This window comes from Euprymna scolopes, chromosome 17 (genome assembly GCF_053919585.1).
Source record: "Euprymna scolopes isolate OS-2025 chromosome 17, ASM5391958v1, whole genome shotgun sequence".
In the NCBI taxonomy this organism is placed as follows: Eukaryota; Metazoa; Mollusca; class Cephalopoda; order Sepiida; family Sepiolidae; genus Euprymna; species Euprymna scolopes.
This window is the reverse complement of record NC_136498.1, coordinates 57,509,029-57,581,117: the sequence shown is the minus strand read 5'-3', so window position 1 is coordinate 57,581,117 and position 72,089 is coordinate 57,509,029.

Here is a 72,089-nt window from a genome sequence, read left to right as displayed (position 1 = left end):
AAGGCCCGTTTAAGGTATCCTTATCAAGCGCTCTTCAGCCAATATTCGTTCTACGTCAAAAAATAAAAGGGTCTGTCTAGCTTGCATGATTGTTTCCTTATCGAGCTCACTTATCTTTCTATATTTTGATGCGAAAATCAACGATTTTTCTAGGATTTCCTTAGTGATTGAAGGGACGAGCTTGATAAGGATACCTTAAACGGGCCTTATTATCGGGCTTGAAACCGACGGTACCAATGATCTGTCTCAACTAACAACTTTCTGTACACAAATATATATATATATATATATATATATATATATATATATATACATATTATTGCCTTTTCTGTTCTAAAAATAGTTCAGTCACTGCTGATCGTTATTGACTTCATTTATTAGCTTCAAATCACCCTCGAAACTAGTGTTTTAAAAACCTTCTATTTTTCCCTTCTCCCAACAATTTATATTTCTTCTCATAAAAATATTTCGGACTCACTTTTTCTCCTTGTAGTCATTTTTGAATTAATTTACGGAAGTTTGTGTTTTGGATTACCTCGAAACATCTTCTATTAACGGGATTTCTTCGGATTTTTTTACACCTGGATCCTCCACTTTTACCAACTTTTGGATTTTACTATCCTAGGATCTTTGCTCGTCACTCGGTCATACATTCACGTAAAATTATTATTTTTTTATTTTCTTACCCATTCCCCCTGATTTACTTCTTTTTTTAAAAACTTTTACACAAATATGTTCTACGGTTTACTTGCAGTTTCATTAAATACTTGCAAGTAAAATCTGATTCCATAGTTTGTTTACTCCTCTCCTTAGATGAGAAGAAAAGTATTTGTTTCGAAACTCCGTGGATTAAGTGCAAGTCACTTCATTTGTGTTTCCTTTTTAAAAAATTAATATGTTTCTAACTCTTGCTAAAGTGTTTTTCAACATATTTTATTAATTCTTTGTTCTTATATATATATATATATATGTGTGTGTGTGTGTGTGTGTGTGCGCGTGTGTGTGTGTGTGTGTGTCCTTTTATGGAGAGTTGTCTGACTCTGCTCTTGTATCTTGTATAGAGTCAGATAAATAGTGACTCGGATAGGGCATGTCGCAGCCGCAGTTTGTGCCGATATCAATTCTCCCACAAGTCATGTTGATGCCAATTACGATCATATGAATTATTTACAAAGAATTTTTTTTTCCAGGTGAACTTAGAGATGTTTAGCTTTGCTTATAGCAAAAATGTATTCATATCAAGTTTGGCGAGGGTATAAAGAGCCATCATCCGACTCAAAAGATCCCGAGTTATTCTTTTGTGTGAAAAGTACCGATGTGATGAAGACGTTGGAAACTTTCTTTAAAAGAAAAATCAATATGAAAAAAAAGGAAAGAAAATAAGGAAGATATTTAACAACAACAACAAAAAATACACTGTTTCTGTATGTGGTGAGTTGTGCATAATGTTTCATAAACGGAATGAGACTTTTTGACAACTGCAGATGTGGACAAAAGGCACTTTAGAAGCCATCTATTTAAACAAGAATTTGTCTTTGCTTTGCTTCGGTGTCTCCTTTTTCATTTCTTACGAAAAAAATGCAAATATAATAATAATAATAATAATAATAATAATAATAATAATAATAATAATAACAACAACAACAACAACAACAACCATAACAAATATCTACATCATATTGCACATATTTCTTAGGACAAGTCCAGAAGTAAGGCTATATCTTAGATTGAACAATAGAATTATCCTTCCAGTGCTGCGGAGTCATCGGAAAGGAAGAATGCGTCTAGGAAACGATATGGTTTTTCACTCCATAGCATTGCATTAAGCCAAGAGCCGATGCTTCTTGCACTCGCAACTGAATGATACACTTTTATCTTCTCTTTGGTTCGGAGTTGCGGAGAGGAGGTCTGGGAGCTGGGCATTCCTTCTACTTCATTTACAAGCATTGGACAAATGATGACAAGCAGAAGGAACTCTGTTAACAACTCTGTTTGCGAGGTGAAGTAGGTCCTGTCAATTGTACGAAAAGCCGTATTTCCACCCTCGCGCCGCTTCTTCCTTGAACCAATGCATCCTGATAATTTGAGGAATGCCTATTTAATGTTAGAAAATTCTTGGACTTGTTTTAGTAAGGGTTTTTCTTCCTTTTTATTTTTCTCTTCTGTCCATTGTTTTCTTCTATTTTCTATGTTCTTGCTGGGGTAAAAAAAAAGTTCTGAAGCTTTAGTCGGTTCTTACTGTAGAAGGGGAGATAGAAGCAAGCGGAATGATGGAACGGTAATAGATGACGCAATAAGAAAGAAGAAAAGGAATGTGGGAAAAGGGCGACTAAGGTTGAAGCGTTTAGGAAAGGAAATGAATAAATGTTCAGTGTAAAATGAATTAAAGGATTGACGAGATTCTTGGAGGAGAGATTCGTGGGATGGAAACAAGGAAAAGGAAAGCGAGAAAAAAAATGGGAATTGGCGTAGTGCGGGAAAAGAAATTGGAAATGAATGACGAACAAATCAAACAATAAATAAGGATGAACTACAAGAGAGGAAAGACGATTAATGAATTTAAGAGAAAGAAATAGAAAAACGACGGAAACAGAAATTAGACAGAAATGGAGAAGAAAATAGAAGAAACAATGGAAAATAAAAAAGATTAAAACAAAAAACAAAAAATGCATGCGTCCACGTGCGCACACACACGTATATATCTTTATATTGTTCTTAATCTGTCTGTCTGTTCCACTTTTTCTTGTAAACTACTCAGCCGATCTGACTGAAATCTTACGTGGACTTTCATTATGATAAGATCCAGCGAAATAAGTATTATGGTATCTTTGCACATATACAGTTAAGGAATAATTGGAGGGAAATGTCACTATAATGTTACATTTACTCTATAAGTTTTCTTGCAAATACTGCCACCACTATGGTTAAAAATTTGTATGAACTTTTGTTATGATAAATTGTAGCGTACTAAGTATTATGGTATCCATTCCATGTAGAGTTATTGATTAATGGCGATTAATAGGATTAGTATTTAATGCAAAACATGAACACAAATTCAGCCATATTCACCATCAATTTGGCATAAAGCACTTATTCTAAGTCAAATAGCTATAATCTTTATCTGTTTTAAACAGGTTAAAATGTCTTATATATCTATATCTATACATCTATATATATATATATACACACATGTATACACACATATATACACGCACACACCCACACACACACACACACATATATATATATATATATATATATGTATATATATATATATATATATATATATATATATATGGACAGAACGCTTTGAGATATAGTTTACTAATCAAGGAAAAAGCAAACTTCAAAAACATATATAAATATAGTTATTTATATCTTAATCCCAAGCAAATACAAAAGCTCAATTCATTCACTGAAGATAGTAGAGATTACGATAAATAATAGTAAAAACAATAATGCTAATTATAGAAATGCTAAATTTTCGCATGATTATCTGATCATTTTGCTAACAGTTTTTCCTCTGGTGTGGAGAATTAGTATTCTTTGAAACTCCGCGGATTAAGGATTTCCTGGCACACCAGTTTGGGAGTATTCTGCCGAATAATAAAAATTATTTCAAAATTTCTACTTTACGGCTCTGTTCTTACTATTATTCATTTAATATATATATATATATATATATATATATATATATATATATATATATATATATGCACACAGACTAATCATTTACTTAAAACGTTTATAGAGACCAATCGTAATGGATAAACAAATTCTTTCACATAAAGAAAGTTTTTATAATGAAAAAAATATATATGTAATTTTTGTATAAATATTGTAAATTTTGAAAAATATCCAAGCTCAATGAATGTTATTTTATTAGCTTCCAGAGAATATATATAGCGTAATATAATAATTCTCCAAGTTCTAAATATCATGTTTTCTCATTTTGTCATTTATTACTTTTCAAAAGGCATCCATTACAATATTGTTTGGCAATGCGAAATAATATCGTAATTGATACTTTTTTAAAGTAATAAATGACCAACTAAGAAAACTTAATACTTCGAATGTGGAGAATTATATATATATATATATATATATATATATATAACATATATATACATATATATATATATATGACAAATGGAGTAAATGTAGTATTATGATGATTGAAGACTCTAGCTAGGAAAATGATATACATATATAACGTACAGTGACAAGTATGACCATAGGACCCTATTCCCTAACACATTGGAATGGCCTAGTACTTAATTTATTTGTGTATTTTTCAGAAATAAATAAAATTTTCAACGCGTAGTATCTGTTCCGCTACTACATATCATCTGTTCTGTCCTCGATCAATGAATTAGAAATATTTATACACTTAGACAATCTTTATTTTAATCCCAACACAACGTGCCCCTATTTAGAGGATCTGGATTATTCTCAAATTAAAAAACGACCTTGTGTCTAATAATGTCTTTGCAGGGAGGCAAGTAATCAGGGTCCATTGAAAATATAATGGTAGTTTCAAGATTGATCAAATTTTAAAAATAAAATGCCTGATATTCAGATCAGCCTATCCTGGCATAAGGACAAGTGATATGCTGCACAAATGCATCCTGATCGATGTAAGTTCAGGTATGTGGCAGTGTGAATCTACACATCTCGGATAAAATCTAGAGGCGCCGTCGGCAGAAAAGAATATCACGTAAGTCAAAATATATACATTTATCTTTACGTGATATCTATTTTCAAATGATAATCTGTTTCTTTGGCATGAACAGTATCAAGTTAATCGCCTACTGTGTTCTACAATTTCAAACTTGGGGTTAATGTGAAAGTTGACACTTTTATCCTAGTGTGATTAATAGTAAAGTTTAATACCCTTGAGCCGCTATCATGTTCCATATAATAGTGATTTTGCATCCGAATTAAGAATTATTCATGATTGCCAATTCTAATCATACAACATTAAAATGAATGAAGATATTGAGATAGGTTCAGCACGGTCTGCAGAATTGGCAATCTAGGTTCAAGTGGCATCAACACGTTCTTTTTTGAATTGCATATTAACAAGTAAATAATGTAAAAAAAATAAAAAGGGAAATAAAAAGGAATAAAATGTACATATATATATATATATATATGTGTATATATATAGATATATATATATACATATATATAAATATATATATCTGTGTATATATATATAAATATATATATATATCTGTGTATATATATGCATGTATATATATCTGTGTATATATATATAGAGATATATATATACATATATATAAATATATATATATAGCTGTGTATATATATATCAATATATATATATATCTGTGTATATATATGCATATATATATATATATATATATATATATATATATATATATATATATAATGTATCATTATTCAGTCTTGACAGACAATGGATACTACTATATATATAGGGTGGCCCAGCAAAATGTATACACTCTTTAAATTATCTCAACTTGCTACATGAATACGCTATACCACGTTCCCAAGAGATATTTTGGAAAAAAAGAATGGCACTTCCAGCAGGATGGAGCACTTCCCCACTATCATGATGACGTAAGAGAATATCTTGATAGTCACCTGCGAAACAGATAGGGAGGACTAAAAAGAAGTATCGAAGACTGTCAACGTTCACAAGATTTGACCACCTCCCCATGGATTTTTCTCTTTTTGAGGGCGATTGGGGGGATAGGGGGGAACATTAAACACAGGGTCCACAGCACAAAACGAGCTACAATAAATAAGTTGAAAGCAACCATTGACAGAAGATGTGACAACATACCAACTGATTAGGAAGGTTTTCGATTCAATCAGTGGGCGTTTTTAGCTGTTCATGGACCACACTGGCAAACTATTTGAACATTTTCGATATTCAGCTGGTTTCTATATCTGTTCAGATTATTTTGATGCATGAAGCTTTTCTTCTCATAATAAATGTTGGTTTTATTGTCATATAAAGAGTATGCATTTTATTATATATATATATATATTTATATCTATTTATATATTTATATTTTAAAAATAATATATATATATATATATATATATATATACTTAGTTATATGTGAAAGTGTATAAATGCCGAGAGGAATGCCGAAAACCAGGAAAGATGAAGAGTATGGAATCTCCCTCGTATACTCCAGCAACTTGGTTTGTTTATGTTTGTATAGTGAGAGAAGGAGTGTGAAATGTGAAATGAATAAATAAGTAGACACTTTTCTATCCTTATTGCTATACGACCATACCTGTGTATTTGTTTGTTTATTTAGTTTTTTCCTTCTCTTTCCCGGTTTTCCGCATCGCCCACGGATTTATCAAATTTCAGATATTTCTTTACCAGCAATGCTTTAAGCAAACTACCATTTACACATATACTGTGTGTTGGGGGGGGGGTGTTAATATATAAATATATGGTGTGTAGCCTCAGTCGCTAAGTGGGCAAAAGAATAGGAAAAAATAATTGCAGCAACATTTATTTCTCCATCGTTATAGCTGTGACGTCATCCACGTGATTTTGAATGTTCTCAACGCCTCTTCGGAGATTTTGAACGTTATTTTGTCTCTCTTGAGATCTTTGTCTTTGTCTTTCTCTTGTTTTGTAGTCACCCCTCCCCCACCCCACCGGTGAGGTCACTTATCATGCGCTATGGTACATAAGGAGATACGCTATTTTTATGTATGGATTTTCAGTATTTACTTCAACAGTGCTCAATGCATGATTAAAGCTAGGTAGTTTGTTTTGAAAACATATTTACGCAAATTAAGCTATCATCATCATCATCATTATCATTATCGGTTTAGCATCCATTTTTACATATTGGACAGTTCAGACTTTTTGAAACTGATGTCCAAACTAACTCATAGGCATGTGAGAAAGGAACGTTCGGCACACTAGTTGTCCCTGGATGAGTTCTTGCTGTGAATCTTTTGCTTTTTGGTTGATAATCATATTTGCATAAACGATAACCTTGTTAATTGAAATGATTAATTTATCGATAAAGCTGAGAATATAGAAAATTCTTAGAGAACACTAAAGGATTCGAACCTGCTCCAACAATGTACACATGCATACTGTAGCAGACCTACATCTTTATGACCCATAAACTTGAACTATTATTTGGACCCCTTTGCAGAAAGCAACATTTGACAAGAAACAAAATGTAGTATCTATTCTAATGCTACAAATAGTTTATTCTGTCCTTGGTCAGTGAGGGAGAAATCCTTATGGACTGAAGTAACTTTTATTTTTGTTCCAATCCAGAGTACCCCTTTTAGGATCTGTATATTTCCCACAGTAAAAGCTGACCTTGTATCTTACTTCGTCTTCGTGGGGAGACAAGTAAATGAGAACAAAAAGACGATATTCAACAATGAACAAAGGATCTTATTACTCTTGAAACAACATTAGACTAAAATAATAATTGAAATTTAGCTAGCAGCAAAGTGTAGTATCTGTTCTGATATAAAAATCCATCCTTTCTTTTCTGTCTTTAGTCAGTGAAAGAGATATACTTCTGGTCTAAATACTTTTCATAAATTTTTGTCCCATTCCAGAGTGCCCCGTTTTGGAGATCTCTATTTATCTTACATTAAAACCCATATTGTCTAACTCTGCTCTCGTGAGGTGGCATGTAAAGTGCTCGTCTCAGCTACAAATTATGGTCTCTCCATTCTCAACTTTCACAAAAAATACCCGACTAGCTACGCCCATTATCAACAATTTTCCCCACTCTCTTCCTATGCCTAAATCTAAATGCAGATTCCATGAACAAAACTTCTCACCTGTGGAACATTGTTTCATTGGCCTGATTCTCGGCCGACTACAATATGGTAGCCTTCAAGCAACAAAAAAAATACTTGCTGAACCGTCCCCTTAAATAATCAAATTCCTCTCAACTTACAGCATTAACAATTACTGCACTACCACCTCACATTCATTAAATTTTATCCTCAAGTCGCATTCAAGCCTGGATAAGTGGTAGCTTCCATATAAAACAAGTGAACTGGAACAATAAGTGCTGTGGCAGGCCATTCCTACTCAATTTGCAAAGTGGTTTCAGACACAGTGATCTCCTACAACAACCACTGACGATTTCTGTTATCTATCTGTGCCTAAAACAAAAGGTAAATTCCATGTACAAAGTTTCTTTCCAAGAATTGTCTGTCAGTGGAACACAATACCATAGTCGAAAACAATACTGCAATAACTGACTATAACATGGCCGTTTTCAAGTCTAATATGAACAAGTTTCTGTTGAGCCGTCCTCTTGAATAAACAAATACTACTCAAGTACCACCTGACACTCATTAACCCTTATCCTCCAATGGCCATCAGGCCTTGATTAGCGGTTAACGCCATTGCCTTGCAAAAAATAAAAACTAATTAAATGAATCCATATTATTTGGCTTCATCGATCTACTGTTTTCATGTTATATATCATTTTCACAATGTTTCGGTCGATGAAGCCTCCGATATTCTTCAGTTGTATCTTATCAAACTCTGGAATGTACTAGGACCTGAGGAGCAGTGGTTAAAGTACTTTGGGATATCAATTGTAAAAGTGATATTCTCCAGAAGGTTGAAAGTTCAATTCTCAGAGTAAGTGACTAAACAATATAATTGTGAATTACTTAGGACCTCTAGCCACTCATGGTTAAAGAAACAAGAGCACGCTACCAGTGTAAAGTAAATAAAAGATGGTGTTCGAAATTCCGTCTTGATTCCCGAGTTTGACAGAAACATTCCCAAGTTTGACAAGATACATCTGAAGACTGTCGGAGTTTTCGCCGATCGAAACTTTGTGAAAATGCCGCTCAAGTTGAGAACAGTAGTCTGAAGAATCCAAATAATACGAATAATCAATCCTCATCTCAACAATTCAGAAATGTAATTAAATGAACATTTTAAACTGATATGAAATAGGTAGAAGAGCTGCTTCCAAAGTCAATATGAAGTACTTAAACAAATCCACTTTCTCGCCTAGACTTAAATTCATCTTCTTTGAAAACAAACATTATGTAAAAAAATAAAACAGTGCTTAGTTGTTTAGAAAAAAAGGTTTCCTTGTCACTCATTAAAAGAAATCTGGGATTATGAACCCTGAAGTGTAAGCTTCATTAGTTTTATATGTTTTATATGAAGTGTAATAGTAAATCTGCTGCTGATCGTTTATAAAATGCAGGTCTTCAGAATCAGAAGAAGCATTCCTAATAGCCGGGTGTGCTTTACCTATGAAGGCAAGTTGCCAGAAAGTGGTTGAATAAAAGCCAAAGGTCTACATTGATTAAAGCACTTCTTGGTTATGAGAAGATCTGTACATGATATATGTTCAACTCTTTCTTTCAATGGTTCGAAATTTTTCTCTGATTTTATTTTGTGATTGGCCGACAGGCTTTAGCATTTTCTTTTATTTTTCGAACGGGTTACCACATATTAAGACTCAGAGGCCATGCGAGGATAAATGCTAATGTATGTATGTTAGTCATTGGGGCATTAATCGTGTGTGTGGAAATTTGGGATAATCAGATTATTTACAAGGACGGTTCAATAAGAAGTTGTTTATATTGGACTTGAAGATGACAATATTTTAATCAGTTGGAAAGTAGACCAATGGAACAGGGTTCCATAGCCAGCCAATTTCTAGGAAAGAAACTCTGTTGATTGAACCCACATTAGGTTTAGGAACCGATAGAAAACGGAGGAATTTATTGATTGTGATTTGGGTTAGACGAGTGTTTTCTGTGTAAGACTGGCGAAGGTGGATCATAGACTAGAGTTCAGTCGAACACTTGCCCTGAAAATAATAATAGAGTACAGACAGGCTCATAGCATCTATTCTGTGATAAAGAGGTTGCAAAGAAGAGAAAAAGGCATTGGTTACTAGATTATGAAGTCAGTTTTGAATTCTGTTAAGGCAATTTAGGGTGCTTTGAGCAGTTCCTGCGCAAATGTAACAATAGTACTCCATCCTAGTACTTGGCTCGTATACAGATAGAGAATTGCATCACCAGTTAGATATCTACTGGAGCGCTAGAATGGTCTAACCATTTTTCCAGCGACCTTAGAAAACGATTTGATACATGTCCACCATTTCAGATCAGGAGTGAAGGTCAAACCAATAAGCTTGTCTAAATATATAGCGTCCTCAAGGTAAGAGCCATTCATTTCAGTAGGAGCCAGATGTGAATCAGAGTGTTGATTATGAAAAGAGAGAAGCTTGGTTTTAAGATGCATTAAAATTAACCAGGCACCTTTTTCCCCATTGCAACATGTGTCCAAGCTTGTTTAAAAAATAAATATAAATATACATTATCTATCTATATAAATAAAACAGTAGATGAATGTATGTATGTATGTATGTATGTATATATGTATGTATGTATGTATGTATGTGTGTAATTATTTAACGGCTAAACTCTTAAACTACTGATCACATAACACTGAAATTAGTAATAAATAGTAATACATAGTAACCATTCACCGAGGATAGTTTTTAATGAGTACAATCTTTGTTTGGAAGGATGAATAACGCGTACAGGAGTCGTTAAGTTGAAATGGAAAATGTTAATTTCAACATGCCGACATTTCTGTTAGTTTGTGCAAACTAATAGTAGCTAGAAGTGGTTTAATTTTATAACTTTCTTATCTGTCTGGTTAGTTTAAACGATAGCGTACGCATCTGGAGCATTAAATGTTTTAGTTTCAATTCTATTTGATGACACTCAAAGTATTTATTAAACTTTTGAAATCAGTATCATATATATATATATATATATATATATATATATATATATATATATATATATATATATATATAAAGTAAATTAATACATTAAAATATATACAGCAGATGTGCTAACGGTTATATCACATAGGATTAGTGAATCTCTTGAAAAAGGTTTCCTTTCCAGGGCAATTGCTCTTGATATATCAAAGGCCTTCGATAAGGTATGGCATAAGGACCTACTTCACAAGATTTCCAGCTACGGTATTACTGGAAATGTTTTCTCAATCATAAAATCATTTCTCTCTGATAGGTTCATAAGAGTAGTGGTTGATGGGCAAAAATCAGAGGCCCAGAGTATTAATGCTGGAGTCCCCCAGGGGTCCATCCTGGGCCCACCTCTCTTCCTGATCTACATCAATGATCTCCCAAAACACATACTTAAATCTTTCGTTGACATCTATGCTGATGCCACGACCATCTATGGCAACACATCAAAGGCCGAAAATGACAAAGTTCTCTCTAATTCTCTCTCCTCTGATCTTAAGCACATGGTACAATGGGGGAAGAGGTGGCTGGTCACTTTTAATGCATCCAAAACCAAGCTTCTATCTTTACATCATCAACGCTCTGATCCCCATCTGGCATCAATTGTGATGGATGGCTCTCGTCTTGGAGAGGCTCCATGTTTTGAGAAGCTTCTGGGTTTGACCTTTACTCCTGATCTGAAATGGAACACGTACATCAAATCTGTTGCCTGGGATGCTGGTAAAATGGTGGGATCCTTCTACCGCTCCAGAAGATATCTCACTAATGATGCAATTCTCTATCTATATAAAAGCTAAGTACGTCCAAGGATGGAGTATAGCTGCCACATCTGGGCAGGAGCTGCTAAAAACAGCCTATCCTCCCTTGACAGAGTACAAAATAGACTTTGTGGTTTAGTGGGGGGTGCCCTTTTCTCTTCCCTGCAACCTCTCTCCCACAGAAAAAAACGATGCGAGCCTGTCTTTGTTTTATCATTATTTCCATGGCAAGTGCTCGTCTGAGCTCCAATCCCTCGTCCCCCTCGCCAATCTTTCACGATAAACACCTGTCTGGCTGAAACTACTGTCAATAATTTTCCCCACTCTTTATCTGTGCCTAAATCCAAACGTAGATTCCATGAGCAAGGCTTCTTTCTTAGAACTGCACACCAGTTGAACTCTCTGCCGCTTGCTTGTTTCCCACCTGACTACAACTTGGACGTCTTCAAGTCCAACATAAACAAACTCCTGACAAACCTCCCCCTTAAGTAAGACACTCTATCAAACCCCCCAATACTAATGATTACTACAACACTATCTGATTGATTACTGTACACGCAATAACCCTTATCCCTGAGTTGCCTTCAGGCCTTGATAAATGGTGACGCCCATGTAGAAAAAAAATCTTCAGGATGGATTAATATATTGTATAGTATAGCATAAGTTGTCAAGAATCTGTGATTAGCAATAACAATATATGTTATGCAGTGTTAGGCAATACTTGTATGTAAATTGCTAAATGCGATAGAAAAAAAACTTTGTTAAAGAACAAAGATTTGTACCCATGCTTTCCACTAGGAAATAGCTTACAAAACGCTGATAGCTGCCAGTATCATGTCATGCATCTCTAGGTGTAGTGGTTAATATAGGTAGTCGAATTGTTTAGATCGACAGTTGTCTTGTCCACGGTTTTATCCTGAATGCAATTTTTACCTGCAATCATTCTTCATCCCTGAAGTCAAGACAATTAATTATCTGCAGAGAATTCACGGTGATGCCTAATACGACCAGTTAATATAGGTTCAGTCGTGGGTAGTAAACTAGAAGTTTGGGAGGATCTTTAACACAATGTGGGCTCAACAAGCTGGTCAAGCGCTGCTCTGAAAGGGAATATGACTATCAATATCCAGTATTGCTGTGTCAAAATAAGATTGTATTATGAAATATGACCACGGTGAAGCCACACTAAGGTGCACTCACTAACTAACGGTAGTATCACAGAGAATAAGCTCCATTCAATGGTCCCTCTCCACCAAACTTTCACAAAAAGTACTCATCAAGCTACCACCACTGCCAACAAGTTCTCCTACTCTCCATCACTGTCTAAATCTAAATGCAAATTCCATAAACAAAGCTTATTTTCTAGAACTGCCTGCCTGTGGAACTCTGTTCCGCTTATCTCTTTCCCAGTTGACTGCAACATGGTCGTCTTCAAGTCCAATGTAAACAAATTCTTGCTATACCGTCCCCTTAACTAGTCCAATTCTGTCCAAAATCTATTACTGAACTGTTGTTGCACCGACCACCTTACACTCATTATCCCTTATCCTTCAGTGAGGTGTGAGAAGAAATACAGAATAAAAAAAGAAAGGAAAAGGCAGGTGGACATAAAGAAGCGAACAAATAATTAAATGAAAAAGAGAAAAAAAAGGGTGAAGAAAAACAAAAATAGCAAAATAAAAAGTGAAAATGTAGAAATAAAAAGGAAAAAGAACGAACGAAAGAAAAAGAATAAAGGAAAAATAAAAGAAATAAAGATAAAAAATAGGAGGACAAACAAAAAAGAAAAAGAGAAATAAAGAATAAAAGGAAAAAGAAAGAAAAAAAGAGAAGGAAAAAGTAAAGTAGAAGGAAAAAGAAATAAATGATGGAAATCTAAACGAAATATTTAATAAAACAGGAAAGAAAAACAATTTTTTAAAAAAACATATGAAGAACACAGGCAAAACAAAAAATAAACATGAAAAGAAAAGAATTAAATAAAATAAAACCGGAAAAGAAAAAAAGACGATGAAAGAAGAAGAAAAGAAAGGGGAAAGAAATGAAGACTAAAAAAAGGGGGAACAAACAAAGATGAGAAAAAAAAAGAAAAAGAAAAATAAAGGAATTAAAAATTAGAAGAACAAAGAAATAAACGATAGGCAGAAAAAGAGATCTCACCTGCCTGTTTAAATGTATGTATGTATGTCTAAAACTTTTGACAGAGGCGGTGGATTTTCACCAGATTGGTAGCATTTGGAAGCTCGGTCCTTCTGACAACAAATACCGAAAAATTGTCCCAAAATATTTATTATTTCACTCTCAACTGGGCACTTTTCTACAGGGATGTGCTGTTTTTTTCGCTGATATTTTCGAAAGTCATCCCTTCTTTTCGATTATCTAGCCTTAATTTAAACTTACGTTACTTCCGGCTTACGATGGGCGCAACAGCAAACATGTCATGTTTTTTTTTTAGTTGGTTTTTTTTTCACTTTCTTTTTCTCTTTTTCGGTACGGGTTCGAGCCTGCCTGCCTACTGCAACTTTTTATTTGCTCAACACACACCGCCAAACACCCGGGCAATGCCGGGCACCCAGGCTAGTAAATAATGAAAAGAAAGAAACAAAAAAAACATGAAGAATACAAATGAAAAACGGAAAAAAAAGTAAAAAAATCAATAAGTAAATAAAATAAATGTATAAATAAAATCACAACGAAGGAAAAGAAATGAGAATTATAAAAAAAAGAAAGTAAAAAATGGAAAAATAAGTAAAAACATAAAAAAATAAAAAATAGTATACATAAATAAACAATAAAAAAAGAAAGAATGTAATAAAAAATAAAGAAATAAAGATAAAATAAAAAAACATTCACAAGAAAAGCAGAAATAAACTAAGAAAAGAATATGAAAAATTTCGAAGGGAACTCGCAATTGAATTATATAATAATAAAAATAAAACCATAAAAAAAAGAAAATGGCTACGAATCTTTGTAGAGGCGTTGACAGAAGAAGAACAGAAGCAGCAAAAAAGATACGCAAGCCTTCAAAAATAAGAATTGGGTATTAATAAATTGATAAATCACCGACAATGTAAAAAGATTTCAGTCAGGACAGTCAGGTTGACAGGATTTCCTATCAGACCAGATGGTGTAACCAAATGCGTTTTTCATCCGAAGGAATAGGAAAGGAAAAGATACAATTGGGTTGCAAGGTTCACATCAAATAATAAAACAAAACAAAAACAGCAAATAAAACTAAAGAATCTGATGAATAGAATTGAATCCATGCGTAAACTCTTTAGCTTTCTGCTGCTCTTCCATGTACGCACAGGAAAGATTTCTAACATCCATACAAATACGAGATGCACTCAAACGTGCACAATAATGGCAACAGTACTCCACCTTAGGATCTTCTACTCTAACAGTTTCTTTCTCCGAATCATTTTACTTGGAATGTCCTCTCTGCTCCTTGTTTTCCACCAGTACCAACATCCAGAAATTTACATACACGACAGGCGTTCCAAAAGTAATACCTCGTATATTTCATTCTGTCCGAATGTATTTGAACAGATTGCAAATTGCATTGTTATAATGACTGAACTTATGCAGCCATGAACGGAAAGTTTCATCTCTCTGTTGCAGATATTGACAATGTGAGACTCTAAGAAAGCAATCTCTGAGATGGACGTGCGTCAGAAGCAGAGATGCAGCATTAAAGTTCTGGCAAAATTGCATGGAGAATAGTGGTGACTATGTAGAAAAATAAATTCTTGGAGCACAAATGGTCGCTCGTTTTAATGGTACCACTCTCGTCTGCAAAGCTCTTAAACTTTTTGGAGTTAACAAAGTGCATTGAGAACGGTGGTGACTATGTAGAAAAATTCTGGAGTGCAAAAGGTAGCTCGTTTTTATGGTACCACTCACGTCTTTGTAGTTCTTTAACTGTTTTAGTTAACAAAAAAATAGGAGGTTTTACTTTTGGAACAACTCTCGTATGACAAAGTGTGCTCTGGGCGTTCATGCACAGCTTTTTTTATATACTCCTATAAATTTATTTTTTTGTGGATTGATATTCATATTAAAAACGTTTTTTCTATTAATTTAAGAAGAAAATACATTGTTCTGTACGGGTCATGGAATTGCATTCATCGGCAAAAGATCTAGCTAATTTGGATATTCTTTTAAACATTCATTTGAATTAATTCCCTATTAGTTTTTTTTTTTCGGTTTCCTTACGGGGTGATCATATTTAGTTAAGTACTACGTGTAATTATATTCATACAGATATTCTACATGATTTATACTTGCATAGTATTTGCATAAAAAGTTTATAGTAAACACAAACCTTTTTCTATATATATTTATGTATGCCTATATATATATATATATATATATATATATATATATATATATATATACACACACACATATATATATATAGTGTTTTAAAAAATTCTGCCTATCAAACTCTTCTGTCAATTTTTGTCTTCAGACATGAAATTTAATATATAGGGTATTCGGGGCCATGCACAACTTTATATTTCTGTTTAGCTGGGGAAAATCGATGCTAAAGTGTTTAAATTAAAAAAAATGGAATTTGCCAGGTGAAGATCGAACAACGGCATTATGAATATGCATGCGTAACCTAATAGCTATTGGTTCATGTTTGAGGGTTTAGTCTTGCAGCAAACATGTCTTCATAGCTCAAGCATTGACGTCAAAGGAAAAAGTTAATCATAGGCTAAACGTTTTGATTTCGATTCTCGGTGTAGTTAGAGTAAAACTGTGTATGAAAATCTATATATAAAAATGTATATATAAAAAATGCAAACTCTTCTGTAAGCAATAGCTACAGATTTAAAATATGGAAATATTGGCTATTTTTAGTGCGATGGCTGTTATGGTTTTATGGTGCCATTGTTCGGACCTGTTTGTTGATCAGAGTTTGGTAAACTTTTAGTATGTTGTTCCCCACATATAATAGTAATAAAATAAATCATAAAACGTTTTCCTGGAATTTGTTGATGGTCAAACCGTATTTTGATTGGACTATATAGTCTTTGGAGATTTTTATGTTCATAGGAAGGTCAACATTGAACACTCAGCAGACGTAGGTCGACTTAAATAGCGTCTGTACGCATTCACAATTACACATTTATAGATAAAACAACCTTATTTTTTAATATTTGTATGTATAAATGGATTTAGGTCAAACGTTAAAGACGAAAGCTGGAATGCTAAATGTTTTGATTTCGATTATAGCTGATAGCATCCGAGTTTTTTTTTTAAGTTTTGAAATCACTACTATATATTGGGTAAAATTTAATAATAGAAATTATGTTATCTAAAAGATAGTGCTCAATAACAAATAGAGTTATATTTTAGTATAAATCTGTATTAATACAAATATTTTTGTCTACATATGTGCATACATGTTTCAGCTACAACCTTATAGGCATAACATCATCAAGTCATAAACAGAGAAGATTCTAATGATACGTCAGAACAGAAACATGTATGCACACAATGTAGATAAAATTTTAATAATTCAAAGTTTATATTAAAAATACAAATGAAAATGTATGCTATAAAAATATATGTAATGATAGTCTATAATTATATAATGAATGTTAAAAATCACACTGAGAATTTTATTGGAATACTGAATTTATACTTTGCTCTAAAAATCATTTACCGAGAGAATTCTTTGAGGCCATTATTAGTAAAGTAAAAATAGTAATATGCATTGTATTATTTATATTTTTCTGTTGGTTTCATTAACCTATATTTAGAGCCATTAAGAAAGTAGGAGTGAAGGAAAACTTGTAATGGAAAAACAGATCGCTAAACTAAAAACTGGTCCAGAATATATATATATATATATATATATATATATATATATATATATATATATATATATATATATATATATGTTTCTGTGGAAATATAATTTATTTCCTTATAATCTATACCAATACTTATTTTAGAAGCCTAGTTTAATTGCAGAGCAATATAAGGAATGAATGACAAAAGTCTATATTCCAAAGTTCATGATGTTGACCATCTTATAATTTATTCCTTTAATTCAGTTGACATTTGCAATTCTTGACAGTTACAATTCAGTTCAGATACAGGTACAATTCAGATACTGTCAAGTATTGTAATTGTCAACTGAATTAAAGGAATAAATTATAAGATGGTTAACATCATGAACTTTGGAATATAGACTTTTGTCATTCATTCACTATATATATATATATATATATATATATATATATATATATATATATATATATATAGAACGTTCTAAATGTAATGCTTCCTATTTTTTATTCTGCCCAAATGGATCAGAGAGAATTACAAATTGCATTGTTATGATGAGTGGACGTATGCATTCATTACCTGAATGTTTTATCCCTCTGTTGCAGATATTGATAGTATGAGCCTCTAAGAGAGGAACTTCTGTCATGGACATGCATCAGAAGCAGAAATATGTCATTGAATTCCTTCATGCAGAAAAAAAAATGAAGCGATTTATGTTGATTGGAGCCTGTTAAACGTTCAGAAAGCTGTAGCATTGGAGTTTAGCGCGGTTAGGAGATGGGTTCATTGATTTCAGATTGACGAAGGGAGTGTGAGTGACAGTGTGGTCTCCAGACTTTTTGGGCCAAGCAATCAAAAGAGACTTACAAAAGGGCATTGAAAATACATTCTGGAGCACGAAAGGTTGCTCGTTTTTATGGCACTACTCCCGCCTTTATAGCACTTCAACGTATTAATTATTGAGTTTGAAAATAGGAGGCCTTAGTTTGACACGTCATACAAACGGTCGGGTTTCAATCCTGGCTTGAGGTAGTTGCCTGTCTAGCCGCACTGATGAGCTGTGAAACAGCGAAACAGTACTGTATGTGGATGACTATAATGCTCCTTATCTAATAGGAAGCATTACATTTAGAACGTTCTATATATATATATATATATATATATATATATATATATATATAGTGAATGAATGACAAAAGTCTATATTCCAAAGTTCATGATGTTAACCATCTTATAATTTATTCCTTTAATTCAGTTGACATATTGAGAAGTGATACACGAATTACCATTAGTGTATAAGGTATGCTCTTTGTGTAAACAAATCGAGCAGAGGTAGTTCGGACGATGACAAAACATCGTTAAACGCATGACTCACACAGCAGCCGCCAATAGCGTAGTGGTTAGGAGCCTTGACTCTTGTACAAACGGTCGGGTTTCAAACTTGGCTTAGGTAGTTGCCTGTCTAGCCGCACTGATGAGCTATGAAACAGCAAAACAGTACTGTATGTGGATGACTATATATATATATATATATATATATATATATATATATATATATATATATATACATACATGCGTATGTAGCTATGTATGTATGCATATATATACACATATATATGCATATATAAGTATATATAAGTATACATATACGTATATATGTATATGTGAATATGCACATATATATAGATTTATCTCTGTCTCTAACTCTATTATTATTATATAAAAGTCCCTGTGTGTGTGTGTGTGTGAGAGTTCCTCATATGTTATAAAACGGCTGAGCCTATCTTTTGAAAATTTAACACAGGCTAATTTATATGTCTGGCAGTGTTCTTAGATATGTTCTGTACAGAAATTCAACCTATAAGTATCGAAAATCGAAAAAATCGGATCTTAAAAATACCTTTTAACTGTTAAAGCTAAAAAGAATAATTTTTACACAGCAATATTTTACAATACGCTGGAGATAATAAAATCTTAGTAAATTATTTCTTCTAAAAAACAATTTATTATAATCTGGAGATATAACTTAGTGGTAGAGCATTCAACTACAGATCAAATGACCCCCTGTTCAAGCCCAGGAGTACCTCATCATTCTGTTTTATGTATTTCTTAGTAATGAGTTTAATTTAGATAAAAGAACAGGAGCAATTTAAAATCGCCGCAAATCATTTCTTTGTTTGCATATTTTAAAACTAAACATTAATCAAAATTGACTTTTCAAGGGCATTCATCGTCAAGCCCAAATATCAACTGGCGTGATATTGTAAACAAACACAGACAGAATTTGATGAACGACATTACATTTAAAATTTTAATATTTTTTTTGAGAAGTGCACCGGACATATTATTCAGCATAATTTATGATTATCAATAGAGGATTGATTCTATAATAATTTATGCAATCTGCATAAATCAAATATCATGTTTGAGTATATTATACGATCGGGCAACGCAAGCCTTCCAACTAATATACATAATAATAATATAATAGTGATAATTTTAAAGGATTTTTTTTGGGTGGAAAAATGATGTACCTTTACCAAAACATTTTATGGCTGTAAAAAAGTCCTAAAAATAGGCTCTGGATGATGGATGATCCCCTTAAGCACAACTGACACATAGCCCACTACAAAATTCATTACCTTTTCAACGAGCCTTCATTTGCTTAATTCTAATCAATAGTCCCTGAGATTTGGAACTTTTAAAATTGCTAAAAAAGGTGGTATATCTATCAATGTATATATATATATATATATATATATATATATATATATATATATATATATATATATATATATATATATATATACGAGCAAACAGTTAATAAAACATGTTAAAAAACACTTTGAAAAAGAGTTAAAAACATATTTAATCTGAAAAGGAAACACTTGATAAGTGGATAGTCCTTAATCCACGGAGTTTCGAAGAAATACTTTCCTTCTCATCAGAGGGTAGGAATGCAGGATCGGATTTTGCATGCAAAAGTATTTGATGAAACAACAAGTAAGTCAAAGATCTTACTTGATAACAAAAAAGTGGAGCAGAAGGAATATGGTATAGAAAAAGGTGATTACACGTGAATGGATTGTCTGGTGGAAGATAAATAATCCAGTGACGGTAAAATCCAAATATATAGCTCCAAGAAAGTTAATTGAATTTCCATTTTCGCAAGTATATATATATATATATATATATATATATATATATATATATATATATATATAAACATATATATATAGCTTAATCGCCATATATATTTTATAAATTACTATATATATATATATATACACTTGTGCCCGATATTATTCATACCCCCCCTTGAAAATTGAGTTTATTAGGTGTAACTTTGTAAGAATTTATTGTTTACGTCCATATTGATATATATTCTTAATAAACCTCTTCTGATCATGTTCGTCATTTTAAAATCTCGGGATACTTGTAATAAAAGAAATATACAACTATTTATAAAATCTGCAATGTTCAAAAATAATCATACCCCCTTATTTTTTCAGTATTAATCCAGTTTCTGACTGTTTTTTTCCTGTTTGATTCTTATTCTGAATGCTTTTATACAACCTTTGATTAATTTCATTTCGTTTTTTGCATTTTTCAGAAATTAAAATTATATCAACTGAAAACCAATAAAAGAATAAAAATTATTAGAATGGGGAAGAAAAAAAGAGCTTAGTAATGATCTTAGGACTAAAACTGAATTCACATAAGGATGGTTTAGGTTACAAGTCAATTTCCAAGAAATTTGAGGTCCCTACAGCAACAGTACAGAGCATCATCAAAAAATTCCAGAGCCACCACACAACAAACAACTTGATTGGTAGAGGAAGGAAAAGGAAACTGTCTGCTAGAGCCACCAGGAATATTGTAAGAAGTGTTAATGCAAATCCAACCACCACTACTAAGGACATTTTAGAAAATCTGGAGTCTTCTGGCATAAAAATATCAAGGCAAACATTGCAAAGGACTCTGCATGAAAATGGTCTGAAAGGAAGAAGACCAAGAAGGACTCCATTGCACACCGGAAAACACCTTGCAGCACGTCTAAAGTTTGCTAGGACCCATGTGAATTCTCCAGAGTCCGTTTTCTCAAGTATTTTGTGGACTGACGAAACAAAAATTGAAGTGTTTGGCCATATGGATGCTTCTTACGTTTGGAGGAAGAAAGGAGAAGCTTACAACCCAAAAAACACCATACCCACGGTGAAACATGGTGGTGGTAGCCTAATGTTTTGGGGCTTCTTTTCGGCTAGTGGTCCAGGTAGTTTGGTCAAGATAGATGGAACCATGAAGAAGGAGCAATATTTGGAGATACTCCAGAAAAAAACATTAGACAGGTTGCGGAGAAGCTCCATTTAGGACCAAACTGGGTCCTTCAACAGGATAATGATCCAAAACATACTGCCAAAATAGTCAAGAAATGGTTTGAGGATAATCAAATTAATGTTTTCGAATGGCCTAGCCAGAGTCCCGACCTGAACCCTATCGAAAACCTCTGGCACATATTGAAAACTGAGGTTAAAAAGCGGAAACCTAGAAATTTGAGGGATTTGGAGAACTACTGCATTGAAGAATGGTCAAAAATCAGTGTTGATGCTTGTAAAAACCTTGTTGATAAATATCCAAAACGGTTACAGGCAGTTATTAAGAATAAAGGGCATGCTGTTGACTATTAGTAAGAGAGGTATGAATAATTTTGAACTAGTGCCATTATTGTTTTTCTTTGTATAATGTTTCAAACTTGCATAATTTATATATTTGTTGAGTTTAAATTAAATGCTTATGCTTGATTTATTGTTTGAAATCCCTTTAATATTGTCTGCCTTCTGGTTTGAGCAATATTCTTATAGAAATCTCAAAGATCCAAAGGGTATGAATAATATCGGGCACAAGTGTATATATATATATATATATATATATATATATATATATATATATATATATATATATATATATATATATATATATATATAATTGCGGCCACCGATTCCGTAGTCAAGTGGTAGAACTGCCGACTGTCATCACGACGGTTCTAGGTTCGATCCTCGGCTTGGGATAGGTGTTAGTCTAGCGGCACTGATGAGTTGTGAAACAACGAAACAGGTCTGTATGTCGATGACTGAAATATATTTTATAAAGCCCCCCTCTTGGGTAGAGCACTATCGTAAATTATCTTACTCGCTACTTAATTTAGCTGAAAAAAATGCGAAGCTCGCGGTTTGTTTACAAACAAATGTTTGAGCCCTCTACGAGTGGCGGACGGATGTTTGTTTAAATAGACATTCGGACAGTTTAATTGCGGCCACCGATTCCGTAGTCAAGTGGTAGAATTGCCGACTGTCATCACGACGGTTCTAGGTTTGATCCTCGGCTTGGGATAGGTGTTAGTCTAGCGGCACTGATGAGTTGTGAAACAACGAAACAGGTCTGTATGTCGATAACTAAAATATATTTTATAAAGCCCCCCTCTTGGGTAGAGCACTATCGTAAATTATCTTACTCGCTACTTAATTTAGCTGAAAAAATGCGAAGCTCGTGGTCTGTTTACAAACAAACGTTTGAGCCCTCTACGAGTGGCGGACGGATGTTTATTTAAATAGACATTCAGACAGTTTAATTGCGGCCACCGATTCCGTAGTCAAGTGGTAGAACTGCCGACTGTCATCACGACGGTTCTAGGTTCGATCCTCGGCTTGGGATAGGTGTTAGTCTAGCGGCACTGATGAGTTGTGAAACAACGAAACAGGTCTTTATGTCGATGACTAAAATATATTTTATATATATATATATATATATATATACATATATACTCGTAGCTAAACTGAATATTGAAATGCTTATGTATTTTGTTCTTTAGGATGAAACTATATGAAAATTTGCAGGCTTGTTGAAGATTATAACACTATTCTATTGTTAAAATTTTATGACAGTAAAAAAGAACCAATAAAACTAATTAAAAATCAAACCAATAAAATATGCCTAAATTTACATACATTTGACTACATATAGTGTCCTGCAAGGCAGCTTCAGTTTTGCTGCTTTGGTTGTTTCCCTGTGGCCCGACCACTTATATATAGTTAGTCAACATTTCAAAACCAAAAGCTGTATTTAATTCTCACTCGTAATATTTATTCATATTTCTTATTCATATTTTTGTTTTCAATATTAAGAGATGGCAGCATAAGATTCCACAAGTGTGGGTTGAGTTCAATGGCCGTTTTGGGGGATGAATTCCTATTGAGCACTGCAATAAGGGATGTTCTTCTTTCTAATATTTTTGTGAACATAAAATATTTCCATTTCTTTTTTTCAGCATTTTTTATTTACCAAATCCATTTTTATTCCAGGGAAAAATAAAGCAATACTTCCAACTACTATCTGATGAATATATTTTTGTCTCTTATGAGTTGTTTGGTGGGCTTCAATAAACCACGTGCAAAACCTACTTCTTAATAAATATGAATAAATATTATGAGTGAGAATGAAATACATCTTCACATTTTGGAATACGGAACAAGAACATACATGCTCTTAAACTGAGACTTAATTTCTATTGAGCTTAATTAATTGCTTCGGACAATTTGAAAAAATTTCAAAAGCTATATATATATATATATATATATATATATATATATATATATATATATATATATATATATATATATATATATTATATAAGTATAAGTACACCCCTCACATTTTTGTATATATTTAAAAAGATATGATACAAGGTCAGAAGGTGGTGGAAAGTCAAGTGAATGACACTGAAGGAGGAGCACTCTGGGCTAATGAAAATTTCTGGGCAATAACCCGATAGAAGCGCCTCAGGCAGTAAACAATAAACTCTCTCTGAAAAACAGGAGACAATAGCCTGAGGTGAATTTGCTAGAACTGTATAGAAGGAAAGACATGCATACCCAACCAACAGGGAAAAGTAATTTCAATAATGGCCTAAAGTCTGTTGGTTTTATTGTGCTGAAGTAAAATTGGCAGCTGGGTTTACTAGAGTTGTTTTAACACTGAGGAGCATGAGCTCAAGGTATTTATATTAAGAGGAAGAGTTCATTATAGTTTGTCGGTTAGATACAGTGTTTCACAAAAGTGAGTACCCTCCTCACATTGGTGAAGATATTTAAGGATATCTCTTCATGGGACAACACGGAAAAAATGACACTTTGACACAACGAAAAGTAGTCTGTGTGCAGTTTATATAATAAATTTCATTATTTTTCCCTCAAAATATAACAATTATAAGATAAACACCTGCCAAAAAAGTGAGTACACCCCTTAGGGAAAGGTAATATTAACATACACTATGTCAACTGACAATATTTTGTGTGACCCCCATCATTATCTAGAACTGCTTCTACTCTCTTTACCAGAGCTTCATAGAGCTGACAGATATTTGAAACATTGCGCACTTCAACCTCCGCTTCAGAATCCCTCAAAGATGTTCTATTGGGTTCAAGTCTGGAGACATGCTTGGCCAGTCCATCACCATTAACTTTAACCTCTTCCGTAAAGCAATGGTCGTTTTTAGGTGTGTTTGAGGCCATTGTCATGCTGGAACACTGTCCTGCGACTCAGTTTCTTGAGGGAGAGGATCATGCTTTGCTGCAGTATTTCACATTACATGTTGATGTTCATGTTTCCCTCAACGAAATGTAACTTTCCAACACCTGCAGCAGTCATGCAGCTCCAAACCATGGCATTCCTACCACCATGCTTATCTTTGTACTCCTCACCTGGTTGCTACCACACATGCTTGAAGCCATTGAAACCAAACAAATTAATCTTCATCTCATCAGACCAACAAACAGTTTGGGAATTTTCTTGTGTATCATCTTCAGAAGAGGCTTCCTTCTGGGCTGAGAGCCAGGCACACCAATTTTTTGTAGAATGCAGCTTATAGTCTGAGGACTAACACACTGACCCTCCCTCACCTCTACAATCTCTGCAGCAATGCTAACATCACCCCTATGTTGATGTTTCAAAGGAAGCATTTAGTTGTGATGCTCAGTACTTGTGCTCAACGTCCTTGGACAATCTACCCGAGGCATATTCTGAGTAGACACTGCTCTTTTAACATACTGGATGATCTTAACCACTGTGCTGCAGCTCAGTTTCAGAGTGTTGGCAATTTTCTTGTAGCTGTGGCCATCTTCATGTAGCACAACAATACGTTTTTTTAAGATCTTTACAGAGTTCTTCCCCGTGTGCTGCCATGTTGGAACTTTCAGTGACCAGTATAAGTGAGTGTGAGAGCTGCACTACAAATTTGAACGCACCATGGGCCTAGTAACACTTATGAGTCACATGAAATATTGGAGGTAAAATGACAAGCAGTACTCAATTTGGACATTAGGAGTGTAGTTTCTTAGGGATGTACTCACTTTTAATAGTTATATTTCAAGTTGTTTTGAAAGGAAACTAAACTAATTTTGTTATATAAGCAGCAAACACTTCCAAACATCCGGGCAATGCAAGGCACCCAGGCTAGTCTATTATAATATAAATCTCACCTGTCTGCTTAAATGTATGCATGTATGTATGTATGTATTTATTTATGTATGTTTGTATATCCGCCTAAAAATCTATTATAATATAAATCTCACCTGTCTGCTGTAATGTATGCATGTATGTATGTATGTATGTATGTATGTATGTATGTTTGTATATCTGTCTAAAAATTTATCAGTAGCATCAGACCGGGTGGAATGTGTCGTTCGAATAATATGTGATAATTAGAACAAAACGATCAGTTATTTCCTATAGAAATGGACGTTTGCAATGAGGGATAATAGCAAAAAACTATTCCTTCATGACAATTTAGCTAAACACGCATGCTCAAAAAATGTTCTTTCTTGAAATAGTTTAAATAGTAAAGAAACGGTGTTACTTTGCTGATGGGATTGTAGAGTAGTGGTTATAGTGACGGCGTCATTGTCTTAATGTTGCACATTTGCACCATCATATCGAACATTTTATTTTCGATTTTTAAAGTTTTAATATTCTAACAGGGTTATTTATGCCATTTTTTCACTGTGTCCAAGTGTTTCATTTTGTCAGTGTTGTTGCATGAAGAGATATACATAAATATATGCAAAAATGTGTGGGTTCTACTCACATTTGTGACCACTTTACACACACATACACACACACACATACACACACACACACACACATATATATATATATATATATATATATATATATATATATATTGAATGAATGACAAAAGACTATATTTCAAAGTTTACGATATTGGCCATCTTAACATTTAATCCTTTAATTCAGTTGACATTTACAATTCTTGACAGTATCTGTTTCGTAGCATAAAATCAATCACTTAACTATAATATCAATCAGTGAATCTATTTTGTCCTTCACTCATCAGAAAAAGGTGGAAGTGTGCAAAGTTTCAAATATATTTAAAAAGGAAGTGTCCTCTCTAGTATCAGATCTGACCGAATGGTTAATTGTAGGCATAGACCAATTACTACCATCTAAAAAATTCCAACAAAAACCTAACAGCCACCCATGGTTCTCCCCAGAACCTGCTGCTGCTATCGCGCACAGACATCACTTTTCCATAGCTACCAACGTAATAGATGCACTGAGACTAAAGCTCCTTTCAGGACTGCCAGCAACCACTGTAAAAGAGTAATAAAAAATGCAAGAGAGCTATATGTCCAGTCTGTTAAATCCAAGGTAGCTGATCAGCAGCTTGGTTCTCACCAATTTTGGCAAATAACAAATAAGATCCTGAACAGAAGTGTGCGTTCTATACCAACCATTATCAATGGACCAGAGGTCATCTCGTCAGCGTCAGGCAAAGAACTTCGTAGCTAATTCTACCCTATGTGACGAAGGCCATCAACTCCCCATATTTCCTCCTATAACACAGAACAAGCTAGGTAACATACAAATATCCGTGCATGAGGTTGCCAAGCTAATCAAGAACCTAGATTCCAGTAAAGCAACTGGCCCTGATGGCATCCCAATTATAGTGTTAAAAAAGCTTCACCCAGAACTTGCTCCCATACTTACGAAACTATTGAAGCGCTGCCTTAAGGAGAAGTGCTTTCTGACTCCCTGGGAGACCTCATCAGTTTGCCCTCTATTTAAGAATTCAGGTGATAAGTCATCTCCCTCTCAGTACAGACCAATAAGTCTCCTGTGTGTTATGAGTAAGTTGCTGGAATCCATATTAAATAGAGAAATAGTCAACCACCTCAGCAGGAATAAACTTCTTAGTGACACACAATATGGTTTCCGCTCTGCAAGATCTACCGCAGATGTGCTGACGGTTATATCCACAGGATTAGTGAATCTCTTGACAAAGGCTTCCTTTCTAGGGCAATTGCTCTTGACATATCAAAGGCCTTCGATAAAGTATGGCATAAGGGTCTACTTCACAAGATTTCCAGCTACGGTATAACTGGAAACGTTTTCTCAATTATTAAATCATTTCTCTCCGATAGGCTCATAAGAGTAGTGGTAGATGGACAAAAATCGGAGGCCTGCAATATAAATGCTGGAGTCCCTCAGGGGTCAATCCTGGGCCCAACTCTCTTCCTGATCTACATCAATGACCTCCCTAAACACATACTTAAATTATTCGTTGACATCTATGCTGATGACACAGCCATCTACGGCAACACATCAAAGGCTTTAAATGACAAAGTTCTCTCTGATTCTCTCTCCTCTGATCTCAAGCGTGTGGTTCAGTGGGGGAAGATGTGGCTGGTTACCTTTAATGCATCCAAAACCAAACTCCTATCCTTACATCATCAACGCTCTGATCCTCAGCTGGCATCAATTGTGATGGATGACTCTCGTCTGGGTGAGGTCCCGTGTTTTGACAAGCTTCTGGGTTTGACCTTTACTCCTGATCTGAAATGGAACACGTACATCAAGTCTGTTGCCAAGGTCGCTGGAAAGATGGTGGGCTCCTTCTACCGCTCCAGAAGATATCTCAGTACTGATGCAATTCTCTATCTATATAAAAGCCAAGTACATCCAAGGATGGAATACTGTTGCCATATCTGGGCAGGAGCTGCTAAAAACAGCCTATCCTGCCTTGACAGAGTACAAAATAGACTTTGTGGTTTAGTGGGGGATGCCCTTTTCTCTACCCTGCAACCTCTCTCCCACAGAAGAGATGTTGCGAGCCTATCCTTGTTTTATCGTTATTTCCATAGCAGATGCTCGTCTGAACTCAAATCTCTAGTCCCCTCTCGCCAATCTTTCACAAAAAACACCTGTCTAGCTGAATCCAATGTGAAAAATTTCCCCCACTCTATATCTGTGACTAAATCAAAACGCGGATTCCATGAACAAAGCTTCTTTCTTAGAACTGCACGCCTGTGGAACTCTGTTCCGTCTGCCTTCTTCCCACCGGACTATTACTGGGATGTCTTCAAGTCCAATGTTAACAAATTCCTAATGAACCGCCCCCTTAAGTAAACACTTCATCAAATCTCCACACTAACGTAATGTACTTGCAATAACCCTTATCCCTGAGTGGCTTTCGGGCCTTGATAAGTGGTGATCACTGTGTAAAAAAATAAAAATAAATAAAAATATCCGCAAACTCTGTGCAGCTCTGGTAAAGAGAGTAAATGCAGTTCTAGATAATGATGGTGGCCATAAAAAATATTGACAGTTGACATAGTGTATGTTAATATTAACCTTCCCTAAGGGATGCAATCACTTTTGTTGTTAGGTGTTTCTCTTTTTATTTTTATATTTTGAGTTACTTTGGGGGAAAAATAAATTAACTTTATTATATAAGCTGCACACAGACTACTTTTCATTGTTTCATTTTGTCAGTGTTTGAAGAGATATCCTTAAATATCAGCACAAATTTGTAGGATGTAATCATTTTTGGATTCAAACTGGCGTAATGTAAACATATTATTAGGTATTTACAACTTCTCTTTCAATTTTTGAATTTTTAGTCACGTTAAAACGCACTTTATTTCCTTTCGATGGATTGACTGTTGCTATTTCTTCTGCTGAGTTGAGGGCAAAATTGATTCACTGATTGATATAATAATTAAGTGAACGATTTTGTGCTATGAAGCAGATACTGTCACGAATTGTAAATGTAAACTGAATTAAAGGAATAAATTGTAAGATGGTCAATATCATAAACTTTGGATTATATACTTTTTTCATTCATTCAATATATTGCTTTGTAATTACATTGGGCTTAAATAAGGATTGGTATAAGTATAAAGTATATTTCCACAGATATATATATATATATATATATATATATATATATATATATATATATATATATATCTTCTCATTACACAAGCTAATTTATTATGAAGTCAGAAATTCAATATTTTCAATATTTTTAACTACGTAATTGAGTTTTTTCTCATCTATATGAAGATTAGAAGCCATTTTTGCATTGTCTACGTGCATAACCTTTCAAAGACATATCATTAAGGTCAACAGCAATATTTATCTGCAGTTGAACTTTTCTAAATCCACTTTAACTTTACTTTTCTCTTCAGCATATAAATACAATGAACAGATTTGAAAGTCTTCAAATATATTACTTTCAGAAATATGATACGAGTCCTTTTTTTGGTGCCAGAAATAATTGCAATGATGTTTAAGAAATTTTGGACGGAAGAAAAAAATCAATGAAAATTGAATAACAATCGGTTCTATATTTTTACCATCTTTCTATCTTTATCAGAAGATGCAATTAAAACAAAACCCTATGCAAAGATCGAATAAAAAACTTATTGAGGAATCCACTAGTAGTATTTGATTTAGTATTCAAGAATTTTAGGAAAAAACATCTTTTAGTTGTGTCGTACATTCATACCCATCAAAGACGTCAATTTATTCATCTTTGTTTACTAGGAGGGCACATGCTCAGGCGTTGCCCGAAAAAAATGAAAAATCCAAATAGCTCCAACTCACTCCTTTGGATCCATACACACACACACACACACACACACACACACACACACACACACACACACACACACACACACACACACACACACACACATACACCTATATATTAGGCTAGTGCCAAAATAATGTCGTTTTTTGACATTCAACTTCAAGTCAAAAAACGACATTATTTTTACACTAACCTAACATATACACAACACACATGAACATACACATAAACACATACACGTTCACACACATATATGCATGTATACAAAAATACACATCATTAACTCCCACCCACACTTACCATCTGCATGTCAACAATCATAAAAAATTGAAGGACCCCCAAAACTACTATTCCAAATTCTAAAAACCAGATAAATATGTTTATTTGATTACTAAATAGTAATTGCAGTGTTTTCTAATATAAAATTTTATAAACAATATTTTTGTATGAGAATCGCTCCAGACAAAGTGCGAATCTATTTAATGTAAGTGGCTAGCAATGACAAAAGAAAATTATTGAAAAAATAGGAGATGCCTAATAGCAATAGTCTTTAAAAGTAATCTGTGAGAACTGCTATTCATTTTTTTTTTCATTTTTACTGGAAAGGCAAGTTTTTGTCATTTTCATTGCGGTTGAGAAAGAGAGAGAAAGAGAGAGAGAGAGCGAGAGAGAGACAGAGAAACGGGGGGGGGGCAGGAATAGATAGGGAGATAGGTGGCAGACGGACAGGTAGGCAAAGACAGTATTCCTCTTTACCACAAGCTCAAGCAATAGCAATACAGGAGAGTGCAGTTGAGAATTGTGCAACACTTACATCACTATAGAAAAGTGTTGGAATAGTTTTTAATAATCGAGAATAAGAAAAATCAGAACTTTGGAGGTATCAGAATCGGTATCAGAATCATTATCAGAATCGGTATCAGAATCATTATCAGAATCGGTATCAGAATCATTATCAGAATCGGTATCAGAATCATTATCAGAATCGGTATCAGAATCATTATCAGAATCGGAAAAATTGTGCCCATTTTCCTATGCCAAAAACGGCTCTTTTAATTGTTTTCTTTTTTTTTTTTTGTTGTTGGTTTTGTTTAGGTTTAAAATTACATTCCTCATTACTGGTAATAACGGTAAAACGATGAGTATTCATTGGTTTTAAACTACCAGCAAAACTAAAATCTATTGATCACTGCCCCCACAAGTGTATTCTACATTTTCGAAAATATATGCAAATATTACATGCGTTATAAAGGTAAACCAAAAATAAAAAAAAAACACTACAATAAACATGGAATATCCATTCTGTCTCGAGACTGAAAGGAGGCCTTATATAAACAAGTGCTTTTACCCCAGAGGAAACAAAATCTACCTATCTACTTGCCTCCCCAGGTGGGCAGAGTTAAACACCATGTCAGTTTTTCATGTGGAAAATATCCTACTCCCCTCGAAAAAGGGCATACTGGATTAGAACAAAAAATAAAATTACTTTAGGCTAGAGAGGAAAATATATGTATCTATATCGACTGAACTCTAATCTATTGTCCCCTTTGCCAAACTTTTGCAAAAAACACTCTACTAGCTACAACCACTACGTGTAATTTCCCCCACTCTTTATCCGTACCTAATCTAAATGCAGATTCCATAAACAAAGCTTCCTTCCTAGAACTGTCCGCCTGTGGAACACTGTTCTGTTCGTCTGCTTCCCGGTCGAATACAACATGTTAGCCTTCAAATCCAATGTAAACAAGTTCTTGTTGAGCCGTCTCCATAAATAATCAAATTTTAGCCAATTTACACCATTAACGATTACTATACTACCACCTTACATTCATTCACCTTTATCCTGGAGTGGACTTCAAGCCTTGATAAGTGGTGACTTCCAAGTAAAATAAATAAAGAAAGAAAGAATTATGAAATATTCCCCTCCCTCGCGGTTGCACGAGGCACAAATAGTTAGTGTATCCATAACAATTTTGAGTACAAAACAAAATTTGAAGAAACCAAAGTAGTGGATTGCAATAACTTATTCTGGAAATTAGTCAAAAACCCACAGCTGTTTTGAATTTTTTTTTTCTTTTTTTTTTTTTTGTGAAGACAGCAAAAAATATGATACGGTAATATGAACTCGCATATGGAGATCAAGTCATGTTTGTATTTCGTGTGAGATAGAACGCCTATTTTTGGAGCTACCATAACATTCCATAGGTAATTATCCTTGACAAGAAATGTTTGAAGAATTCTCGGATTTTAACCCTATCTGACAGACAGAATATTTTAAAAAAAAAGAAACAAAACAAAAATGTTTCTTCACTTTTCTCTTTTCTTTTTTAATATGAAAACAAGAACGACTCTGCTCAAGATGCTAGATTTATACATGCTCTCAATGCGAGAAGATGTATCACTAGAGTCAAAAATCGGGATTGAAGAGCTAATACCCGTCCTGAAGAGGAGCACTCTGGCTTGTAAAAATGCCTGAGCAGCTCGGTCGGCATTTCCCGAAAGGGGGGCCTCAGACGATTACTAATAAACTAACCCCTTGTCAAAGAGAGAAGACAAAGCCTGGGAGAGTGGACTTGCTAGAACTGCACACGGTTAGCAACATACTGCAGTCAACAGGAAAAATGTAATTCCAGAAATGGCTTAGGTGAAGATGCTTACTTAAGCTGCATCAAATTAATTGCTATATTCCCTTTTTACTGCTTATCAAGGCCCGGAACTGCTCGAGGATAAACATTAAAGAGATTGTTAGATGGCCGATGAACAACATCAGCAAAATTTAGAAACAATGGAGTGGGCAACATTTTCTTATGCAAGGGTACTGCCCGACAAGTATTTTATGATTAGACTTAGAAACGGCCATGTTGTAGTCATCTGAGAAGCATGCCTGTGGTATTGTGTCCGACAGATGGAAAGTTCTCGGAAAGAAACTTTGTTCATGGAAGTTTCTTTTGTTTTAGGTACACAATTGAAATCAAAGACTGAAAATCAGTTGATAGAGAATATCTAGCAACGTCTCCTCAATGAGAAAAAGGGTTGTAGCAAAGAGAAGAATAGAGATCATCTTCCACTAGGTTACAAATCGATTTTGTGATCTGTCAAGGTCAGAAAGAGTACTCTGAGTGAAACCTCTCAAGATGTGGCAGCAGTATTCTATCTCAGCACTTTTTTTTGTAATTAAAATGCTATTAAAACACTAGCATGACAGCCTAAAAGAAATGCTACAAGGTTCCTTCAATAAGGTTTCAGACTTTTTTGTGCAGGCATTTGAAATTGTCGAAGACTCTTGAAAATTCAGTATTTTATTGCTATACCGTTTATGAGATGACTGACAAATTTTTATTATTTCAGGTTCAAATGAACAGCTACAACAGGAATTGAAATATATCCTACTAAAGCCTGGTTTTCACTTCTAGTGAATTTAAAAAATGCAATTTGGACGTGATCAAACAAAACAATGGGTGTGAGTACATATTAGAAAAAGGAGATGCAATGAAATTATGTTTTAAACTTAAAAATACCACAGAAATGTATGGAATGCGTCAGACTACATTTGGAGCATCTTGCATGAATCGAGCATCAGTATTTGAGTGGCATAAGAGATTCAACGAAGACAGGAAGTCTGTGAGTGATGATGAGAGGTGTGGGAGGAGTAAGAAAGCCAGAACACCATAGTTTATTGGCCAAATAAAGAATTGCATGGATAAGAACTGTCATGTAGAGACATTAAGTGCTGAATTTTATGGCAGTGTGGGAACTGTACACAAAATTATTCGCAAGGAGCTGAAGGTGTGGAAGATTTGTGCAAAGTTTGTCCCAAGAGTGCTCAGAGAAGACCAGAAAATAAGACGTTATCATGGCATAAAGACAATTCCTCACCCTACATATAGTCCAGACTTTGCTCCCTGTGACTTTTACTTATTCCCAACGTTGAAGGCAAAGCTTTAAAGGCTGACGTTATGAGACAATTGAGGAGTAAAGAGGCTGAGTTTCAAAAAACATAAAAAACAAGGTTGTGAATTTTTTTATATTTATATATTTTTTCTGAATTCAGAGAAAACATCGCATAATCTATAGTATCTATTGTCTATGTACACAAATCTCAATCAAACTGGACCAAAACCTATGATATTTCCGTCACTCAACCCATCTACACTGTCCCAAGCAAAAATACACATAATTTACTCAAATTTAAACAATAGATGAATTTTATTTGCAAAATCATACACACACACACACACACACACACACACACACACACACACACAAATTAAACAAATAAACAAAAAAAAAAACAGAAAGTGAGAACATCCAACCGTGTTGTTTATTATTAATAACTAGCAAGGATACCCGGCGTTGTCAGGGCTTCTGAGTTTGTAAGTACTTTATTTTTCGCAATAACACATCTACTCGGTCCCAAGATAAAATGCCCTTTATCTACCAAAATTTTTTAAAAAATCAATTAATTTTATTTGTACACACACACACACACATACACACACACATACACACACACATATATATATATATATATATATATATATATACACACATACACACACATAAAGTAAGTACATTCAATCGTGTTGTTTGTTTATTTTTAACTAGCAGTGATACCCGGTGTTGTCAGGGTTTCTGCGGTAGTAAATAATTTATTTTTTATCAATAACACGTAATATTCAAAATAAATCTACAGTAAAAACCGAAACAACTGAAGTAAAACTTCAGCACGTCACCAAATATGCAAGTTAAGACTTATTGAAGAACTGTTATGGGACCGTTACCTACCCCTTGATGGACTCTCCCAAGTACTATATTAATCGAGAGCCCAGTACTCTAGAAGATATAGAAACTCTACCGACATCCGCCTGACAAGTAACCCCAGCTAACGTCTCACGTTTTCCTTATAACTTTGTTCCTTTTACGATATATCTTTAAAAGAATTACCGTGTTCCGAGTTGTCTTTTATCATGCCCATCTGGGTTCACATCAAAAACAAATAAATTTTACAAAAAAAAGCATGCAAGATAAGTTTTACTCCCCAAAATAAACGAATGTGAACTCTCCTGAATCTGTAAATAAATCCGTAGATTGTTATTTTTCCTACGATTTTATTATTCCTACTATTTTATTATTCCTACTACTAACTTTTTACTAATAATTTGATATCTTGAATCATTTAAATATTTTAAAACATTATAATTTATTTTTTTATTCTTCCTATTATATTTTTCTTCCTATTATTTTATTCTTCCTACTATTTTATTCTTTCTACTATTTTATTCTTCCGATTATTTTAGTCTTCCGATTATTTTGTTCTTCCTATTATTTTTTTCTTTCTATTATTTTATTCTTCCTACTATTTTATTCTTCCTATTATTTTAGTCTTCCTATTATTTTAGTCTTCCTATTATTTTAGTCTTTTTATTATTTTATTCTTCCTAATATTTTATTCTTCCTATTATTTTAGTCTTCCTATTATTTTATTCTTCCTACTATGTTATTCTTCCTATTATTTTAGTCTTCATATTATTTTATTCTTTTTATTATTTTATTCTTCCTAATATTTTATTCTTCCTATTATTTTATTCTTCCTATTATTTTATTCTTCCTATTATTTTAATTACAAAAATATTAAATGCAGTGTAATATTTTTGTGTTTGTCAAAGGTAAAGAAATTATTTCTTTTATTTTTATCATCAGTTTTTTTATCATAAAAATTATAATTGCATGCGTTATTATTTGTTTCTTTTTTGTTTGTTATCAGCTATTATTAAGATTAAGACTAAACCTCTCTTTCTTTGCTCATGAAAATTCATTTGCATACGTGATTAATGAAGTTAGCTGAACACACGTACATTCACTTTTAATGTATAGATTTTTATCTTTTTTAACTATAATTATTTATTTTTGTCTGCAGGATGAATTTAACAGAAACAGTTCAAACGTATCTGACATTTACTTATTTACAATACAATAAACTAAACTGTAGCTTCTTTTTTTTCGTATTTTTAACTTTTTACTAATAATTTGATATCTTGAATCATTTAAATATTTTTAACATTATAATTTATTTTTTAATTTTTTTTTTCAAATAAGGTTTGTTAATAATTTAAATAATATAGTAACGTTGTACATCTTTTTTTATAGACTCCGTCACAAGAAAACAGAAGAAAGGAAGGAAACTTGACTTACAAAAAACTTTATATTTGGTATTTCCAAGAAAGTATTTTTTCTACATATCAAAACAGTTAATTTCTCCTTCTATGGCTTCGTGTGATTTTTCATCTCTGCCATGACGTAACCTACGTGTCCCGACCACGTGCTTTTCTGAACACCTGGGCCCTGTCTCGAACATATGCTTTTTTCATTACGTCTCGAACCTCACTCCTTTACGGAACACCACCCTCCAACCTGTTTTGCCGAACACATTTTGAACACCGGCCATATTTAGAACACCCGCTTTTCTCCTCACGTCTCGAACACCTGTGTCCTTTTATCTCTGTAGTGACATCACTTAGCGCAGTCGGCTTGATTAGTTGCATATATTTATACAGCTGCTGCCAGCGTTGGCGGCTCTGTTACAATATAAATAATTATAAATGAGTCAAGATATTTATGTTTAACATAAAAAGGTAGAAGACATATTCTTTAGGAATTTTTTAGATGAGGATTGATAATTTGTATTATTGTAGCTGTTAATTTTATTTGTTTGTTATTTTTACATCATTTCGGCCGATGAAAGCTCGGACCTTCTGTAGGTGCATCTTTTTCATCTCGCTAATCTTTGTTGAAATTCGCATACCTATATAAAAATTTTCTAATTGAATCCCGTTTTTAATTCATTCGAGTAAATTGTTCTTTTTCTGTCAGTCGTGACCAGGTAGAACTGTTATCTAAGTCTTTTATTGGGTTCTTAGAATAACCTGTGGCGAGGATTGAACCTTCAATCTTCAGACGATTGTCACTTAAAGATGGTTATACCCTGTGCCTTTATCTGTTGTACCATAGGTCCATGTCTAACTTCTCTCGTTTCACATAAAGACACCTGGTAAGATTCATGTGAAGAAGTCTGAGTGTTACATGAGACGAAACGTCGTTTAAATAACAACCAAGATGAGAACAGTTGCCTAAATAACACAAATAATACGAATTACCAATCCTTAGCTTAAAAAAAGAATTAGTCTTAGTACCACCTGTACTAAAGAATGAACCTTCAACCGCCATAAGACTCACATAAAAAGGATTTTTACTTAATATCTTTATCATGTAAATATCATGCCAATTTGGACAATTCTAGTACGATGGTAAGCGTACACTGTGGTTCACTTTGAAATTCGATCCAAATTCCAGAATTCGACAAGTTACATCTTAAGAAGGTTGGAGGTTACATCAGCCGAAACGTGGAAACAACAACCAAGATGAGAACAGTAGTCTGAATAACACAAATAATATACATTATCAATCCTCGGTAAAAAAAAATACTTTACGCTTAGTATCGCCTGTAATGAAAATTGAACCTTCAACCGCCCCAAGACTGATGTAAAATAGATTTTTACGTATTACGTTTATTAGCTGAATTGCGTGCCCATATGAACGATTCTAGCACTGTGACGTTACACACGTTTGCACACACGTTTACACACACCATTAACATGTAGACACCCATGACCCACATATTGCAGTCTCAGTTACAAAGGAGACAAATGGTAGGAAATAGGAAAGAACTTCAAATCCTGTTTCAAGTTTTAAGAAAAGACCCTTATTCCTTATTCTCTCGCCATGCTTGACTTCTCGTTATGGCTTTGACGTCACCGACGTCTTTTACGTGATCGACTTCTCTGCCGCATGTCTTCTCAAATGTCGTTTCGAACATGCTCTCGAACATGCTTCGAACGTGGTCTCCAATATGCTCTTCTGTTACGTTCTTTTTTATAGTCTTTATCTTTTTTTCCTACGGTGACCTCATTTCGCACCCAGCTCGGCCTTTCTGTACATGTGTCTGGGCTCTGTTACAATATAATATGAAAACGATCGACTCCCTGTGGTTCACTTTGAAATTTAGAACAGATTCCCAAGTTCGACAAGATACACCTGAAGAAGGTTACATTGGCCGAAATATTGCGAAAATAACAAGCAAGACGAAAGTAGCAGTCTGAATAATGCAAATAATACAATATTAGTCTTAGTTGATAAAATTATTGACATTTTTTTTTTACTTAAATATTTGTAAGTAAAAACATTTTAAAATGTTAAAATTTGAAACATTAAATTTATCTGGATTTTGTAATTTTTGGATAATCACTCCACCAAACATAAATTCACGATCAGTAACTGATTCAATTGTAAAAGTATACTTATCTTAATAAACTCTTGTGATTCAACGTTCTAGCCCAGTATTAAATGAATATTACATATATCTTGTAATGTATAATGTACCCTGTCCTCCGATTTTACATGCTCTGATATAATCCAATGTAATCTGATGTTATGTATCTATATATCTAAACAGATTTAGTCTTTATCAGCATCTGTATTTTTAAACGTAATATTATTTCAGCCAATCAGATCAAAATACATTCAAAATGCCAGGAATAAATGTGCACCTGATTTTCATCTTGAAATAAAAGGTGATACCAAATATGATAAATTATCCAATATATTTTATTACATATATATATATATATATATATATATATATATATATATATATGTGTGTGTGTGTGTGTGTGTGTGTGTGTTTGTATAAATAAATATATATATATGTGTATATGTATTTATATAAATATATATGTATATATATATGAATATATATATATGTGTATATGTATTTATATAAATATATATATATGTATATATATATATATGTGTGTGTGTGTTTGTATGTATATATCATTTTTAAGGGTAGTTTCTTCTTTTTTATCCGTGTTAGAAGCGTTAATTGAAATTGGAATTTAAAAATACGTATTTTATTTTAATATATATATATATATATATATATATATATATATATATATATATATATATATATATATAAGCGACTGGCGCTTACACAGTAGTATCGGACATTAATATCTTGCTTTAACAACATCTGAAAACGTGCTAGGCATTACCACTTCCATCCAGTAAGGCACGTGAAAGAAAATATTTTGTTATGTAAATTCAGAAATATATTTCAGTCGAAATTGAAATTAATATCATATATGCAAGTAGGGAGCGCCTAGAGCTTACTCCATCGTAAAATATGCTTAACTATATATTAATTCATGCAGATTTCTTATTTATCATTACAAGGTTAATACTGTTTTGACTATTATATTGTACCTAATATATAACACTGATTTTAAAAGTTAAAAAAATGACTTGAGCGCCATCAGCTTAAATCGAAACCGAAACGTTTACCGCTCCACCCGCGTTTCCTACCAATGCAGCTGTCGGGAAATAGACCTGACAGATTTTATATTAAACAACTTGAAGGAATCGATTGAATTTGGGCGTGCACAGAAAGAAGTGTAAATATGTCGGCAAGTTGAAATGAACAGTTTACATTTACACTTGCCGAGATATGTCTGTATGCATCATTTATCTATTCAAATAAAAATCTCATTCGTTATGAATAATACTTGCTGTATGATTACTATTTTCTGTTAATTTCAGTGCTATGTAACGAGAAAGTTAAAGGTTTATCGGTTAAATATTTACACACACAAACGTATACACACATTCATCTACTGTTTTATTTATATAGATTTAATATATATATATATATATATATATCAATATAGATATATAGATATATAAATATTAATATATATATATATAAATATCAATATATATATATATATATATATATATACTAGCTGTACCCGGCCACGCGTTGTTGTGGTTCAGTTTGTTAAAATGGAACACATTCCTCAAGAAAAATTGCATTTTGTTCGTTTATTTACTTTTATTATTTTTTGCAATTTTTTAATCAATAAAAGTTGTTATTTTTTCTCCCCCAAAAAGATTAATTTTTTACCATAAATTGATAGGTAAAAGTTGTATTTTCAGGAAAACTTGCACTTTTTTTTCAAGAAATTTGTCAGTAAACGTTTCTCTTTGAAAACGGAATTTTTATTATAAAAAGAACAGATAAATGTTTTACATGAACACTGTAAATAGTTATGTAAAAGTAGAGAAAAATTTGATTCTTTTTTTCAAGAGAATGAACAAATTATTTTTTTAACAGATGTTCAGAAAATAAACAGAAAAATACTTTCATTATTAATTATGCAAAAAAATAAATAAAATGTTGATTTAGTGTTTCAACATAATGCTTATAAATTACGATAAAACTTGCTGAAATTAAAATGTCCGTTCCATTTTTACAACAACCTTAAAGCAGAGCATTCTATGCAAATTTTACCGAACTTACTGTATTAATGCTATTTTTTAAGCAAAAATAAAATATTTAGGTTTGGCTATTAATTCCTAAACTCATTTCACTCTAAATAATTTAGGTGACTGAAATAAGAATCTAATTGAATCTTTAATTTCCTGAATAGTATGCGAGAATTCATTTTTCTTCGAGTAATATCGAATTCATTAATACGGACTTTAGGGGCTTTTTCGTAATGTTACTGTAAAAATTATGTTGTATTGTTACAAATTACGATGCTTTAAAAAAAAGCAAAAATAAATTCTTGCGTTTTTTATTTACTACTGAAAACCATAACTTTAGTAAAGGTATTTTTTGTTTAAACAAAATAAAACATTTGCACTAAGAGTTAAGTAAAAATAATTAGTTCATTATATTCTGCAATCACTATATGATAGATACTGCAATTTTCATTAAAATTACTTAATTTCCTGATTTTTGGTGAATTTTTAAGTAAAAGGAGGGGTCAAAATGTGTATACACTTTGTGCGTCGGCATTCATTTTATCTGTACCTACCATTTTTCGATGAATATTTGATATGAAAGCGACTATGTGTGGTTAATTTAAATTAACTTTCAATCACGTGGTTACATTATCAATAATCATGTGATTAACCCCATTGAAAATTTACCGATATTGTAAACACATTCTGTTTACATTAAGCCTGTAGTTTTTTTTAGTGATGCAGTTTTGGCAATTGAGATTTTTAAAAAAAACGCGAGATCAGGAGAAAGAAATGTCCAGAAAATTGCTAGATTTTTAACTTTTATCGTCCGAAATTTTCAAAAAATCGCTAATCCCCTCCCAAAAAAAAACTCCCTATTTTAACTTCCTACCATTAAAAAATTATAAATATAGTATATTCAATATATAAAATGTTCCATGTTTTCTCACTATATGTTTCTGGAATTATATTGAAGCGGTTAGCTTCCCAGAAGTCTTACATATTTTATCAGTTAGTTTTACCTGTTCTTTCAGAGAGGGTATTTTTTTTGCAGGAAACAAATCATAAACTCAAACTTTTTATAATAAAAGTTAAATTGAAATATACTGCAAATTAAACATCACAATAATGGTACAACATATTTTGAAATTAGAAAAATAAAAAAACAAAAACACTTTGTTTTAGCATGTTAAAAGTATTTAGGTTGGTAGATAATTAAATTCTACTGTATTGGTATAAGTTGTTTTTTTTTGCTGTTGTTTCTTGCTTTTTACAATTTTCGACTAAATACTTCTAAATTTCGTATTTTAAACTAAACTTCGAAGGTTGGAATGCCCACCCGCCACCTAAAATGTACTTAGAAAAGTCGATTTTATAGCGAGATTTAAGAATGGTTAGCCGAAAAAAAGGTGAAAAACAAAACAATTAATCAATAAATAATTGTTACCAAAGGCAATAAATGCTACTTTTTTTACCTACATGAATGAGTGTATTTTATGTTTTAAAGTATTTTCAAGCGTTTGCGGGTGTGTGGGTGCGAAATATCTCCAGATTTTCTAGAATTTCTCGCTAGATTGCAAACAAAATCTCCAGATCTAGCAGGAAAACCGCTAAATTAGAAACACTGGCCACGTGACAGGAAGCGGTAATAAATAATTGTCCCTAAATAAAAAAATGGCCTATCTGTACAAAGAAACCCACCTATTTATCATAGAAAATTAAGTATAATGTTATAATTAAAAAGAAATATATAAAAACACACATGGATATAGTTAACATATTATACCAAAACGTGGAAGCCATCCATCCAGTGGTTTTTTAGACAATTTTATATATATATATATATATATATATATATATATATATATATATATATATAAATGTAGGTATGTATATGTGTATGTGTGTGACAACAACAAATAACTATCTATCTATCTATCTATTTACTATTATATAAAAGGAACTTTGTACGTGGGGGGAGGGATCGTTCCCTAGGGAGTCTTAAATATTTCGCCCGATTTTTTTAAATTTCAAACAAATGAAATTACACACACACACACGCACACACACACACACACATATATATATATATGTATATATATATATATATGTACGCGTGTGTGTGTGTGTGTGTGTGTGTGTTGGTATATACATGACATAGATGTAGATAGATAGAAGAGTTATCCACAGGCACGTGTTTCGGCGATAATGTTGTTCATCAGCATGACTAACTATGACAGAATTCAAAACCAAGAAAACAAAGAATGTAACCAATTGCTTTGCCAATAAGCCATTAAGAACCTTTTTGAAATAAGTGATTATTTATCGCTTACAAATGACTTTGTTATTTGTTGCTATTGTTAGAAATTAGATTCTGTTTTTTTTTGGGGGGGGGTGCCATTGGTTTTCTCGATTTTATATAGAAACAGGAACTTTCAGGAGGGATAATGTGTAGATTGCCAACATTTATAAATGAAAAAATGTGATTGGATTTGATTGGATTCGAAATTGGCACTTTAAGCTCGATAGTCGCAGTCGTCATCCACTTCAATACTGCCACCTCCCAATGTTCGCTTAATAGTAAGAAACTAAATTATATATTAATTATGCATTCCTGAAAGTAAGTATTATGTAAGTACCTATTTACTATGCCTCCCCACGGGACAGAGTTAGACACCAGGGTCGTTTTTTAACGTGGAGAAAAGGTACAAAAATAAAAATTGTCTCAGTCGTGAAGGATTTCTCCTCCACCGAAAGAGAACAAGAAATAGAAGTGCAGCATCTGAAGAACAGATACTACACTTTGATCTTGTCCCGAAGGCCAATACCACTTGCCTCTCCCTTTTGGGTAGGTTCCAAAAGAGAATTTTCAATCTAATAGATCCCACTTTGTCAACTAAGCTCAAACCCCTGTCCCATCGCTGCAATATCGCATCTCTCTGCCTTTTTTACAAATATTTTAATGGAATGTGCTCTGATGAACTCGTTGCATTTGTTCTCTCTCAATGTACATATCCTGACAAACCTGCTTAAAAACAAAATATCACCCCTTCACTGTTGAGGTTCCTAAATGCCAGAAAGCTTTCTCCTTTAATAGCTTTTTTTTCCCTCGAACAGCTAGACTTTGGAATTCCCTTCCTGCTACCTGATTTCTTGACTGTACTGTAATATGCAGAAGTTTAAATGTAATGTAAACAAACGTCTTGTTGATCTTCCCTAGGTATGGACCCAAACAGTAACCTCTTGTATGCCTTATTACCGGGTGAACATGAGCACAAAAAAAATGGCTAGATTCGAACTTAGAAGAATTTGGTGTTCAGTTTACATCGGTATCAACTTCAACGCCCTCACCTCCCGTTAAATAACATAAAACTAAGAATTAAGCTTAAAAAGAAAATTTGGGTCAATTAAGTTTCAAAGAAACCAGAAAATATGCAATTGACTTGTGCACGCCAACGAATCATTTCTTTGTTTTCCTTTATAATGTAAATTTTTAAAATGGGGAATGATTTATTTGATGAAAAAGGAGGAGAGAATACTCTTTTTTGAGAGTTTCTTTGTTTTTTGGGGGGTTTTTTTTTTGCTTTTTTTGCAAAAATATTTTAATATTCAAACGAATCTTTGTCCTTATTTGTCAAGACTAAAAATTTTATTTTAGAGTTGTGTACACTTCAAGCGTCCAAAATTGTCCGTTCATTATGCACTAGCAGAGAGACCCGACGTTGCCCATTATTGAATGATAATCAACGAATGTTTCACACTCACCTACTTTTATTGTCATCAAAATCGGCGAAATTACTCATTTTTCAATAAAATCGATTGATTGCCTACTCTCGTTTACCACCCGTCACAGTGCACCGGGAGGAAGCTTCACTTGTCTCCCCGCAGAGAGTAAGTCCACAATACATTGTAGTCAACATTACACTGTAGAGAACCTATTGTTGATTTTATAAAATTATTTTTTATATATGACTGAAATTAAAACGCAAGAGTCATTTATCATGTTTCCATTGTGGTATAAACAGAAATATTCATTTCGAATACGCCATATAAAAGTACATACTGTTGATTTTATATGCCTGGTATTACTGCTTGTGCAGTGATAATAGCTTGAATTTAAGTTTAAAATGAAAAAGTCAAATATCATGGTGCACTCGAGCTTTAAAGAAGAACATTCATTTTGAACATGACCCTTTCATGTCAAAGAACCTACTGTTGATTTTATATGTCAGGCCTTTCTGCTTGTGTGATAATAAAACTTCTCAAATGCACTTGTGATGTTAGTCTGTGTAAGGTGTTAACTTTGGTCACAATCGCATGTTCCTTCTTTCATTGGATTATTTCGATTATTGAGTTTAGATACTTATACAAGGCATATTGATACTAAATATATCTAAGAACACTGCCAGATACATAAAGTTGTGTGAAACTCCATAAAAATCGGCCCAGCTGTTGTGAAGTCTATAAACAATGAAGGCACACGCATGCACGCACACAGACACACACACACCCAAAGTTCTTTCCATATAATTATTGAGATTTGTTTCTAGTGTGCACTGCTCAACTGGAATAAACTAATGTAAAGCCGAAGTAATCTTTTACAATTTGCTTATTTTACATTTGTATGAATCAACATCGTATGAATTTGTTTTTTAACAATTGCTTCTGTTGTTGGCATTGGTTTTCCTGATTAATTATTGTTGCAGGGACTCACTCATGTACAGATATGAACTACTCCAAACAGTATAAATAGACCGCGACGTACCATCTCTTAGTGTGGCCTATGTACTGTGTTAGTATACCGTCTTTTTTTTTTACTGTTGCTTTCTGTATAGTCTGTTTTATTTCAATACAAATTATCTTTTTAACCCATATCCGTGTCCGTGTTTTTCCTTAGTGACCCATTCGGGCCACAACAATTATGGAATCAAGTATTCACAGGAGGGGCCACGTGAAGGTTGCTAGCATCCATCAGTGAAAGTGGTTTTATGTAACCAGCTGAAGTCGCACGTGACATATTAAGGTCGTTAGTTATCCACTTCACGATGGCCACCTCCACAGTAAGTGAAGATCAGTTGATCATAGAAAATTGAAAGATGCATTGAACACCTTTCAGATTATTATTTGTGAATAATTCTTAGCCGCAGCACACAACACGCCCCAACACATTTCAAAATGATAGACGTTGTTTGGTCTATTACATAAAATCACAATAAAATCTATTTAAATCTGGGATTGTAATGTGACAAAATGTAGAAAAGTTTAAAGAGGTGAATATTAATGCAAATCACTATGTGTGCATAAGTACACTCCCCCCCCCACACACAAACACAACTCACACACACACACATATATATATATATATATATATATATATATATATATATATATATATATATATATATATATATATGTGCATATATGTGTAACAGAAGATCAGAAAAATAGCTGTACCGTTGGTTTCGAATCCAAAAAAATGGGACCAATATCTGTCGCCTATGTCAGACTCTCTTTAGCCTCTATTTATATCTGACTCCCTGGAGGAGAGTCCGACATGGGCGACCAGATATTAGCCCCCCCCCACACCCCACCCTTTGTTTGGATTTGAAACCTACGGTACCGATGTTTTTTTCTGATCTTCTGTACCTCATATATACATAAATATTACTCTCTATTTTCTTAGTCTTTTTTTTAATAATCAAGCACTCTGCTGGAGTTCGCTCTCAATAACCATACATACACACACATACACACAGACATATATATAGTTGTTTATATTAATGTTAATAATATTTATCTGCATGAATATATATATATGTGTGTGTGTGTGTGTGTGTGTGTGTGTGTGTGTGTGTGTGTGTGTGTGTCAATATTTACTCATAGGAATAAATATTAATGTCAATATAAATAGCTGTCTTTATTTTTATACTAGAAATACATTCTTAACTTGGATAATAATACACACACACACACACACACACACGCACACACACATACACACACATATATAGAAAGGGAGATAGAAAGAAAGAAAGAATAAGAGTGAAATATCTATATATATATATATATATATATATATATATATATATATATATATATATATATATATACGAGCAAACAGTTAATAAAACATGTTAAAAAACACTTGGAAAAAGAGTTAAAAATATATTAAATCTGAAAAGGAAACACTTGATAAGTTACCAAGTGTTTCCTTTTCAGATTAAATGTTTTTTAACTCTTTTTCAAAGTATTTTTTAACATGTTTTATTAACTGTTTGCTCGTATTATAAGCTCTATCTCCTATTTGGTTTTATCGAGCTTATACATCTGGCTGAGATAACTTTATAAATATCAATTCTTTAATATTTATATTATACTTTAATTTTACCATCTTGGATCATTTTGGTAAAGTTAATTGTAATTTTTATTTTATTTTTATTTTATTTTATATATATATATATATATATATATATATATATATATATATATATATATATATATATATATGTAGATGTGTGAGACGGGGATGGGGCTAGAAAACTACAATATTGTCACATACTTATATGAAATCAAATGAATAAAACATTAAACATATTTTAAAAGTGAAATATTTACATTCGACTGATCTTAGAATCAATCAATCATGTGTTTTCATTAGTTCATGTATACTCATAGTTTGCCAATGATTTGTCTTACTTATTTGAAAGTAAAACCTCATCATACGGTTTTCTTATACATTTTTTATCATTTCATTTTTTTGTTTTTTTTGTTTTTTGCAATAAGAGAAATAATACACAGGTACATCAACACATTAAAGAAAAGCTTGCACTATTTGGTTTTATATACGTATATGCATATATATATATATATATATATATATATATATATATATATATGTGTGTGTTTGTGTGTGTGTATGTGTGTGTGTGTGTGTACATATATATACAGTGTATCATAAAAATGAGTACACCCCTCACATTTCTTCAAATATTCAAGTATATCTCTTCACTGAGACAACACTGAAAAAATGATTTTTTTACACAATGAAAAGCAGTCTGTTTGCAGCATACATAATAGAGGTAATTTATTTTCCTCTCAAAATAACGCAAAATGTAGCAATTAAAACCTAAATCCATGGCAACAAAAGTGAGTACACCCCTTAAATTGACAATATTAAAGTTTATTTACAAGGGAACCACCACTCATTAAGGCCCGAAGGCCACACGAGTATAAAGGTTAATGGGTGTAAACTGGTCGCTGAGATAACAGCATAGTGATAGGTAGTGGTAAAAATTGGGTCGAATTTGGCTATTTAAGGGTTGGCTCGATAAAATCTTACTTACATTGGCCTTGAAGACGACCATATTCTAGTCAACTGGGAAGCAGGCCCACGATACAGTGTTCCACAGGCGGTCAGTTTTAGGAAAAAAGCTTTGTTCATGGAATTTGTGTTTAGATCTAAGTACAGATAAAGTGTGTGTGAATTTGTTGACTGTGGTTGTATTTAGACAAGTCCTTGTTATAAAAGTTTTGCAGGAGGGACGAACCGTAGATTGAAGCTTAGTCGAGCACTAGCCATGAAAATAACGATAGAGTAGAGATAGTTTTGCAACGTCTTTTCTGTGAAAAAGTGGCAGGGAGGAGAAAAGGAGATTACTTACTAGATTTCGAGTCAGTTTTTAACCCTGTCAAGGCAGAAAAGGGTACATCATATAGCTTCTCCCCAGATGTGGCAACAGTAACCCATTTTAGGGCGTATTTGCTGTTATATAGGCATGTGATTTCATCAGGAGTGAGATATCTTTTTGAGCGGTAGAATGATGCACAATTTTTCCATCGACCTTGGTAACACATTTGATGCAAGTCTTCCATTTCAGGTCAGCATTGAAGGTCAGTCCCTGAAACTTGAGATGAGGATTGATTGATATTCGTATTTCAATCATTTAGACTACTGTTCCTCTATTGAGTGCTATTCTCATGACGTTTTGGCCAATGTAACCTTGAACCTTCTTCACGTGTATTTTGTCAAATTTGGGAATCTTTCTGCCAAACTCGGGAATTTGCACAGAATTTCTGATGGAATCCTTTCTTTAATCCACCTGCCTATCACGTTCTCGCTCCGTTAGTAATAATAGGATAGAATAGAACAGGATAGATCTTAGTATCGCCTGCACTGAGAATCGAACCTTCAACCTCGAGAAAATTGTCATTTATAATTGAATTTTACTTTATACTCCATCCGTTATGCCATGGATCCTTTAAAGTTTGACAAATACATTTGAGTAAAGTTAAAGTTTAGAGTGCCCTATTCAACCTTGATAGAGTTCAAAACTGGCTTCGAAACATAATAGGTGATGCCCTTTTCTCTTCTCTGCAGCCTCATTCCTACAGGAGATACGTTGCAAGCTTGTCTCGACTCTATCATTATTTTCATAGCAAATGCTTGACGAAACTCGAATCTACGGTTTCCCTTTGCCAAACTTTCAAAATAAACACTAGACTAACTACAACCGCTATATGCGATTTTCCTAAAATCTAAAATCTAAATGCAGATTCTATGAACAAAGCTTCTTTCCCAGAACTGTCTGCCCATGGAACCTTGTTCTGCTAGCCTGCTTCTTGGTTGAATACAACATGGTAACTTTCAAATCCAATAAAATATTTTCTAAATAAAACTGTCTTTAAATTAAACATGCACATATAACAAAACGTGATTGTACATAAAAAATTGTATTTTTAGTCTCATTTAATATATAAAAGGTTATATGAGGTTTTGGAATTTTTGAGATGAGGATTGTTTATTCGTATTATTTGAATTCATCAGACTAATGTTCTCTTGAGTGTGATTTTCACAACGCTTTGGTCGATATAACCTCCGACCTTCTTCAGGTTTATCTTGTTGAACTCAGGAATATTTCTGTCGAACTCGGGAATTTGGATGGCATTTCGAGCAGAACTTTTTATTTACTTCACAAGGTAGCGTGCTGTTGTTCTGTCAGCCATGACTGGATAGAGGTCCTAAGTAATTTGCAATTGTATTTTTTAGGTCGCCCACACTGAAGATTGAACCTTAAACTTTCAGTAGAATATCACTTTTTACAATTGATTTTTCCAAGTACTCTAACCAAATTCTGTCCAGATTCTGAGTTTGACAGAAACATTCCTGAGTTCGACAAGAAGGTCGGAGTTTACATCGACCAAAACATTGTGAAAATCACACTCAAGATGAGAACATTAGTCTGATGAATCCAAATAATACGAAAAGGCTATATGTCCGTCTGTCTGTCTTCATATTTTCAAACTCTATCTCCTCCGAAATTAAAAGTTGCAGATCGGCCCCAGGGGCTTCAAATGATTGGATTTTTTGCAGACCATTATTTTATGGGTCTTTCGCCAGTTAAAATAGTTTTTAAGGGATCAAAAATGGGTGAAAATTGAAAACATCATAATACATTTTGTACATTCATCTTAGTTTATTTTTAATTTTTAGCCAGTTCGTATGTGTGTCAGATTGGTACAGTGGTAATGTCACCACTTTGAATGATGCAGTTTTGCTTTCGGTTTCGATTCTAGCTGATGGCACTCAAATATTTTATGTTACTTTTGAAATGACGACTCTATAATAATACGTATGAACTCAAGACAAATTAAAATATCACATTTAAGCGTATTTTACACCTGCCATTCCGCTAGTAAAACATTTTATAAATCCAACTCTATTTTTAAATAAAAAAATTCTGACTACAAAGTTACAAGTGTGCATAATTCAACCGGAAGTGAAAATAATATGCTGTTAAGCGTTTTGGTTGTTGCTCATTTTGGGGTACTTCTAATTTATTTAATTCAATGTTAGTATTATCATAATGTCCCAGGTCTTTCGGCTGGTAATCAATTCCTTCTTATTAACCCTTATCCATGAGTGGTTCTTTGTAAATTATGACGCAATGGTATATAAGTAAATAAATATGGCATAATCACGATGGCACATCAAAGATCACTGAAGTTAAGCAACACTGAGCCTAGTCATTACCAAATGGGTGATCATTTGGGACTGTCGGGCACTGTACGTAGGAGGGCATCGACACCTATGCATTTGACTAAGTGTAATGGAGTGCGTATGTACGTATGCAAAGGTTGAACCAGGTGCAGAGTATGTTACAGTAGAAGGAAAAAAGAATATAAAAAGAGCACGTGCATAGACAGACGATGTCATTCAAGACGATAACGATCATGTTAGAAAAGACGATAACGTTAGAGAATACGATCATCTAAGAGAAGACGATCATGTTAGAAATGTGGATGACATCACGACCATAACGAGAATCACATGTGGTGGGAGAATGAGGAATGGAGGTACTTTCTTAAAACCTGAAACAGGCTTATTTTCTATTCTTTGTCTCCTTTGCGACTGAGTCTACAACGTGTTGGGTCCCGAGTGTCTTTGTGTTAACAGACGTTTAAACGTGCACTACGTTACACAAAGACGGCTTGTGAACTTAATATTTCCATGAAACTTCCTCTTCGAAGGAAGCCAGTTAAACCTGCCTAGAGTGAACCCAGCTGACATATATCTAAAGAAACAAACAAAAGCACCAGAGCAACATTTGGTGATCAAAAGTTAGAAAAAAGTTTTAAACAAATTTTTTTTCAGTTATCTTTCTTAGGGAAGAAAGAAAATAAGCTTGGCAAAATCCCCTGCTTTTGAAATAAAAGAAAATTAGTCGTTGTCTATAATTAATAATGTCTATAATCAATAATGAATATAATTAATCATGTATATTATTAAAAATGTCATCAATATCAATTTTATAGATAAATATCATAGAAAATATAAATGAGCAGTATAAAAAAAGATTTCATTAAAATAAAGATTAAAATGATAACTGGTGGAAATAATAATGAACATTCCATTGCTGATGGAAGAGAGAGAGGTGGGCATTATTATGACTATTGCATAGTAGTGGGAGATGGTAGAGTTGACGTCTCTTTGTTAACCTTGATATGCATGACACCATGCACATGTCAACTAACGTCCTTTCATTTTAATCTACATTTACCTATTTAACATCATACTTAACCTTCAGATCGTTTATTCCTGTTATCTTATATGGAAATTCGTTTATTTCCCAAACTTTCTATCACCTCTATCTGTACTTTGTTTGACCTTTGTCAAGAGTAACATTAGCTGATATAATTGCTTCCCTACATAGTCATCCATAATGTAACATACTCAGTGAAGATGCATTGCTACTACTCTACTCTATCGTTACTTCCATGAAACATGTTCCTCTAACTCTCAATCCTTGTTTTCTCCCTGTGAAACATTTATAACAAGAAATTTCCTCTGTTTTCCTAAGACCAGACAGAATTTCCATGAAAAGAGTTTCTTTCAAAGAACATCTCAACTATGGAACAATGCCAACAAATATTTGTCGAGCTGTCTTTTTAAATAATCAAATTTTGTCCATGCTATTCATCATTTTCAATCCTTCCAGAGTATTGTTCATCATCCAACTAACAAGCTCATAAATGCTTATCCAGGAGTGGCTTTTGGTATTAGTAAGTGTTCACGCATTAGTATGAAAAAAAAAATGAAAAACATTTTCTAAAATGCATTGGGAAATAAAACGTTTCTTATATTTCTGAATTTTTAAAAATAATGATTGATAATTTATGTTAGAGTGTGGAGCGATAAAATTGTCATCCTAGAAAAGACGATGTGATTACATTTCCCTTTGATGAAATTAGTTATCTTTTTTTGTTTCAGACAATGTACTAGTTGGCTACTTGTGTACAAATTCCAAGAGCGTTAGAAGTCTTCTCTCATATCTAATAGTGACACAATGTTCAACGAGATCGGAGATGCACCGCTGTACAACTCATGCTCTCCACTGATCCAATTTATGACAACGCCATCAAAATGCCAGCGCCCTCAATATGAAGATCCAGAGGGTTCAATGCTTAAGGACAGAGCTCAATGAAATTTCCAACACGGTTATGGTCATTGGTTTGGTTTCAAGTGAAGGCCATATCATGCCACCTTGCATCTTTGAAGTCAGCTTGAAAGTCAACACCAAAGTGTACCTGGATATGCTGAAGAGTGTGGTGATCCCCTGGTGCAAGCAGGTAGCCGCTGGCAGACCCCGGGTGTGGCACCAAGACTTGGCGTCAGACCACAAGTTCAAAGAGACCCAGGCTTGGCTTCAGGAGTGCTACGACTTTGTGTCTTTCTCTCACTGGACCCCCTCCTCCTACAACCTTAACCCACTGGGCTAATTCGTTTGATCATACGCCCAGAACATCACCAACATGACCTCTCACAGCACTAAAGCCAGCCTGATCGCCGCCATCCACCGAGTATTCTCCGAGCTCATACTGGCTTTTGTTGAAAAGGCATGCTCTCAGTTCTGGACCGTATTAAGGCGAGGATCGAGGCTGAAGGCGACTATATTAAATAGATGCCAGCTATACTACATAATTAAGGTACTTGAATTGATTTTTTAATTAAAGTTTTAAAATTATGCAGTAGTTTTTTTATCGTTCCACCCTGTATTTGTTTTCTTTGGGCTACTGTTCATATCTTAAATGATATTCACACAATGCGTCGACCGATTCTACAAATGTATCTTGTCAAACTCAAATCTTTATGACAAACTCGGGAATCTTCATGGAATTTCAAACAAAACCCTCTATTCAGTATGTGGTAGTAGCAAGCTCTCATTCCACGAGCCAATACCGGGTAACAGTCTTAAGTAGTTCGCAATTGTATTCTTAGTATCGCCTGCAGTTAGGAGTGAACCTTTAACTCCCAGAAGAGTGTCAGTTAGAACTGAATTTTACTTAGTTCTTAATGTGTTATATTACTGGTCCTTGCTCAATCCAAATAATAAAAGACATTTGTTGTAATTCACAATTATATTTTTAATTTCCCCTGAGGAGTGAGCCTTCAACCTTCAGAAGTGTAATTTACAACTAAATTTTACCAAGTACTTTATCCACTGTGACAGGGATATTTGCAAAGCAGAACGTCAAAGGTTCCATTGAGCAAAACGTTATGAAAATAACACTGAAGGTGAGAATAATAGTCCAAATAATCCAATTAATACAAATTATCAATCCTCATCTCAAAAATACGGAAACAAAGTATACTGATGACAATTTTATTAATCTCTTTCGAGCATGCTTGTTTTCAACAATAGCAATGATGCTAACAAGAAATGATTAAGCATAACACTATTCAAGATCACTCAATGACTTGGAATCAAGCATGTCAAAATGTGGGCATTCTTGTTCTAATAATGAGATACCACTTATCAAGGCCAAAACTCACTCAAGGGTAAAGTTCATTGAGACAGGTTAATTGAAATAGTTGATAAGTTATCTGTATGTTTGAGGAGTCTTCAAAAGTCGATAAATGTGCCTATGTTTTATGATATTCATATATGCAACTTCGATCCCTTACGGGGAAAGTGCTCTTTTGAATTGAAAGCCATGTTTGATTTCAGAAGAGTTACCGATGAATAGCTATTTTGTACAAGTCGTAGAGATGGAGAATTCTCAGTTGGCAACCGTTGTCTGTAGGTCCTGAACGTTATAATTTTGCAGACAAAGAGCAAAAGATATTTCTCGTGTTGACACGAAACATCATGTGCCGGAATGCTAGAAAATTCAATATATTCATGGAGCAATTCTGGTTCCTGATTGGTTTCTAGCAGACTGTGGCTCCATTTGATTCGTCAGTTCCTATCGCCATTGTTTATAAGTAGAATCTTCCAACTTTCTGTGATTCTACCCTCCCCTTATATAAAAAAAATATTGCAACATGCTCTGATTTAAGTAATGGTGGTTTTCAATTTGCTAATACGCAAGAATCTTCTCTCAAAAGAATAGAATACTCAAAGTAAACTTTTGTAGACCGGTAAGAGTTGAGAAGTTAGAAAAATTGCTGTTTTCTCTGTCAGAATCTATCGATCTAACATTTATAGTTGACTAGCCTGGTTGCCCGGGTCTAATGAGGTGTGTGTTAAGCAAAAAAAAAGTTGTAGTAGGCAGGCAGGCTCGGACCCGTGATGCGAAGGCGGAAAAGAAAGTGGAGGTATGTGTAAGGGTGTTGGTTCAGCAAAAAATTAAAAAAAGAAAAATTGCGAGTGCAAAAAAAAAAATACAAGGAGAAAGCACATTCGAAACCGTATCACGCCTGTAGAAAAAAGAGGTGAAAAAAAACTGTCTTACCGATGTGCCCACAGTAGGTGTGACGTCATGGGCGATTGAAATAACGCCTTTTATGCGACGTCATGGACGCGAGGGTTGAATGACTTGCAAGAAACTTCAGCGAAAAATACTGACCCTCCCTGTACAAATGTGCCCAGTTGAGACTGAAGGAATTAATGTTTTTAGCCAATTTTCGTTACTTATCGTCCGAAATCTCGAGTTTCAAATTTCTACCAATTCTGTGAAAATCCGTCGCCTCTGTCGAAAGTTTTGCGAGACATACAAACATACATACATACGTTTGAACAGATTTTTGCCCTTTATATTACATAGAAGATAGTTTTTCGTCTTGAAATAGTATTTCTGTTTTAAACTCCTTACATCAAATGGTTCCGGGCCTTATTTGGAGCGATTTCCATAAAAAATGTCCAAGGTTCAAGGCTTCAACCAATCAATTTAAGATTTGAAAATATATACAATTATCGATGTTCATTTTTAATAATAATTAAGAACATGCATAGTTAATCTTGTCATAAATAATATTTTTGTTCTTGATCAATATCATGAACAAGTGATTAATATAAAAACGATAGTTTTAATGAAATATTAAAATTGATAACGGCTGTTCTGGGAGTTTGTAATTATAATAAGATGATCATATTGATAATGGAGAGAATCACTTTGATTCAGGGGGATTACAGAATTAATCATCTCTCACAGCTTCAAGCAACACAAAAAAACTACATGTCCTTTGCTAACGATAAGCATGGATGAAATGTTTCTAAATGACCCATATATGTTTATTTTATTAACTTCTTAGTGCTAATATTGTTCTTTCATTTATTACCAAACATATTTTGTACATACAATCTTTCGTTTGAGTTAAATTACTTCCAAATTTGATTTTAAACAATGGTTCGCTCATACGACCACATAACACAAAAGCGAAGTATTTTCAACCAATTGAAATCTTTCCAAGGCCTAGAAAGTAACATGTATATGCGAAATAATAACCCAGTGCTAAATTGAAAATTCCAACAAAGAGCGCTATCCATTAGGCTACAAAAAACTACTGATCAGCACAAACCCGCCTTTAGCAGAGATTATAATGCGACTGGACTCCATGACTCACATACTCGACTTTATAAACTTGCCTTCATATACACACGCACTGTAAAAACAAAGAGAACGCACACACATACACAATGCCACGTTGCCAAATTGTCAAATATGCACATATTCACACAATTAACATTATGACTATAAACATATAGTAGCAGTTAAAAAGGCATTTATTTTTTTGTAGTTTTTTCATGAAATATTTCTTTATAAAATTTCGTTTTTCTTCCATTTCTCTTTTACAAAATTATGTTCTTGTTTTAGATAACACTTGTTACCTGGTTTATTATTTCCATTGTTTTTGTGTATGTTCCATATATATATATATTCTACATTTTATTTCTTCGCTGAAACATAATATTTATACTTCAATTCATATTAAATATCGGTGTGGTTCTTGGCTATGCACAAAGACACCTTAGATGTGGCCTCTACCAAAGTCAGGGACCATTTCACATTAAAAGAAATATATATATATATATATATATATATATATATATATATATATATATATATATATATATATATATATATATATATATATTATGGCGGTAGAGTTACATTTCCTAGAGGTACATCCAATGAAACAACATGTGTCTACCAAAAAGTGCTCAATGAGTAAACAGAGCAGGTATATTAAGTTTATTTATACAAACATTAATGGCTACATATGTGCATACATGTTTCTGTAATCACCTGTGCTAAGGGATATTACGTCTTCAGGCCATGAATTATCTTCGAAAACTCAGAGTTTTCGAAGATAATTCATGGCCTGAAGATGTAATCTCCCTTAGCACAGGTGATTACAGAAACATGTATGCACATATGTAGCCATTAATGTTTATATAAATAAACTTAATATATATATATATATATATATATATATATATATATATATATAATTTTCAGAAGATGAGAGATTATAGAATTTTTTCCACAGCCAAGCAACGTCGCAGGTCGAGACAAAATAGGTCCTTTCCACAGCCGAATTTTGCGGTGGTTTACTTGATCTGTGTTAGTTAATTGACTTTCTTGTGTGTCACGTGTTTGCTCATGTGGCAGAGTAATCGCCTCGAATGCAAGAGGCTCGGGTTTCGAATCTGATAAGCCCCATTAGGGATGAAACTCGAGTTTTGGACTTTCGGTTTGTTGGCTGTCATGACTCTTGTGAGCTGCAACGTGGTTTGGTTGTGGGGATTATTATTATTATAACACACCTACTGTTGTATATATATATATATATATATATATATATATATATATATATATATATATATATATATACACACACACAACAGTAGGTGGGTTATAAGAAATACTTACTCTCAAAACATTTATTGGATAATAAAAAGAACTGATTGTATTATTTAGTCAAGATTTTCACAGTAAACTGAATACTGAAACATCAGTGTTGTCAATATACATAAGATATGTTTGAAAGACACTCCAAAATTTCTGAAACTGCAAATGTTGCTGAAATATGGATACTTATCCCCCTAGTCCTAAAAAAAGGATTTGAGGCACTAAGGGGTTAAACCATTGGCTCTTAATAATTAATTTATCGTGTAGAAACATTTGTCATTTGATGTAAAGTATATAAAATGATACTTGCTATATAATGTTAAAAAAGGGAATTGTGTGTATGTTCAACCAGAAAGGAATTGGCTGTGCAAAAGAGAAAAGGGTGTGTGTGAAACATCTTGGGGAAACAGGAGAGAGAGAGAGAAAGAGAGAAAGGTAGAGAGACAGATAGAGAGGTAGAGAGATATAAGTTTAAACAATAATAGGTTATATATTTGCTGCTGGCAAGGCAGCAAATATATGCTTGTACATAGTAAAGTCTGTATTCTTTCTCCTTTGTTTGTCTTGCCTAAAACAATTGATTCTGGCTGGTCACATTTCTTTTCCTGATGATTGCAGCATGTTGTCAAGAAAAAGGAAATTAAATTCGATTTAATTCCTCCCAGAAAATATTTTATGCAGTGTAAGAATTATTTTCAAATAGCCACCATCAGGGCGTAATTTATTAACTTTCATTGATTAAAACAGAAGAAGAATATTTTGCAATAAAAATCAGTTAAGAAAATGAAAAGCTAAACATAAGATTATCAAAAACTGTGGATCCACACATTTGCATAATCATTCCATCCAGTAAAAGTAGAGTATATATATATATATATATATATATATATATATATATATATATATATATATATATATATATATACATACATATATATATATACATATATATATAAACATATATATATACATATATATATATATACATATATATATACATATATATATATATACATATATATATATATATACATATATATATATACATATATATATATACATACATATATATATATACATATATATATATACATATATATGTATATATACATATATATATACATATACATATATATATATACATATATATATACATATACATATATATATACATATATATATATATATATATATATATATATATATATATATATATATACACACAGTGTATCACAAAAGTGAGTATACCCCTCACATTTCCTCAATTATTTAAGTAAATATCTTAATGGCGCAACACTGAAAAAATGATTTTTTGACACAATGAAAAATAGTCTGTCTGCAGCATAAATAACTGAGTTTATTTATTTTCTCCTCAAAATAACTTAAAATATAGCCATTAAAATCTAAATCTCTGGCAACCAAAGTGAGTACACCCCTTACAAAAAGTTGTCAATATTAACATACAACATGTCTCAATATTTTTATATCAATATCAACAACTCTCAATATTTTGTGTGGCCACCTTCATTATCCAAAACTGTCTTTACTCTCCTGGACATGGAGTTTTCTAGACCTTCGCATGTAGCCACTGGAATGCTCTTATACTCTTCAATTATAACGTCATGGAGCTGGCGGATATTTAAGACTTTGCGCATCTCCACTTTCTGCTTGAGGATACCTGAAAAATGTTCAATTGGGTTCAAGTCTGGAAACATGCTTTACCCACAGCTTCCTCAGTAAAACAGTGGTTTTCTTTGATGTGTGTTTTGAGTTATTGTCATGCTGGAAAACTGCTCTGCGACCCAGTTTCTGGAGGAAGGGGATCATGCTCTGCTGCATTATATGACAGCATATGTTGGTGTTCATATTTCCCTCAATGAAATCTAACACTCCAATACCCGCTCCACTCATGCAGCCCCAGACCATACGATTCCCACCACCATTCTTGACTGTAGGCATGACACACTTATCTTTGTACTCCTCATCTGGTCGCCGAACACATGCTTATGGCCATTAGAACCAAACAAATAAAATTTCGTCTCATCAGACCATAGGACATGGTGCCAGTAATCTATGGGCGTTGTTGACATGTCTTCAGCAAACTGTTTGCAGGCTTTCTTGTGTATTGCCTTCAGAAGATGCTTCCTCCTGGGGTGACAGCCATGCACACCAATTTGCTGTAGTGTGAGGCATATGGTCTGAACACTACGAGGCTGAGCCCCAACCTTTTTAATATCTGTAACAATGCTAACAGCACTCCTAGCCGATCCTTCAAAGAAAGCATTTGGATATGACGCTCAGCACATACACTCAGCTTCTTTGAACAATCTAGTCGAAACCTGTTCTGAGTGGACCCTGCTCTTTTAAAATGCTCGGTGATCTTAGCCATTGTGCTGCAGCTCAATTCTAAGGTGCTATCAATATCTTGTAGCCTTGGCCATCTTTATGTAGCACAACAATACGTTTTTTAAGATCCTCAAATAGATCTATGCCATGTGGTGCCATGTTGGAAGTTTCAAAGACTGGTAAGAGAGAGTGTGAGAGCTGAACTACAACTCTGAATACACCTGCTTCAGTTTTGGGTCGAGAATTTCTATAATTATCACAGCGTGGTAAGCATTGCCGAGTGGGCTATGGGCATTCGTTACACAATCATCAGGAACTGTGGTCGGAAATAGATCTAGAAGTGATGCATGTTGATCTTGCTGATCTGGGGAACGTATCAGAAGCATAACCATTTGTTGTAGGGCATGAGATATAGAGAAGCTATGCGCTATGCTGCCAGCTGGGTCTGTGTAAATAGATAATCCAAGCCAATTACTGTGGTGGACAAATACATGGACTTGTGCACTAGTATCAAAGGATAGTGCTGTATCTATGCTGTCAGAGACTTGCTTGATTAGGGCAGAGTTCTGAGTCGAGGGAGAGTGCCAGAGAAAATATAAGTAGCTAATGTTATTTTGCATGTGAAGTCTAAAGCACATACAGGTCTGGTCGTCTGATTCTAATTTTATTTCTCTAGTAAAGGTGAAGGTGTTTTGAATATAGACTCCAAGTCCGTGCATATGCCTGTCTAAGTTCTTACGGTAAAATGGGAGATAACCAGGCATATTAAAGTGGTTAGAGGGGATGGAGGGGTGTATGTTAATTTCACTTAGTGCTAAGATATCCGGGGTGTTTGCTATGAGAAATGATTCCACATCATATAAATTAGTTCTAAGCCTGCAGATATTAGTGAATGCAAGCTTCAAGGGAGGAAGCAAATTTGTTTTGTTTGTGTTTAAGCCTGGTTTAATCGTAATTTTTGAATGAACTGCCATTTCATTTTATTTAGAAGTTTCAGTTTTAGGGTGAGAGGTGCTGGAGAAAGTGGATTGAGCAGAATACCAAACATGCAACACAAATAGACCATCAGCCGACTCCTCATCTACAGGATTGTTGCCTCAGGAAAGCCCACGGGGGACGGGTGCAGGGTCCCTTTCCATGCACTACATAGCACTACAGCCATCCCGATATTGTGCAACTGTTGAGGGAGTAGCCGCTCTAAGTGCTACCAAAGAGTTAGGGCTCTTGTACTATCAGTCAGAAACAGCAGCCAGGAACTGTAAATTCGGTACCCTACACCCATCAAACAAGAATCAGCCCAATCCAATTGCATTGGCATAGTTGGCACTCAGAATCCCAAAAGTGCCCAGTTTTAAGGGATGGGATGTGGTAGGAGGGGGAAAGAACGTCCATTGCCCTTGTCAGGAAACAAGGTCCACCACTGGGTGTTTCTGTCAAATACTTGTGGTTGTACCTCTGCGTCTGTCTAACAGGCAAAGAAGAAATATGAAAGCCGGGCGATAGACAGAGCCTATTTACTCTTTTAGTAGTTTAGGCTTGCAAACCGGTAATTTGTTCAAGTCAGCAGCTTTGGGAAGGTCATCGTCCAGGAGTGAAGAGACCTCTCTCCCCAAGATTTAGCTTCCGAATTTAATGGGTTAGTTATTAAAGGTTATATTTCTACACTCCTCAAATAATTAGAAAGGACATTACTATGTTTTGTATTTCATTGTTACTAGGAAAAGGGGTAAATCAAAATTTCATGCAGTGGAAGCAACTAAATTGGTCACTCGTTGGTTTAAGAGGGAGGAGTTTATATTTGGTTAAAGTATTGTTCATATGTTGGTTTAGGAATAGGATAACATATTAAAGCATGATTAAACTGGTATGAGGAATAAAAATAAAATTTTATTTCATGTCCGAACACTGGATATGAAGAGGATAAGAGGAATAATAAAATGTATCTCTTCAATATAGATACAAGTAGTGAAGATACAAGTAGTGACATACCTATGGTTTGAAGTATAATTCAGCACAGGTATAAATGGAAGTAAAGTATAAGCTGTGGCGTGTTCAGTAATCTATATATCTATAAAAGTGAAAGTGTCTGTCTGGGTGTGTATCTGTGTATGTACATTTCCCTACGCAATAACTCTGTCAATTTTTAGTCTACACACTCAAAATTTGATATACAGGGTACTGAGATTTGGAAAAATCGATGTGATAGGTTTTCGGCCAGAAATTTGGCGATTATTGGGTGAAAGTTCAATGATTTGATATTTGAGAACTCTACCAAACTCCTTCTACAATTTTGGGTCTAAACACTTGAAAGTTTAGATATAGGTTTCTTGGACATGGATCTAACTTAATAATTTGATTTGAGCCCAAAACAATAAGTTTTAAGGGGTCATAATAGGGGTCAAAGTTTAAAAAAATTGATTATTTTTTTGCTCAACATACACCTCCAAACACCCGAGCAACGCCTGGCACCCATGCTAGTAATGTATAAATAGAGATATGGTATATCTACAGTAGATACGAACATACTTACTATTTAGAGCACAATTGAACTATACACTTGAATCCGAGCCATTATATAAAACAATTTACCACACAAGAAGATAGACACCGCATATAAAATCAGTGGTAGGTTCTTTGATATAACAGGGGTACATTCCAAATCAATGTTTCTGTTTTAAGCAGAATTAAACCATTATACTTGATTTTTACCTTTTAAACTTTAATTAAAACTATTATTACCACAAAAGTAGGAAGACCCGGCATATAAAATAAACAGTAGGTTCTTTGATATGACACAGGCTTGCCTGAAATGAATGTTTATATTTCAACCGGTTGTTATCAAATGAAAATGGAGTCATGTCAGTTTTTCTATGGCGACAATTTTATTGCTCCACCTAGTTGTCATCAAATGAAAAATTATATCGTTTTTTCTATGGCGACAATTTTATCGTTCCACTTTGTACATTAGTTTTTCTTCTATTACTCGATAATTTGCTTCAGTTCAATGTAAACTAACATGTATTGTGGACTAAATAATTGCAAGGAGGAGCTTCTTCCCATAGCACCGCAGTGGATGCTCGACCAGAACATGTTATCAATTGATTTGATTGAAAAATGAACGATTTTATCGATTTTGATGACAATAAAGGTATTGGAAGTGTGAAATATTCGTTGATCCTCATTCATTTCATACAACATCGGTTCTTCTTGTCAGAATATATATATATATATTTGTCTTTACATAAGCAGTAGTCTGTTGCTACACAATCATGAGCATGTTTCGGTCTATCAGTATTTACCAACTAGAGACCTCATCAGGCAACAACCCTTATTTCCGAAAAGGGAATTAATAAAATATATATATATATATATATATATATATATATATATATATATATATATATATGTGTGTGTGTGTGTGTGTGAGTGTGTGTGTGTGTGTGTATAAAAACAAGAAAAATTGAAAATAAAAATAAAAATTAAATAAATCACAATATTTTTAATCTATAAAAAATCAAAACAAAGAATTTTAAGAAAAAATGAGAATCATTCACACACAGATTTTCATAGAGAGATTCTTTTAATCAGAAGATAAACATTAGTAAAACTGTATCACTGATTAGCATAAATTTGAAAATATATAACAACACATATTTTTTGAAATAAAAGCCATTTTGGAATAAAATTAGGAAATAGAATAAAAGAGCGAAAGTCAAATTATTGATCAATTAATAAAATTAATGAAGTTGTGCTCTGTAAGGTTGAAAAGGAAGAATTTGGAATCCAAAGTGTGAATGAAAATGCAAAAAGTCAGTTAAATTCCTATTTTCATCATAAATTTATTAAATTTTGATTTAATTTTGATTTAATTTTAATTTCACTCTCATTTTTTCTTGTCTTTCTTTCTAATAAACTCCGACAGTAAAAGTGAAAACATATACATAGGTTTGACTACCACTACTTGGTCGAAGTGATTAACCATGTAACAGTGCTGTATTTAACAACCTGAGTAATCAACATTCCTGTCCCTTGTCCTAATTTACATAGATTTTTTTGTTGACAATACATATATACTTAAACAGACCAATAATAAACTAAAACTTGAAATACTAAAAGTATTACTTAGAAAAGATATATATATATATATATATATATATATATATATATATATATATATATATATATATATATATATATATATATATATATATCCTATTCCTATCTGTCTGTTTGTTTGTTCACAATGGCGTCATAGCATATATATTATGGATGATATAATAGCAGATGACGTCATGAATGATGTCACTTATGACGTCATATATGGAGACAAAAATGAAAGTAGATTTCCTGGACAATGCTGGGTAGCCTGCTAGTATATATATATACATATATATATATATATATATATATATATATATATATATATATATATATATATATATATATAACAATTATATAAATTGTTCGAAACCAGTTAGATTAATCTATCCCTGACAACGAATAGAGACGGATTGGAACGTACTCAGAATTACAGAAAAGTATGGCGATTACATCAGCCAGTTCCTGTCAGAAGTGGAGACCATTATTCGGAACTACGAAGTAATCGAAAACAGAATGAATAGAAAAATAACATCTATTTTATTTAATGAAATATGCTTAAAAGACAAATGCTGTCTAAATATACATACATAAATATACGAGGTCCTGTCAATGAGTTTCCAGATTTTTTCGTATGGGCACTTTTATTCATAGTAAACACATTAAACTCTAGTCTCTTTCAATTTATCTCCTCCAACTACAATGCACTTGTTGCACTGTTCCAACAACTGGATGGACTCATGGAAGTCCTCTTGTGTAAGTGTGTCAATGACCTTCGTATCCGCCTCTTTCATCGCCTCACTTGTCTTTTAACGACAGCCTCTAAGGTTTTCCTTGAGCGTTGGGAATAACCAAAAGTCACACGGAGCAAGGTCTGGACTATAGGGAGGGTGACTAATTGTCTTGATGCCCATCTTGGTCAAATAGTCTAAGATTTCTCTGAGCACGCTTCAGACAAACTTCGCAGAAAAATCTTCCACATCTTCAGTTTCTCACAAATAATTGTGTGTACAGTTTCCACACTGGCGTTACACTGTACAATTATTGTCTCCATAGAGACACGACGTTCCTTATCCATGAAATTCTTTATTTGGCTAAACAACTCTAGTTCTGACTTCCTTACTCCTCCCACACCTCTTATCATCACCCACAAAGTCTCTGCCTTTCTTGAATCTATTATGCCACTCAAATACAGATGTTTGATTCATGCAAGATGGTTCAAAAGCAGTTTGAAGCATTCAATACGTTTCTGTGGCATGTTATCCAAGTTTAAAACAGAATTTTATTGCATATTGTTCTTCTAAATTCTAGATTGCATTTTTTGAAATTCAACAGCTGTGACAATCAGGCCTTAGTAGGGTGTATTCCAATTCCTGCAGTATCTATTTATTTGAATCTGAAATCATAAGGACTGGTCAGTCATCTCGTAAGATGTATAGCAATTACAGACCGAATTTTCAAGTGTTTACGACAATTTTAAATGCCTGTACAAAAATATCTGGAAACTTATTTAAGGCACCTCGTATATATGCTACCTATGTCTGTATAAATAAATATTAATATAAATAGCATTATTTATTATGGACTAGTATTATATAAACCCGATGGAGATTCTTTTGATTTTTATCCTACGAATACATTCTAAACCTGCACTACTATATATATATATATGCCACCCACATGTCCATGTCTACAGTTACAAAGTGAAGAATATCAGCTGTGCACGTTAATATGCATAAATTGTTAGCAATAAGTTTTATTTTGTGAAAGTCCGCCTAGATCGCAATTACCTCACGGATCCCAGTTTATCAGCAATCTTGCTTGCAATGCTGTCAGTTTTCGCTACAGTGCTAATTGTGCAAGAGATTGTGCTTGTAGCCACATGATAAGTCTGCTTGATTTACTCTGCTTGTACATATCAATTTCTTTCTTTCTCTAAGCCCGTCTGAATGCATTTTGGAGTTTAGCGTCTTCCATATTTATTATACAGCTCCTCAGTTGTACTTGTTTTTGTTTATATGTTTTGTTTATTTACATTGAACGGGTTTAAACAATTCATCGAAGGGAAGATAAGGAGTTCTGTTTTCAGCGTTTGGGTTTTTGTGTTTTTATTTTTTTTATACATTGCAAATGTCTAATGTTCAGTTCAAGGTATAAAGCACTTATAATGCTAATTTTCAACTAACCTTAAACCTCTAAGAAAAATTAGGTACATGAAGTACATAGGACCCGAGCAAAGACGAATGAACTGCTAATATATATATATATATAAATATATATATATATATGATTGGAAATTCAATTAACTTTCTTGAAGCTATATTTTTGGAATTTACCGTCACTGGATTATTTATCTTCCACCAGACTATCCATTCGCGTGTAATCACTTTTTTCTTTACCATATTCCCTCTGCTTCACTTTTTGTTATCAAGTAAGATCTTTGACTTACTTGTTGTTTCATCAAATACTTTTGCATGCAAAATCCGATCCCGAATTTTGCTAATTCCTATCCTCTGATGAGAAGGAAAGTATTTCTTCGAAACTCCACGGATTAAGGACTATCCACTTATCTAGTGTTTCCCTTTCAGATTAAATATGTTTTTAACTCATTTCAAAGTGTTTTTTAACATGTTTTATTAACTGTTTGCTCATATTATAAACTCTATTTCCTATTTGGTTTTATCGAGCTTTTACATCTGGCTGAGATTATTTTATAAATATTAATTCTTTAATATTTATAAAATACTTTAATTTTACCATCTTGGATCATTTTGGTAAATTTAATTGTAATTTTTATTTATATATATATATATATATATATATATATATATATATATATATATAATTATTTTTTTAATATAATAATTAAATACCTATAGACCCTAGTGTTTCATCCTTTCGGGATTCTTCAGTGGAGCATGTCACGATTAACACCAGCCGAATGATTCGAACCCCGCAACACGAGACATCTCTGGATCGATTAGCGGAGACCGTATCTATTCGGCTACCATTAACTGCGTGAAATAACATTGAATTTTTAAACATGTAAAAAAAAATTTTTTTAAATGTTCATTACGTCAGGCAGAGAGTGATCTAATCGTTATTCGATGATCTATGCATAAGAGCTAAATTGACCGACTTTAATTCAACTGAGAGTGCTCAACGATAAGAAATGAATTTCTTAAAAGGGCTGTCATAATTATTTTTTAATATAATAAGTAAATACCTACAGACCCTAGTGTTTCATCCTTTCGGGATTCTTCAGTACAAGGTGTCACGATAATATATATATATATATATATATATATATATATATATATATATATATATATATAGTCTGTAGCACTTTTCTCAAATCACCTCCTTTTCATTGGTATTGGTTCAATAACAATGAATAGAGATCTGCAAATGCACAAATTACCATGCGGCCAGATGGTAAATTCAATTAGCGACCTGCTTTTAGGTCTTAAGTTTTTCACACATATTGTTCAAAATTTCCACAATGTTGGATGGCTTCATAAAAGAGAAATCTTCGCCCCTAGAAATGATACTGTTGATATGATCAATTATAATCTTTGCAAGAGTTATCAATCCATTGTGTTATTGATGAAGATCAGTAGAATTTCCTATAGAATTCACTACAACCGCCTGGAATACCACATAATAACCTGAAATTGAAGGAGGGAGCTCCAGTTTTATTATTAAGAAATCTTGATCCACTTAAAATGTGCAATAGAATGCGGTTAGCAATAACATTTTTGAAAAATAAAGTTCTGGAACCCATTATAATAACTGGAAATTTTAAAGGTGAAACTGTTAATTCCTGAGATTCCTTTTTATTCCTTCTGACATGCCATTTCAGTTCAAGCGTTTACAATTCCCAATAAAATTAGTTTTGACATGGCTATTAATAAGGCTAAAGGACAAAGCCTCAAACTTGTTGCACTTCAATTTTAGACACCTTGCTTTTCTCATGGCCAGTTGTATGTTGGTTGCTCACGAATGGAAGTCTAGGAAAACTTTACATTTATACACCTGTTTGAGGTCATACCCAAAATGTTGCTTATGTAGAGGTTCTTCAAAATGAATGCAACTGCTACACTGACCAGTGTTCAGATATGCACTGCTTGAAATTAGATTTTAATTGTTTCATTAACAAAATGGATTACTTATGTCCTCTTTATATATATTGTGCATTAAATAGTTACGATTTGTGCAGAGAGTGTCCCAATGGTGCTCCATCCTTGTCACAGAATGACAAAGATGGGCATCAACACAGTTCCTCATCCTCCCTATAGTCCGGCCCTGACTCTTTGTGACTTTTGGTTATTCCCTAAGCTTAAGGAAAGCCTTAGAGGGTGTCGTTATGAGACAATTGAAGAGATAAAAGAGGCTGTGACAAGGATCATTGACATGCTCACACAAGAGGACTTCCATAAGATCTCCCAGAAGTTGGAAAAACGATACAACAAATGCATTGCAGCCGGAGAAGATTACTCCGAATGGGGACTAAAGACTATGTGTGTTCTATCAAGAAAAGTGCTTATACAAAAAAGTTGGAGACTTATTTAAGGTACCTCGTACTTTTAGCTCCCTTTGACTAAAACTAAATTAAAATGAATATAGCCTAATTACATAGCCTCATACCTTTGCATAAAACTAAATTAAAATGAATATAGCCTAATTACATAGCTTCATACCTTTGCATAAAACTAAATTAAAATGAATATAGCCTAATTACATAGCCTCATACCTTTGCATAAAACTAAATTAAAATGAATATAGCCTAATTACATAGCCTCATACCTTTGCATAAGACTAAATTAAAATGAATATAGCCTAATTACATAGCCTCATACCTTTGCATAAGACTAAATTAAAATGAATATAGCCTAATTACATAGCCTCATACCTTTGCATAAGACTAAATTAAAATGAATATAGCCTAATTACATAGCCTCATACCTTTGCATAAAACTAAATTAAAATGAATATAGCCTAATTACATAGCCTCATACCTTTGCATAAGACTAAATTAAAATGAATATAGCCTAATTACATAGCCTCATACCTTTGCATAAAACTAAATTAAAATGAATATAGCCTAATTACATAGCTTCATACCTTTGCATAAAACTAAATTAAAATGAATATAGCCTAATTACATAGCCTCATACCTTTGCATAAAACTAAATTAAAATGAATATAGCCTAATTACATAGCCTCATACCTTTGCATAAAACTAAATTAAAATGAATATAGCCTAATTACATAGCCTCATACCTTTGCATAAAACTAAATTAAAATGAATATAGCCTAATTACATAGCCTCATACCTTTGCATAAGGCTAAATTAAAATGAATATAGCCTAATTACATAGCCTCATACCTTTGCATAAAACTAAATTAAAATGAATATAGCCTAATTACATAGCCTCATACCTTTGCATAAAACTAAATTAAAATGAACATAGTCTAATTACATAGCCTCATACCTTTGCATAAAACTAAATTAAAATGAATATAGCCTAATTACATAGCCTCATACCTTTGCATAAGACTAAATTAAAATGAATATAGCCTAATTACATAGCCTCATACCTTTGCATAAAACTAAATTAAAATGAATATAGCCTAATTACATAGCCTCATACCTTTGCATAAAACTAAATTAAAATGAATATAGCCTAATTACATAGCCTCATACCTTTGCATAAAACTAAATTAAAATGAATATAGCCTAATTACATAGCCTCATACCTTTGCATAAAACTAAATTAAAATGAATATAGCCTAATTACATAGCCTCATACCTTTGCATAAAACTAAATTAAAATGAATATAGCCTAGTTACATAGCCTCATACCTTTGCATAAAACTAAAGTAAAATAAATAAAGCCTTATTATCTAGACTTATGCCTTGAAGTTCTGTTCCAAAATTCACGATGATCTGTTAATTAGTTTAGTAGTGAAGCCCGTACATACAAATCTATAAACATGTCCGCATACCTAACTTTATATTAATTGTGATACAGCAAAGTTAAACTAAAATAGATTCAACGACATATTTTCTTTAAATTGCTTTTAGAATATATTATGGAGGAAAGAAAAAAATCCAAATTTTAAGCAATAAAAATGAAATTATAGATGCTATTTCGCGGACTAAATTTGAATAAGCGATGGGAAAGTTTGTCTCACAGAGAGTCGATCGTGATTCGATTACAATACTCATAATGGATCGAGTACGTTGGGAAGCAAACAAAGTAAGGAATCGCAATCAGATTACGCTCGAAGACCACCAGAGCAGAACCCATTCCATATCCAAGCTTGAACATAAAGGAAATTGCTTCTTGATTATAGAGCAGCGTTCTAGCAAATAAGAACATTTTATTCTGTAGATGAAAAATAAAAGCCTTTCATTTTCTTCTTTTTTTTGTTTTTTGCCTTCTCTCTTTTGGTTCGCCGTTAATTCAGCGCTGTATGCAAACTTATGTGTAAATGAGGCTGGATGGAATTACATGACTTCTTTAATATATATCCATACATCATCTTTTTTTGTTTTTTATCTTTGCGAAATAGCTGTAGAATAATGTGTCTACGCGAGTTGATCGACGCGATGCGGTTATTATTTAAAAGAGATTTATATTTATTATGCGAGCTTATCTTTCCATTGTCGTGTACGAATGGCTACTTCTGAAGTTAATACATTTTACGAAGAAGCAAAATGAAGAATAAGACTATTAATATAAGTAACTGGCCACATGCAATAAAGATTAGTGAATAAAAGAAAAAATATGAGAAAATACCTCATCTACATAATAAGGTAAAGATAATTTAATATACTATAGCATAAAATAAATGAGTGTGTCTGTGTGTGCATCTTTGTATATGTATTTATGTTTATACAATAAAACCATAAACATATAAATGATCCCTATCTTGGGTTGCGTATATTGGGGGTGGGGGTGGGTTAAAATAACAAACTGCTGCTAGGGTACAAAGGAATGCTTTTTGTGTAAACAAATAGAACTCGTGCGTTTGGACGATGTGTAATCATTATAATTTTGCATACCCTTCTTAGTAGCAACCAAATAACGGTTAGAAGCGCTGACTGTCGCTCAGACCGTCGAGTCTTAATCCTGGCTTGGGGTAGTTGCTAATATAGCAGCACTGAAGAACTGTGATACAAAATAACAGTTTGTCTGTGGATAACTCTCTTTCTTTCTCTTTCTATTCCTCTCTCTCTCACTCTCTCTCTCTCTCTCTCTCTCTCTCTCTCTCTCTCTCTCTCTCTCTCTCTCTCTCTCTCTCCACACACACATATATGTATATATTAGTGGTCTGGCAAGGTCACAGAGGATACAACAGAAGCAGCAAAACTAAAGCTGGCCTGCGAGGGCACTACATATACAAATGTTGGCAAATGTGGGCATATTTTTTGGCTTGAAAATATAGGTTATTTTTTACGAATGGTCATAAACCGTTAAGCATAGAATAGTAATATAATCTTCAAAAAGTTTGCAAATTTTCATGTAGTGTCGTCCCATAGAAACAAAGATATGAGCATTACAATATTCAATTTGGCTACGAGTATATATATATATATATATATATATATATATATATATATATATATATATATATATATATATATATATATCCATCGACATACAGTACCGTTTCGTTGTATCACAACTCATCAATGCCACTAGACTAGCACCTCTACAAAGACGAGGATTGAACCTAGAACCATCGTGTTGACAGTCAACAGTTCTAAACATCGACTCACGGGAGCGGTGCCCGCAAGTAACCTCGACAAATGTCTATTTTAAACAAACATTCGTCCACCACTTTTATAGTGCTCAAACCGCTTATTTAAAAAGAAACAGCAAGCCTTGCATTTTCCAGCTAATAAAGCAGTGGGTGAAATTATTTACGACAGTTCTCTACCCAAAGGCGGAAGCTTAAAATATATTTGTATACATCGACATACAGTACTGTTTCGTTGTATCAAACTCATCAGTACCGCTAGACGACCACCTCTCCCAAGCCGAGGATTGAACCTAGAACAAGTGCGTTGACAGTCAGCATATACATATATATATATATATATATATATATATATATATATATATATATATATATATATATATATATATATATATATATATACAGTAGCGTCCAAAAGTTAAGGAAGGGTCGATCATTTTCTTTTAAATGACTTCTAACTTTATCTATAAAAACGGGAAAATTTTTGGAGGGTGAATTTTCCAATGTTTAATATTGGTAGTTAAATAAACATTTTTTTTTCATTTTGGA